Genomic DNA, 72,089 nt, shown 5'->3' with positions numbered 1-72,089 from the left:
ATAATTACTCTTGTAATTATACCGCTAGCAGATAATCTTACTCTATCAAGGGGCCCAGTGATGCTATAGCTCGTATAAAATACGAGGGACAAATAATGTTCTTGGTAAACTATCACTTCCTCAGCTAAGCTATACATATGGAAAAGCTACTGTTCTGACTGCTTTTTACGGACAGCGTTAGATAACAATCACACATACATATTTCTCAGTGGGAATGATAAATACCTCATACTGTAGAACCTCACACTGAATGAAAACATAAATGACACGAACACAATTCTATTTAATGTTTCATTCAGGGTCTGTCAAATACCATGTTCCTAGAACATGTATCTATGTGATTAAAATGACATCTCGTGTCAGGTGGTTTGTAAAACTTAACCATCTTTTAATCCACATACTAACCTTATCGCGGTAATTAGTGTTCCTGCTAATTACCTTGGTCAGCGACCTTTTAAGAGTATATATCATCTATATTATGGAGTTTCACAATTTCAGTCATGAACTCGAAATAATCCATAAATTCAATAATACTCAAGGCAACAAAATGATATATAAATAAACATTCAATTCATGAACAAAACTTTATGATAATTTATCGTATTATTGACTTCTAGATTATTACAAACTAACATTAATTACCACGATTGTGAACTTATTTAGTGATTAAATGTTTCTCATCTTAGGAGTTCTATGATTCAAGACCAAGAGCATCTTCTTGAATACTTCCAAAGATATAACATATAAATCTCAAGGAACAAGAATAAAAACATTCGTAATAAAATCATGAACAACACATAAATTATTATTAAAATATAACTTTCAAAACACACATCCTTCAGTGTTGACCTTAATGATATCTACCGTTTTTATTTATGAGTTTCTCAATTCTAACATTTGTGGCGTTATACCTTTTAGGAAGATAACTAAAGATTCTTCCTATTGTGATGATGATCTCCATTTAATCTCCATTTACGAAATCATAATGTTGTTTCTCTCAAAAGAAAAAAAAACAAAAACATAATGTTGTGAGTTTCAAGGTCCTAAGCACGTATATAATGAATTAAAATACCAAATTCGAATTATAATTTTATATAGGGGTGCAAACGGATCGGATAGTGGTAAAACTATATCTGTATCCGCCTTTATTGTTCAGATACGGATCAGATATTAGAATGATACGGATATGGATCAGAGATTAAATGGATATGGATACATATATATTCTTTTTATAATAGTTAAATAACATAGTTTTTTTATAATATATATTAAGAATAGAACTAGTCTTTGGTAAACTTAAGTCTAACACCCGTTAAACCAGCTTCAAATGACGAATCCGAACGTTGAAACCCGCCTACCTTACGAGTGATGCGTCTACATGTGAAAATTTTAAACATTCAAATTAATTTAGTATAAAGTCAATCGGTCAAAACAAGAAGGTAAATAAATTAATTTTAACGCATTCATTTTTTGAATATTTTTTGACCGCTTGACTTTACACTAAATTAATTTGAATGTTTAAAATTTTCACAAGTAGACGCATCACTCGTAAGGTAGGCGGGTTTCAACAGTTCAGATTCGTCATTTAAAATTGATTTGACGGGTTTTAAACTTGAGTTCACCAAGTCCACCAAGGGACTTGGTGAACTTAAGAACACCCTAGTTCTGCTCTATATATTAAACTATATATCATATATCCACTATTCAGATACGTATAATTAAAATTAGAAATCATGCAAGTACCCACTTCCCTTGCTATTTATAGATTATATTAAAGTGCTGCAAAGACCTTCAATTCGAGTATTGTATTAGGGTTGGAACTACCCTCTTCTCTTGCCATTTGGAGACACTACTAGTGTGCTGCAAAGACCTTTAATTGAAGTGTTGTATTAAGGTTGTAACTGCCCTATTCTCTTGCCATATGGAGACACTACTGGAGTGTTGTAAAGACCTTCAATTGGAGTATTGTATTAGGGTTGCAACTAACAAATACTCTTGTCATCTAGAGACACTACTGATGTGCTGCAAAGGTCTTCAATTTGAGTGTTGTATTAGGGTTGCAAGCACCCTCTTCTCTTGACATCTTGAGTCAGTACTAGAGTGCTGCAAACACCTTTAATTGGAGTGTTGTATTTGGATTGCGGCTACCCTCTTCCCTTGCTATTTGGAGACACTAATAGAATGGTACAAAGACCTTCAATTGAAGTGTTATATTACGGTTGTGACCACCCACTTCTCATTCCATCTGGAGACACTACTACTGTGCTACAACGGCATTTAATTGGAGTGTTGTATGATGGTTGCAACCACTCTCCTCTCTTCCCATTGGGAGACACTACTAGAGTGCTGCGAAGTCCTTCAATTGGAGTGTTGTATTAGGGTTGCAACTACTCACTTCCTTTGCCATATGGAGACACTACTAGAGTGCTACAAAGATCTTCAAATGGAGTGTGGTATTAGGGTTGCAACTACTTTATTCTCTTGCTATCTGGAGACACTATTAATATGCTGCAAAAGCCTTCAATTGAAGTGTTGTATAGGGGTTCTAACTACACTCTTCTCTTTCTGCAAAGACCTTCAACTGGAGTGTTGTATTGGGGGTTGCAACTACCCTCTTCTCTTGTTATCTAGAGACACATCTGGAGTTCTGCAAAAACCTTCAATTGAAGTGTTGTATTAGGGTTGCGACCACCCACTTCTCTTGACATATGGTAACACAATTAGTGTGCTGCAAAGGCTTTCAATTGGAGTGTTGTATTAGGATTGCCAACACCCTCTTATCTTGCTATATGGAGACACTACTAAAGTGCTGCAAAGGCCTTCAATTGGAGTGTTGTATTAGGGTTGTAAGCACCTTCTCTTGTCATCTAGAGACACTACTAGAGTGTTGCAAACACCTTCAATTTGAGTGTTGTATTCAGGTTGCAACTACCCAATTCTCTTTCCATGTGGAGACACTACTAGAGTGCTGCAAACAGTATTGTATTCGGGTAGCAACTACCCTCTTTTTCTTGCCATAGGAAAATTCTAGTAGAGTGCTGCAATAACCTTCAATTTGAGTGTTTTATTAAGGTTGCCACCACCCTATTCTCTTGCCATAAGGGGACAATACTAGTGTGTTGTAAAAGACCTTCAATTGGAGTGTTGTATTAAGGTTACAACTACCCTCTTCACTTTCCAACTGAAGACTCTATTAGAGTGCTGCAAGGACCTTTAATAGGAGTGGTTGACAATGGTCCCACTCCTGAGCTATCCATAATAAAAAGTACGAAAAGAAGACCCGACTCCAAGTTGTTTAGGAGTAGCGGCCTTGAATTTCTCGACCATATTAGTTAGTATTTTAGGGAGGGAAGGGATATAACTCAGTGGTAGAGTGTCACCTTGACGTGGTGGAAGTCATCAGTTCGAACCTGATTATCCCTAACCTAAAGCCAATCTGAGTTGTTCTATTTGGGCTTAGTCCCCCGCCGTGATCGAACGAGAATGAAAAAGAGGCTTGTGGGATATGCATCATAAGGAAGAAATATCTATATTATATTGTTGGAAGCAAACTCCAGGCTCACACGAATCCAAGTGATGCCTTGGAGAGTCCGAATCAGCTTTGTCTACGAAGAAGGAAGCTATAAGTAATGGAACTAGGAATCTCATGGAGAGTTTAGGGTTTAGGGTTTAGGGTTGCAACTACCTTCTTCCTTTGTCATTTGGAGTCAAGAATAGAGTGTTGTAAAGACCTTCAATTGGAGTGTTGTATTAGGTTTGCAACCACTCTCTTCTCTTGCCATTTACAGACACTACTAGTGTTCTGGAAACACCATCAACTGAAGTGTTGTATTGGGGTAGCAACTGCCCATTCTCTTGCTATCTGCAGATATTACATGAGTGTTGCTAAGACCTTTAATTGGAGTGTTGTATAAGGGTTGCAACTACCTTCTTCTCTTGCCATCTGAAGTACTAGAGTGTTATATTTGGGTTGCAACTACTCTCTTCCCTTGTTATTTGGAGATTCTACTATAGTGGTTCAATGACCATCAATTGGAGTGTTGTATTAGGGTTGCAACTACTCTATTCTCTTTCAATCTAGAGACACTACTAGTGTGCTGCAAAGACCTTCAATTGGAGTGTTGTATTGGGGTTGCAACTTCCCTATTCTCTTGTCATATGGAGACACTACTAGATGGCTGCAAAGACCTTCAATTAGAGTGTTGTTTTAGGGTTGTGACCACCCACCTCTATTGCTATATGGAGACACTAATAGTGTGCTGGCAAAAAGCCTTCAATTGAAATGTTCTATAGGGGTTGCAACTGCCCACTTCAATTACCATTTGGAGATACTACTAGTTTTCTACAATGACCTTAAACGAAAGTATTGCATTAGGGTTGTAACCACCTTTTTCTCTTACCATTTGGGGACACTACTGGAGTTTTTCAAATATTTCAATTGAAATGTTGTATTAGGGTTGCAACTACCCTCTTGTTTTGCCATCTGAAGACACTATTGGAGTTCCGCAAAGACCTTCAATTGGAATAATGTGTTAGGGTTGCAACCATCATCTTGTCTTGCCATCTAGGGACACTACTAATGTGATGCAACAACCTTCAATTGGAGTGTTGTATTTGGATTGCTACAACATTCTTCCCTTGCCACTTGAAAACACTACTAAAGTGTTGTAAAGCCCTTCAATTGGAATGTTATATTAGGGTTGTGACTACCCTCTTTCCTTGCTATTTGGAGACACTACTAGTGTGCTGCAAATGCCTTCAATTTGAGTGTTGTATTATGGTTGCAACCACCATCTTCTCAAGTCATCTAGAGACACTTGTAGAGAGCTGCAAACACCTTCATTTGTAGTTTTGTATTAGGTTTGTAACCACCATCTTCTCTTGCCATCTGCAGACACTACTAGTATTATGCAAACACCTTCAACTGGAGTGTTGTATTGGGGTAGCAACTGCCTATTCTCTTGTCATCTACATAAATTACTTGAGTGCTGCTAATGTTGGTCCCAAATGAACCTAGAGGAGAGGGGGGGGGGTGAATAGGTCCTTTTAAAACTTTTAATCTAAATTAAATTATCTAGCGTGTCTATAAGTTATTCTCGGCGAAAACTCGAATAACTTAAATCTAAACTAAAATATAAAATAAATAAAGTAAAGAATAAAGTTTAGAGACACTTGACATGAGAGATGTTTACGGAGTTCGGGACTAATGCCTACGTCTCCGGGGCTTTGCGACCTTCTTGATGGTGCGCCTTTCTTTATTCAATGAGAAATGAATACAAGATTGAACCGGTGAGCCCTTACAAAGCTTGGAAAGTCACATGGCCCGAGCACAGAAATGGCTCAAGAGCACTAAAGGCTATAATACAAGAGAAGCGAGCACTCAAGGCTCTAGGATTTGTATGAATAAAAGATCTCTCACAAATCACTTGAATTCTTACAATAGATTGAGTATAGAGTACATTTTCGGTTGTTGAATGAGTATTGAAATTTCAAGATCAAGCAACCAAGGTAGCTCTCTATTTGAGTTGAGAAGAAGATTTTTGATGGCTGGAGCACACCCAAGAAACCTAGCTTTGGCTTCTATATAAAGAGAGAAAAGCAAATCTAGGTTTATTCTTGTTTCCATATCTGATGTCTGTCTTCCAAGACCTATAGCGATCCATCCGTTCATATTTTGAAAAGGTTAATACATAAAAGTTGTAGATCTCGGTCTCCTAATAATTTCAAGCTTTGATTCACTCAAATCGGAGTTCGTATGACCAAATGGCGGCCAAAATACGAAAGGTGCACAGACTGACATAACACAACGGTCCTGGCAACGGAAGTCTCTGTCTCAACTTTTGGCTAGAGCCGCTTAATATCAATTTAATCCAGCACGTTTTGATATTTTTACCGTTATAACGGTCCCTGGACCGTTATAACGGTCATCAATTGTTCTAGAACTTCTACACTCTTCAAACAGGTGTATCTTGGTGCTCGAGTGTCCAATTTCGGCATATGACCACTTTTCGGAAAGCTTGTGAAGAGTAAATGTTGATTTTAAAGCCTTATCCATTATTTGAGCAGTGATGCAATCAGTTATCTCAAGAATGAAGGAAATAGCCTCAACAGCCTCAACAGTCTTGTTGTATTTCTAAATCTTATGAACCTGCAGACATCCTAACTCAAGAAAATTGTTAAATGCATTTATGTATGTTTTACAAATCTAGTCAAACAGATAAGTCGAGGGCTCTAAAAGCCAATAGCTAAAAACTTATTTAGAGTGTTGTATAATAGTTGCAACTACCCTATTCTTTTGCCATCTAGAGACATTACTAGATTACTGCAAATACTTTCTTGTATTGGGGTTGCAACTACTATCTTCCTTTGCCATCTAGACACACTACAAGTGTGCTGCCAAGACCTTCAATTGGAGTATTGTATTGGGGTTGTAACCTCCATATTCTCTTTCCATATGGAGACACTACTAGATTGTTGCAAAGACCTTCAATTAGAGTTTTGTATTTGGGTTGCAACCCTATTTGAAGACACTACAAGTATGCTGCAGAAAGGCTTTCAATTGGAGTGTTGTACAGGGGTTGAAACTGCCCTCTATAAATGTCATTTGGAGACACTACTAGTTTTATGCAAACACCTTCAACTAGAGTGTTGTATTAGGGTTGCAACTCCCTTTTCTCAAACCATCTAGGACACTACTGGAGTTCTGCAAAGACCTTCAATTGGAGTGTTGTATTGGGGCTGCAACTACCCTCTTGCCATCTAGATACCCTACTGGAGTTATGCAAAGACCTTCAATTGGAGTGATGCATTCGGGTTGCAACCACCATCTTCTCTTCCCATCTAGGGACACTACTAATGTGATGTAACGACCTTCAATTGGTGTGTCGTAATAGGGTTGCTACAACCTTCCTCCCTTGCCATTTGAAAATACTACTAGAGTGCTATAAAAACCTTCAATTAAAGTGTTGTATTAGGGTTACAACTATCATATTCTCTTGCCATAGGGAGACACTACTAGTGTGCTGCAAAACCTTTCAATTGGAGTATTTTATTAGTGTTGCAACCAACCTCATCTCTTGACATCTGGGAAAACTACTAGTGTGCTGCAAACACCTTCAATTGGAGTGTTGTGTTAAGGTTACAACTACCATTTTCTCTTTCCATCTGAAGAGTCTACTTGTGTGTTGCAACGACCTTCAAATTAGAGTGTTGTATTAGGGTTGCAACTACTATCTTCCCTTACCATTTGGAGATTCTACTAGAGTGATTCAAAAACCATCAATTGGAGTGTTGTATTAGGGTTGCAACTACCCTCTTCACATTTGGAGATACTACTAGTTTTCTGCAAAAACCTTAAACTGGAGTGTTGAATTAAGGCTACAACCACCCTCTACTCATCTGGGGACACTACTGGAGTTCTGTATTAGGGTTGCAACTACCCTCTTCTCTTGCCATCTGAAGACATTACTGGATTTCTACAAAGATCTTCAACTGGAGTGATGTGTTAGGGTTGCAACTGCCCTCTTCTTTTGTCATCTAGAGACACAACTAGAGTGCTCCAAACACCTCCAATTGGAGTATTGCATTAGGGTTGTAAATGCCCTATTATATTGCCATACAGAGACACTACTAGATTTCTCCAAACACCTTCAATTGGAATGTTTTATTAGTGTTGTAAATACCCCATTACCTTGCCATCTAGAGATATTATAAGAGTGCACCAAACACGTTCAGTTGCAGTGTTGTATTGGAGTTGTAATTCCCCTATTATCTTGTCATCTGGAGACACTACAAGAGTGCTCCAAATACCTTCAATTGGAGTGTTGTATGAGGGTTGTAAATGCCATATTATTTTGCCATGTGGACACAACTAGAGGACTCAAAATAACTTCAATTGGAGTGTTTTATTAGGGTTGTAAATGACCCATTATCTTGCTATATAGAGTCACTACTAGAGTGCTCTAAACACCTTTAATTGGACGGTTGTATTAGGGTTGTAAATACCCAATTATCTTGCCATTTAGAAACACAACTAGAGTGCTCCAAACAAATTCAATTGGAGTGTTGTAATAGGGTTGTAAATGCTCTGTTATCACGCCATCTGGAGAGACGGCTAGAGTGCTCCAAACAACTTCAATTGGACTGTTGTATTGGGGTTGTACATGTCTAGTAAATGCCATATTATCTTGCCACCTGGAGACACTACTCGAGTGCTCGAAATACCTTCAATTGGAGTGTTGTACTAGAGTTGTAAATGCCCTATTATCTTGCCATCTAGAGACACTACTAGAGTGCTCCAAACACCATCAATTGGAGTGTTGTATTAGGGTTGTAAATGCCATATTATCTTGCCATTTGGAGACACTACTAGAGTGCTCCAAACACTTTCAATTGGAGTGTTGTATTAGGGTTGTAAATGCCATATTATCTTGCTATCGGGAGAAACAACTAGAGTGCTCCAAACACCTTCAATTGGAGTGTTTTACTAGGGTGGTAAATGCTCTATTATCTTGCTATATAGAGTCACTATTAGAGTGCTCCAAACACCTTCAATTGGAGTGTTGTATTAGTGTTGTAAATGCCATATTATCTTGCCATCTAGAGACACCAGTAGAGTGCTCCAAACACTTTCAATTGGAGTGTTGTATTAGGGATGTAAATGTGTTATTATCTTACTATCTGGAGGCACTACTAGAGTGCTCCAAACACCTTCAATTGGAGTGTTGTATTGGGGTTGTAAATGCCCTAGTAAATGCCTTATTATCTTGCCATTTTGAGACACTACTCGAGTCCTCGAAACACCTTCAATTGGAGTGTTGTATTAGGGATGTAAATGCCCTATTAACATGCCATCTGGAGACACTACTAGAGTGCTCCAAACAACATTAATTGGAGTGTGGTATTAGGGTTGTAAATGCCCTATTATCTTGCCATCTAGAGACACTACTAGAGTGCTCAAAACACCTTCAATTGGAATGTTGTATTAGAGTTGTAAATGCCCTATTATCTTGTTATATAGGGTCACTACGAGAGTGCTTCAAAAACCTTCAATTGGAGTGTTGTATTAGGGTTGTAAATGCCCCATTCTTTTTCCATCTGGGGACACTACTAGATTACTCCAAACACCATCAAATGGAATGTTGTATTAGGGTTGTAAATGCCCTCTTCTCTAGCCATCTGGAGACATAACTAGAGTGCTCCAAACACCATCAATTGGAGTGTTGTATTAGGGATGTAAATGCCCTATTATCTTGCCATCTGGGGACACTATTAGAGTGCTCTACACACCATCAATTGGAGTGTTGTATTAGGGTTGTAAATGCCCTATTATCTTGCCAACTGGAGACAGTATTAGAATGCTCCTAAAACCTACAATTAGAGTGTTGTATTTGGTCTGTAAATGCTATATCTGGAGATACTACTATAGTGCTCCAAACACCTTCAATTGAGTGTTTTATTAGGGTTGTAAATGCCCTATTATCTTGCAATATAGAGTCACTACTCGAGTGCTCCAATTGAAGGTGTGTGGAGACATTATTGGAGTGCTCCAAACACATTCAATTGGAGTGTTGCCATACCGTTGCAACTACACTATTATCTTGCCATCTGGAGACACTGCTAGAGTCCTCCAAACACCTTCAATTCGAGTGTTGCAATAGGGTTGTAACTGTCCAATTACCTTGCCATACAAAGACCCTACAATATTTCTCCAAACACCAATAATTATTATAGTTGAATGTTTTATTAGGGTCGTAACCAATGACCTTCAGTTGGAGTGCTATATTAGGGTTGTAAATGCCCTATTATATTGTCATCTTGAGGCACTACAAGTGTACTTCAAACACCATCAATTGGAGTGGTTTGTTAGGGTAGTAAATGTTATATCTGGAGACACTACTAGACTGCTTAACACACCTTCAATTGGTGTGTTTTATTAGGGTTGTAAATGTCCTATTATCTTACAATATAGAGGCACTACAAGAGTGCTTCGAACACCTTCAATTGGAGTTTTGTATTAGCGTTCTAAAAGCCCAATTATCTTACCATCTAGAGAAACAAATAGAGTGCTCCAAACACCTTCAATTTGAGTGTTGTATTAGGGTTGTAAATGGCCTAGTAAATGCCCTATTATCTTGTCATCTGGAGACACTACAAGAGTACCCCAACATCTTCAATTGCAGTGTTGTATGAAGGTTGTAAATGCCCTATTATCTTGCCATATGGAGACACTACTAGAGTGGTCCAAACACCATCTGTTGGAGTGTTGTATTGGGGTTGTAAATGTCGTATTATCTAGCTATTTGGAGACACTACTAGAGTGCTCCAAACATCATCAATTGGAGTGTTGTATTAGCGTTGCAAATGCCCTATTATGTTGCCATATAGAGACACTACTAGAGTGCTCCAAACACCTTGGGGTTCTAAATATCCTAGTAAATGCCCTATTATCTTGTCATTTAGAGATACTACTCGAGTCATCAATACACCTTCAATTGGAGTGTTGTATTAGGGTTGTAAATGCTCTATTATCTTGCCATATAGCGACACTACTAGAATGCTCCAAACAACATTAATTGGAGTGTGGTATTAGGGTTGTAAATGCCCTATTATCTTGCCATCTATAGATACTACTAGAGTGCTCCAAACAACTTCAATTGGAGTGTTGTATTAGGGATGTAAATACCCTATTATCATGCCATCTAGAGAAACTATTAGAGTGCTCCAAACACCTTCAATTGGAGTGTTTTATTAGGGTTGTAAATGCCACATTATCTTGTTATATAGTCACTACGAGAGAGCTTCAAACACCTTCAATTGGAGTGTTTTATTAGGGTGGTAAATGCTCTATTATCTTGCTATATAGAGTCACTATTAGAGTGATCCAAACACCTTCAATTGGAGTGTTGTATTAGTGTTGTAAATGTCCTATTATCTTACTATCTGGAGGCTCTACAAGAGTGCTCCAAACACCTTCAATTGGAGTGTTGTATTGGGGTTGTAAATGCCATATTATCTTGTTATATAGAGTCACTACGAGAGAGCTCCAAACACCTTCAATTGGAGTGTTGTATTAGGGTCTGGAGACACTACTAGAGTTCTCCAAACACTTTCAATTGGAGTGTTGTATTAGGTTTGTAAATGCCCTATTATCTTGCCATCTGGAAACACTATTAGAGCGGTACAAACACCATTAATTGGAGTGTTGTATTTGAGATGTAAATGCCCTGTTATCTTGCTATATAGAAACACTACTAGAGTGCTCCAAACACGTTCAATAGGAGTGTTGTATTACGGTTGTAAATGCCATATTATCTTGCCATCTGGAGACACTACTAGAGTGCTTCAAACACTATCTGTTGGAGTGTTGTATTGGGGCTGTAAATGTCATATTATCTTGTCATTTGGAGACACTACTAGAGTGCTCCAAACACCATCAATTGGGGTGTTGTGTTAGGGTTGTAAATGCCTTATTATCTTCCCATAAAGAGACACTACTAGAGTGCTCCAAACACCTTCAATTGGAGTGTTGTATTGGAGTTGCAAATGCCCTATTATCTTGCCATCTAGAGACATTCCTAGGGTGCTCCAAGAAACTTCAATTGGAGTGTTGTATTTGGGTTGGAAATGCCCTTATGTTGCCATCAGGAGACACTATTAGAGTGGTCGAAACACCTTCAGTTGGAGTGTTGTATTAGGGTTATAAATGCCCTATTACATTGCTGTATAGAGTCGCTAATAGAGTGCTTGAAATACCTTCAATTGGAGTGTTGTATTAGGGTTGTAAATGCCCTATTATCTTGTCATCTTGAGACTCTAATATACTGTTCCAATTGAAGGTGTCCGGAGACATTACTAGAGTGCTACAAACACATTCAATTAGAGTGTTGTATTGGGTTTGCAAATATCATATTATCTTGCCATATGGACACGCTACTTGAGTGCTCCAAACACCTTCAATTGGAGTGTTATATTAGGGTTGTAAATGCCCAATTATCTGTTGCAATCTGGAGACACTACTAGAGTGCTTCAAACACTATCTGTTGGAGTGTTGTAATGGGGTTGTAAATGCCATATTATCTTGCCATCTGGAGACACTACTAGAGTGCTTCAAACACTTTCTGTTGGAGTGTAGTATTGGGGTTGTAAGTGTCATATTATCTTGCCATTTGGAGACACTATTAGAGTGGTCCAAACACCTTCAGCTGGAGTGTTGTATTTGGGTTATAAATGCCCTATTATATTGCCAAATAGAGTCACTAATAGAGTGCTGCAAACAACTTCAATTGGAGTGTTCTATTAAGGATGCAAATGCCCTATTATCTTGTCATATGGAGACACTACTAGATATCTCCAAACACCATCTATTGGAGTTTTGTATTACGGTTGTAAATGCCCACTTCTCTTGCGATCTCGAGACACAACTAGAGTGCTCGAAACACAATCAATTGGACTGTTGTATTAGGGCTGTAAATGCTATATTATCTTGCCATCTCGAGACACTACGAGAATGCTTCAAACACCATCAATTGGAGTGTTGTATTAGAGTTGTAAATTCCCTATTATCTTGCTATATAGAGACACTACTAGACTGCTCCAAACACCTTCAATAGGAGTGTTGTATTAGGGTTGTACATGCCCCATTACCTTGCTATCTGGAGACACTACTAGATTTCTCCATACCCTATAAATTGGAATGTTGTATTGGGATTGTAAATACCCTCTTCTCTTGCCATCTAGAGACACAACTAGAGTGCTCCAAACACCATCAATTGGAGTCTTGTATTAGGGTTGTAATTGCCCTATTATCTTGTCATCTTGAGACACTTCTAGAGTGCTCCAACCACCTTCAATTAGAGTGTTGAATTACAATTGCAAATGCCCTATTATCTTGTCATCTTGAGATAGTACTCGAGTGTTCCAATTGAAGGTGTCCAGAGACATTGCTGGAGTACTCCAAACACATTCAATTGGAGTGTTGTATTTGGGTCGCAACAGCCCTATTATCTTGCCCTCTGGAGACACTACTATAGTGCTCCAAACACCATCAATTGGAGTGTTGTATGAGGGTTGCAAATGCCCAATTATCTTGCCATCAGGAGACACCACTAGAGTGCTTCAAACACTATCTGTTGGAGTGTTGTATTGGGGTTGTAAATGCCATATTATCTTGCCATTTGGATAAATTACTAGAGTGCTCCAAACACCGTCAATTGGGGTGTTGTGTTAAGGTTGTAAATGCCCAATTATCTTGCCATCTAGAGACATTCCCAGAGGTGCTCCAAGCAACTTCAATTGGAGTGTTGTATTTGTCCAATGCCCTAATATCTTGCCATCAGGAGACACTATTAGAGTGGTCGAAACACCTTCAGTTGGAGTGTTGTACTAGGGTTATAAATGCCCTATCATATTGCTATATAGAGTCGCAAATAAAGTGCTCCAAACACCTTCAATTGGAGTGTTGTATTAGGGTTGTAAATGCCCTATTATCTTGTCATCTTGAGACAGTACTCGAGTGTTCCAATTGAAGGTGTCCGGAGACATTACTAGAGTGCTCCAAACACATTCACCTGGAGTGTTGTATTGGGGTTGTAAATGCCCTATTATCTTGCCATCGGGACACATTACTTGAGTGCTCCAAACACCTTCAATTGGAGTGTTGTATTAGGATTGTAAATACCCAATTATCTTGCCATCTGGAGACACTACTAGAGTGCTTCAAACACTAGATGTTGGAGTGTTGTATTAGGGTTGTAAATGCAATATTATCTTGCCATTTGGAGACACTACTAGAATGCTCCAAACACCATCAATTGGGGTGTTGTGTGAGTGCTGTAAAAGCCCTATTATCTTGCCATATAGAGACACTACTAGAGTTCTCCAGACACCTTCAATTGGAGTGTATTGGAGTTGCAAATGCCCTATTATCTTGCCATCTAGGGACATTCCTAGAGTGCTCCAAGCAACTTCAATTGGAGTGTTGTATTTGGGTTGGAAATGCCCTAATATCTTGCCATCAGGAGACACTATTAGAATGGTCCAAATACCTTCAGTTGGAGTGTTTTATTAGAGTTATAAATGCCCTATTATATTTCTATATAGAGTCACTAATAGAGTGCTGCAAACACCTTCAATTGGAGTGTTGTATTAAGTTGCAAATGCACTATTATCTTGTCATATGGAGGTACTTCTAGATTTCTCGAAACACTATAAATTGGAGTGTTGTATTACGGTTGTAAATGCCCTCTTCTCTTGCCATCTAGAGACACAACTAGGGTGCTCCAAACACAATCAATTGGACTGTTGTATTAGGGCTGTAAATACCATATTATCTTGCCATCTAGAGACACTACGAGAGTGCTTCAAACACCATCAATTGTAGTGTTGTATTAGGGTTGTAAATGCCATATTATCTACCATTTGGAGACATTACAAGAGTGCTGTAAACACCTTCAATTGGAGTGTTGTATTAGGGTTGTAAATGACCTATTATATTCTCATCTGGAGACACTACTTGAGTGGTCCAATTGAAGTTGTCTGGAGACACTACTAGAGTGTCCCAAACACCTTCAATTGGAGTGTTGTATTAGGGTTAGGGGTGAGTAAATCGCTCATAACTCGTGAACCGCTCATAACTCGCTCATTAAAAGCTCACCTAAACTCGCTCATTTATCCGCTCATTTAAACTCGCTCATTAACAACTCGCTCATTTACTTAATGAGCGAGCATGAGCATGACCCAACTCGCTCATAACTCGCTCATTAAGAATTTGTCACATCTAATCCCTACCACATTTAATCCTATGTAATTATGTGTAACATCAACCTTGCCTCATTAAGATTGATAGATAGTGAGCATAGTTTCATATTTAATTCTGTATAATATAGTGAGCACAATGTAACATTTAATCCTGTGTAATATACTAATATTCATAGTTTCATATTTTTTTTTTTTGTAAATCGGCAGAACCAAAACCTCCGCCTAAAGCCCCAAAACAAGTAATAGTCATAACAACTCGCTCATTTAAATGAATTATGACAATTTGTTGGATTTTGTTATGATGACTTTTAACAAATTTTGTTATGCGTGGGCACACTATATAATTTTTTTATGAGTCATAAGTCATAACTCGTGAGCCGCTCATAACTCGCTCATTAAAAGCTCGCTCATTTACAACTCGCTCATTTATCCGCTCATTTAAACTCGCTCATTAACAACTCGCTCATTTACTTAATGAGCGAGCATGAGCATACCCTAACTCGCTCATGCTCGCTCATTAATCACCCCTAATTAGGGTTGAAACTGCCCTCTTCTCTTGACATCTAGAGACACAACTAGAGTGCTCCAAACACCTTCAATTGGAGTTTTATATCAGGGTTCTAAATGCCCTATTATCTTGCTATTTATAGACACTACTAGATTTCTTAAAAAACCTTCAATTGGATTGTTGTATTAGGGTTGTAAATGCCCAATTATCTTGCCATCTGAAGACACTACTAGAGTGCTTAAAACACCATCAATTGAAGTGTTGTATTAGGGTTGTAAATGCCCTATTATGTTACCATATGGAAACACTATTATAGTACTCCAAACACCTTCAATTTGAGTGTTGCATTTGGGTTGTAAATACCTTATTATCTTGCCATCTAGAGACACTACTAGAGTGCTCCAAACACCTTCAATTAGAGTGTTGTATTAGGGTTGTAATTGCCCTATTATCTTGCTATCTGGAGGCACTACTAGATTTCTCAAAATAGCGCCAATTGTAGTGTTGTCTTAGGGTTGTAAACGCCCAATTATTATGCCATCTGGAGAAACTACAAGAGTGCCCCAAACACCATCAATTGTAGTGTTGTATTAGTGTTGTAAATGCGCTATTATGTTGCCATATGGAGACACTATTATAGTACTCCAAACACCTTCAATTTGAGTGTTGCATTTGGGTTGTAAATACCTTATTATCTTGCCATCTAGAGACACTACTAGAGTGCTCCAAACACCTTCAATTGGCGTGTTGTATTAGGGTTGTAAATGCCCTATTGTGTTGCCATCTGGGGACAATACTAGAATGCTCCGAACACCTTCGATTGGTTGCTATATAGAGTCACTAATGGAGTGCTCCAAACATCGTCAATTGGAGTGTTGTATTTGGGTTATAAATGCCCTATTATCTTGTCATTTGGGGACACTGCTAGATTTCTCGAAACACCATCAATTGGGGTGTTGTATTTGGATTGTGAATAACTTTCTTTTTTGCCATCTAGAAACACAACTACAGTGCTCCGAACACATTCAATTGGAGTGTTGTAATAGGGTTGCAAATGCCCTGTTATCTCGCTATCTGGATACACTACTAGAGTGCCCCAAACACCAATGGAGTGTTGTATTACGGTTGCAGCTGCCCTCTTATCTTCACATCTAGTGACACAACTAGAGTGCTCCAAACACCTTCAATTGGAGTGTTGTATTAGAGCTGTACTTGCCCTATTATCTTGCTATCTGGAGGCACTACTAGATTTCTCAAAATAGCTTCGATTGGAGTGTTGTCTTAGGGTTGTAAATGCCCAATTATTATGCCATCTGGAGAAACTACATGAGTGCCCCAAACACCATCAATTGTAGTGTTGTATTCGGGTTGTAGGTGCCCTATTATCTTGCCATATAGAGACAATATTAGAATGCTCAAACAACCTTCAATTGGAGTGTTGTATTAGGGTTGTAAATGCCTTATTATCTCTCCAGCTGGAGACACTACTCGAGTGCTTCAAACACTATCTATCGGAGTGTTGTATTAGGGTTGTAAATGTCATATTATCTTGCCATTTGGTTACACACTACTAGATTGCTCCAAACACCATCAATTGGGGTGCTGTGTGAGAGCTGTAAATGCCCTATTATCTTGCCATATAGAGACACTACTAGAGTGCTCCAAACACCTTCAATTGGAGTGTTTTGTTGGAGTTGCAAATGCCCTATTATCTTGCCATCTGGAGACATTCCTACAGTGCTCCAAACACCTTCAATTGGAGTGTTGTATTTGGGTTGTAATTGCCATGTTATCTTGCATCTGGAGACACTACTAGATTTCTCGAAACACCATCAATTGGAGTGTTGTATTAGGATTGTAAATGCCCTCTTCTCTTGCCATCTAGAGACGCAATTAAAGTGCTCCAAACACAATCAATTGGAGTGTTGTATTAGGGTCGTAAATACCCTACTATACTATCATCCTATCTGGAGACACTACTAGAGTGCTCCAAACACCATCAATTGGAGTGTTGTATTAAGGTTGTAAATGCCCTATTAACTTGCCATCTGGAGACATTACAAGAGTGCTCCAAAAACCTTCAATTGGAGTGTTGTATTAACATTGTAAATGCCCTACTATCTTGTCATCTGGAGACACTACTCGAGTGCTCCAATTAAAGGTGTTTGGAGACATTACTAGTGTGTTCCAAACACCTTCAATTGGAGTGTTTTATTAGGGTTGTAAATGCCTTATTATCTTGCCATCTTGAGATATTACTAGAGTGCTCCAAACGCCTACAATTAGAGTGTTGGATTACGGTTGTAAATGCCCTATAATCTTGCTATCTGGAGACACAACTAGAGTGCTACAAACACCTTCAATTGGAGTGTTGCATGAGGGTTGTAAATGCCATATTATCTTGCCATCTGGAGACACTACTAGAGTGCTCTCAACAACTTCAATTGGAGTATTGTATTAGGCTTGAAAATGCCCTAGTAAAAGCCCTATTATCTTGCCATCTAGAGATACTACTCGAGTGCTCGAAACACCTTGAATTGGAGTGTCATAATAGGATTGTAAATGCCCTATTATCTTGCCATCTGGACACACTACTCGAGTGCTTGAAACATCATCAAGTAGAGTGTTGTATTAGGGTTGTAAATGCTGTTCTATATTGCCATCTGGAGACATTACAATAGTGCTCCAAACACCTTCAATTGGAGTGTTGTATTAGAGTTGTCAATGACCTAATATATTGTCATCTGGAGACACTACTCGAGTGCTCCGATTGAAGGTGTTTGGAGACACGACTAGAGTACTCCAAACACATTCAATTGGAGTGTTGTATTAGGGTTACAACTACCTTCTTCTCTTGACATCTAGAGATACAACTAGAGTGCTCCAAACACCTTCAATTGGTGTGTTATATGAGGTTTGTAAATGCCCTGTTATCTTGCAGTTGACAGACACTACTAGAGTGCTCCAAACACCTTCGATTGGAGTGTTTTATTAGGGTTGTAAATGCCCTATTATCTTGTCATATTAATACACTACTAGAGTGCTCCAAACACCTTCAATTGGAGTGTTGTATTAGGGTTATAAATGCCCTTTTATCTTGCCATAGAGAGACCTCTAGAGTGCTCCGAACACCTTTAATTGGAGTGTTATTTCAGGGTTGTAAATGCCCTATTATCTTTCCATTTATAGACACTACTAGATTTCTCAAAACACCTTCAATTGGAGTGTTGTTTTAGGGATGTAAATGCCCAATTATCTTGCCATCAAGAGACCCTACTAGAGTGCTCCAAACAGCATCAATTGGAGTGTTGCCATATAGAGACACTATTAGAGTGCTCCAAACATGTTCAAATGGTGTATTGTATTAGGGTTGTAAATTCCTTATTATCTTGCCATCTGTAGACACTACTAGAATCCTCCAAACACCTTCAATTGGAGTGTTGTATTAGGGTTCTAAATGCCCTATTATCTTACCATATGGAGACACAACCAGAATGCTCCGAACACCTTCAATTGGAGTGTTGTATTAGGGTTGGAAATGCCCTATTATCATGCTATATAGAGTCACTATTGGAGTGCTCCAAACACCTTCAATTAGAATGTTGTATTGGGATTGTAAATGACATCTTCTCTTGCCATCTAGAGACACAACTACAGTGCTCCAAACACCATCAATTGGAGTGTTGTATTAGGGTTGTAATTGCCCTATTATCTTGTCATCTTGAGACACTACTAGAGTGCTCCAAAAAACATCAATTGGGGTGTTGTATTAGGGTTATAAATGCCCTATTATCTGAGTTAGGCTGGGGTGCTATGGATAGCATAGTGGCCTCTATGCTACGGCTCAATATTCGAGTTTTCAAAATCCAAACGGTCGATCCGAACCGTTCATCTTATTCTCCATATTAATATCTGCTTGGAGACCAAATTTTACATTTTTCTGAATTTTTTTACTATTTATTAAGTATTTTACAAAATTGTTGATCCAACGGTGGCTGCACAAAACAGTAAAACCGTTGGATTAGCGATTTTCAAAGTGGCTTAATAAATAGTAAAAAAATTTAGAAAATTATAAAATTTGGTCTCCAAGCAGATATTAATATGGAGAATAAGATGGACGGTTCGGATCGACCGTTTGGATTTTGAAAACTCGAATATTGAGCCGTAGCATAGAGACCACTATGTTATCCATAGCACCCCAGCCTAACTCCTATTATCTTGCTATCTAGAGACATTAAAAGCGTGCTCCAAAAACCTTCAATTGGAATGTTGTATTAGGGTTGTAACTGCCCTATTATCTAGCCATCTAGAGACACAACTAGAGTTCTCCGAAGACCTTCAATTGGAGTGTCGTATTAGGTTTGTAAATGCCTATTATCTTCTCATTTGGAGACAGTACTCGAGTGCTCCAAACACCTTCAATTGGAGTGTTGTATTAGGATTGTAAATGACCTCTTCTCTTGCCATCTAGAGACACAACTAGAGTGCTCCAAATACAACCAATTGGACTGCTGTATTAGGGTTGTAAATGCCCTATTATCTTGCCATCTCGAGATACTATTAGAGTGCTTCAAACACCATCAATTGGAGTGTTGGGTTGTAAATGCCCTATTACCTTCTCCTCTTTAGACACTACTCGAGTGCTCCAAACACATTCAATTGGAGTGTTGTATTACGGTTGTAAATGCCCTATTATATTGTCATCTTTAGACACTACTAGAGTGCTCCAAACACCATTAATTGGAGTGTTGTATTAGGGATGTAAATGCCCTATTATCTTGCCATATAAAGCCACTAATAGAGTGCTCCAAACACCTTTGTTTAAAGTGTTATATTAGGGTTGTAAATACCCTATTATCTTGTTATCTGAAAACACTACTAGAATGCTCCAAACACCTTCAATTGGAGTGTTGCATTAGGGTTGTAAATGACCCATTATGTTGCCATAGAGTGCTCCAAACACTCTAGAGTTGTAAATACCCTATTATCTTGTCATCTGAAAACACTACTAGAGTGCTCCAAACACCTTCAATTGGAGCGTTCTATTAGGGTTGTAAATGCCCTATTTTCTTGCCATAGAGAGACACTACCAGAGTGCTCCAAACATCTTCAATTGGAGTGTTGTATTACGGTTGTTAAATATTATCTTGCCATCTAGAGACAACTAGAGTGCTTCAAACAACTTCAATTAGATGTATTAGGGTTGCAAATGCCCTATTAAATACCCTGTTATCTTGCCATATGGAGACACTACTCGAGTGCTCCAAACACCTTCAATTGGAGTGTTGTATTAGGGTTGTAAATGCCTATTATCTTGTGATCTGGAGACACTACTAGGGTTCTCCAAATACCTTCAGTTAGAGTGTTTTATTAGGGTTGTAAATGCCCTATTATCTTTTCATCTGGAGACACTACTCAAGTACTCCAAACACCTTCAATTGGAGTGTTGTATTAATAGTTCATCCTTGATGTGTAATTAATTTATCTTCTGTTGTCATGAACCTGCACAATATCTCAAGAAGGAAAAGTATAAAATGCAACTTATATATGTTTTCCAAATCTAGTCAAACAGACAAGTATATTACATCACAAACCAACAATAATGTTGAACATTATATAAGGGGTCTATGTATGCTTATGTCATTAATGTTCACATGGTGTATATGTCTTAAGTCTGAGATGATTCGGTAACCTAATATGAGATGTGCACAAATTATACTTGTTTGAGGATCTTCTGCAAAGAGATAGTATATAATATGTTATTCTCTGTGCCTATCTTAATTGGAGGTTCTAGCGAAAAATGAAGAAGACGAATATTCCTCGTCACAATATGATTATCTGGATGAGTGATGATAGCTTATGGACTCCTTGATTGAGTAAGATTGTATATGCGCATTACAATCTTGGAGATTGTAAATATAATCAACCTTATAGATCAAGAAACATATATAAGTAGGCAAGATGACATATCCTAACTTGCACTTATCATTATAGATATCATGTCGTCCTCGACAACGGCGCCAAAAACTTGTTACACCAAAAGGTAGTACAAAATTTCAGTACAGTAAACTGTACCTTTTAAACCTTAACTTTACTTTCGATTCAGATTGCAAGTGTACAATCCTATCGTGCAGTATTGTCAGGTATCGATTCTGAGGACGGTTCAATTCTTTACTGGAATCTACCTAAATTAATTAAAGAATAGAAGTTCTGCAAAAGGTTGGTTTTGGTATTTAATTTCCTAATCAATTCAACAACAGTAATTAAAAACAGAAAGTAAGTTTAATTTGGTTTTAACAATAATAAAAAGATGTTCCTAGGGTTTCTGATTTCATTTGAACTTTGCCTCTCGGTGCCCGGTCCGTGCACTCTCATGCACGGGCCGTGTCCAATGTACACGGGTTGTGTACTCTCATACACCGTCCGCGTGGCCCTCGAGGTAATATAGCAGCTATTTGTTTCTGTGTTGGCAGCTTTGTGTAGGGTTCTATTGACCGTACCTGACGTTCCTAAACCTCAACTCTCATTTATTGGCTTAATCAACTCACTACTGGAATTGCAATTTCTGCCCTCTCAGGGTTCTAAACCTCAATTCTCTTTTGTTGGTTTGAATGACCTAAGTCACTTGTTTGGTTTACTAAAGGTATCCACCATCTCTCGACGCATGAAAAGTTCACCTCTCGGCTCACAAACCTACCTCAAATACTTATTCTGGTTGAGAAAAAGATCAGGGCCAAAGTACAAGAAAGATTCAGCTGTTCATCTAACAGTAAACCAAGAATAATTCAAACAATTTCAACTAAGTAATTAAAATACTACTCAAGCAAGTAAACACAAATATCAACACAGATTCAAATAACTAGCATATAAAGCAAAGTATTCGACTACATCATAACCTTAGGGGGGCGTTTGGTTTGTGCTTTTAAAAGGCAATTCCCAAGCATTGTGATTCCTTGGAACAAGATTACCCCGTTTGGCAAAATTACGAAGGGAATAGATTCGGTAATCCTTCATTCCTGGCTATTTTGATTCCCTTGTTTATAGCTATTGTGATAGCCTAAAAAAAGGCAGATTTCTTCTTTCCCGATCGACGGGAATCACGCAAAGCGACTTTTATTTTTTATTTTTTCATTTCATCTCTTTCTCTCTCTCCACACTCACTACCCATCACCAATCCATTTTCTTCTTCCCATTTCTCTGCCTTACCTCTCCAGTCCTTATCACCTCCCTTTGCACTTGGCTTATGTTAGTTGGCACAAGCGCACGCGATAAGGTGACGCTGAGAGGTGTAGTGTTCGACAGGGGGACAATACATTCACTGTACTGGTTGTATCGGTGATTGATTTTCAGGTGACGTATAGAGAAGTGTTCAGATCGGAGGCTTACGTCATGGCGAAGCAGGCTGGAGGCGAGAGTATCGATTACTTGCAGAAAGGGAGAAGGTAAAATTGTTTTCTTGATTCCAGAAAAAATAAGGTGAAATTGTTTACGTTTGTGCCTATTTAACTTTATTTCAATTTGATCTCATGACAAATCAAAATCTTTCTCTGTACGTAGGACTCTAATTGCACTGATGAAGGCTCCTCTTATTGCAAGAGCAACCAAGGTGTTAGATGTTTTGATTGTTTGTTGTAAACTCCTGCTTCTTGCAAAAATATAGACTACAAAGTATAACAAAAGGTTGGTTTTGGTACAAGACTGGCCAATACAGGGTACTAATTGTACTGTTTTTATAACATGCAGAAAGATTTTGATTCAGCTAGTTGGCATAGAATAGCAGAGAGAAACAATGGATCATGCTTACTGTAAATTCTAGTGTGTTCAAATCTAAATTGTAATTAAAGAAAAATTCACGCTTATTGTAAATTATGTTCAAATCCAAAATAATAATTACGGACTATGACATGCAGGCACTCGTGCATACTGGCACATATTTTGAAATTCTGGTAGAGTACTGTGTTGATGGTACTGGTATTATCACTGGTACACCGAATAGTTTTCCTGTAAAGAGGGGTAGGGGTCGGTCGGATAAGAATTAGCCGAGTTCAGGTTTATCTTTACACCTAGATCAGTTCTAGTAGATGTACCTATAGTTGGGAATGTACCGGCTGTGGTTTTGCCGAGTATGGGTTGGATAAGTAGTGCTACTGAAGGTACTGGTGCTGGTACTGTTGTTGTTTCATCGACTAGTGAACCAGTTAAGAGTGGTCGGGGTTGTCCACGAAAGAATGAGGCCAATTTAGCAAGTTATACTAAAAAAATGGTGGCTAGAAAGAGAATAAATGCAAGCTCGAAGAAGGTGGAGGAAAAATTAGTTCATCAGCTGGGTTGGGGATTAGTTTATTAGCTGTTGAAAAATTAAGAGATGTGGAATTGAGGGTTTGTGTTATGGTAAAACTGTAGCTTAGTTAGTCAAGATGACCCTCTTTTCTTTTTCCTTTATTTTAGTTATTGTTAGTAATAGTTTTTTCAAATCACATCAATTTGCATGCTGTCACAATTGTGTTGTTAATGCTATTCATGATGGGTAATGCTTGCAAGTAAATTTAGATCGTTTCATGCCAAAGGGCGCGCCAAAAGTCTGTGCTGGTAATCACAAGAACTGAGTTACAGTTAATTATACTGGTAATTAAGCAAAAGCAATACCAGTAAACAACAGGCACATAGGGAGCAAGACCAGACCTTATAGATGCTTTTTTTTAGGAAATTTAAACATTTCATTTATACTAGGTTTTATGCTTATTTAAATTTTATTTTATTTCCAATGTCATGCAGTAGTGAGATTTACATTTATTTCAATCTATGTAAGGTGTAATACAGTTCTCATTTTCAATGGAATGTCTAAGGGCTTTAACTAAAAAAAAAGAAGTCTATTATGGTAACAAATTAAGTAGTGAGTTAATCTGATATTCTCATATTTAGTTTCTGATTTTGCATACTTAACATTCATTTCAATGTTTTATGCAAGCATAAAATGAGAATTGTTTTATATCTTTATTTTTTAATTAACGATCTATGATACAAATTTTTTATGTTTGTATGAAACTTTACCTAAACAATTAAAACATATAAAAAAATTGGAAGAAAAACATTGATTCTATGTCTTGTACCAGTTCACGGAGATATTAATTGATTTATAATTTTATTGGTTTGGTTTATAATTATGTTAATTAAATAAGTTTTTATGAACAAAATTTAGTTAATAATTTAAAAGAAGTAAAGAAATTTCTCGATAGCTATTAAAATGGTTATGTGCGAACCAAACATGGTAATGTTATATTCTCAGGAATGGTATTCCTTGGCATTACATTCCTTGGAATCCTTATATTCCCTAGAATGGTATATAGTGCGAACCAAACGCCCCCTAGAAACTAAAAAGTCTACTTTAGCATGATTCTAAAACAGATAAAACAAGTGGAAAGAAGAAAGTTCATAGTTGAAATGATAAAACCCAAAGAAAACAAACTTCCTGCCGAGTCTCATCTTTCCAAGCCCTCGAAACTGAGTGGAGAATAATAGTGGTTGTGCAAAGATTGCTTCCAAAGGGGAGAGACCCCTTCCTCTTGCTGCCTCCCCCTCATTTATAGCTATTTTGTGACTTGGGGAGCAAGCAACCAAGGATAGAAGGTGAATCAATCAAGATCTCATAAGATATAATAAATATCAGTTGATGGCTCTCTAAAAAGGTTTCTGCAATTTTCACATTAAAATTTTTTATTTATAACCTTCCTAGAATTGTAGATCTCATTGTCCTCTTTCCAGCAAGCTTTTATTTGCCTAAAACGGAGTTCGTATGACCAAGATATGGCCAAAATACGAAAAAAATGTCGCAATCTGGAATTTCCATATATGCGCGACCGCTGTCTGGGTTGGTGCACGGTCCATGTGCCTTCTGTGCGGTCTGTGTACTGCTTCTGTTTCGACTGTGAACCAAACTTCAAATGGACATAACTCATTATTCGTAACTTCGTTTTCAGTGTTCTACCATTTTTGGAAAGCTTGTGAGAAGACCTATAATTTGCTCCATTTCCTGTAATTTAAATAGATTTCGGCAGTAACTTGATTCTTGGTATAATTCTAAACTAAATTAAACTAAATGCATAGAAATTGGTCAAGTTATTAATATTAATCCCTAAGCAAAGGTATCATAATTTATGCTCATCATGGATCAAAGCTTTTAGGTTACATTTCTTGGTAACTTGGAGAAGAAGGCACAAGGGCGACTATGACGCTAGCTTTTGGTCGTTGCTCACTCCATTCATTTGGAGAGGTATGGTTATGATCTCTATGCTCGTTCACATGTGTGATGTGAACCATAAACTGCGTGGATGATTGCTTTCCTGATCATAAGATCGTACATGATGGGCTAGAAAACTTAAAATTCCACCATCAAGCAGCATGTATTTCACAACAGTAACCACCATCTTCTCTTGCCATCTTAAGACACTACTAGTGTGCTGCAAAGACCTTCAATTGGGGTATTGTGTTAAGGTTACAACTACCTTCTTCTCTTTTCATCTGAAGACTCTAGTGTATTGTATTAGAGTTGCAAGTACCTTTTCCCTTGCCATTTGGAAACACTAATAGAGTGCTGCAAAGATCTTCAATTACATTGTTGTATTAAGGCTGCAACTATCCACTTCTCTTGTTATTTGGAAACACTACTAGTGTGCTACAAAGACCTTCAACTTAAGTGTTGTATTTGGGTTACAACCACCCTCTTCTCTTGCAATCTGGAGACACTACTGGAGTGCTGCAAATACCTTCAATTGGAGTGTTGTATTAGGGTTGCAATTACTCTCTTCTCTTGCCAATGGAGACACTACTAAAGTGCTACAAAGTCTTTCAACTGGAGCGTGGTATTAGGGTTGCAACTACTCTATTCTCTTGCCATATGGAGATACTACTAATGTGCTGCAATGACATTCAATTGGAGTGTTGTATTAGGGTTACAACCAATGTTATCAGAACCGGACCGGACATCGAACCGCTAAAGCTTCGGTTCAATGGTTTACTGGTCGGACCGGTGGTTTAACCAGTTTAATTACTGGTTTTTTAAAATATACGTAACTTATTATCTGAGAGCCAAACTGATTATACGCTTTTACATCTTCTATCAAGAAATAATGAGAACATATATGGTTAAATAAAACATGCAATTCTAACAAGCTCTAACAAAAAAAATATCAGGAGAAAGAAAATAGAAGCCCAACAACATAATAGAAGTTAAATATTTTGATTATCTGATATAGCTGACAATTGACATATAATATGTCGCTAGCCTCACAAGTTTGAAGTAGCCTCATAACACAAAATAAAAGTTCAATATTTTCAAGAAAATTAACCAACAACAAATTTAAAATGCTAAAATCTAGATCTGCATTGTAAATAACTAAGTAAAATGCCACTCAATAATTGAAGCACCCTGATACATATCATTGTTAGGATCTGCATGTCCTAGGTCCTCTCCTATGGTTTCTCTAGTCTCGACACTTTGAGTTCCTTGCTCTTGGACTCTTTTTATGTTGTTTATGCACGGATCTTCAATCTCATCATCAGAATCAAATTCATCTAGATTCAAAATTTCATCTACAAAATGAGAAGTGCAAGTAATAATGTAGTAAGATTTGAAAAATAACTTACATTGAAGTTCATAATTCAAACTGGGTCATGAAAATTTTACCATTGTTTTCATTAGTTTGTATCCTGAGTCCTACCATTTGTTTGCGAAATTCCTCAATTTCATCAGCCGTCAACAATGGCGGATCATCCTCCAAAATCCACTTGCCATTATCAGCAAAATCTTCAAAGCTAATAGGATCATAATTTTTCCCACGAAATGATATCCTACAGTTCAATAACTTCTATTTAATTTCTTGTTTAAAAATTTAATTTAATTTCACTTGTAATATCTTTCATACCTTTGATGCAATCTCAAGTTGTATCGAACATATACAAGATCATTCAATCTTTGGTGCTCCATTCTGTTCTTTTTTTTTTTTTGAATGAATGAACTCAAACACACTCCAATTTCTCTCGCATTCGGATGAACTACAAGTTTGACCCAAGATGCGCACTGCTAACTTTTGTAAATTAGGTGTGCTGCTACCATATGTTATCCACCATTCATCTACAAAAATAATGACACATGTGCAGTTTGTGAATAAAACATGTATCGAATCACAAATGCAAACCTAGTCAAATAACTATAATATTAAACACCTTATACAGTCACAAGATACAATAAATATATAGAGCACAAATGCATCAGTGCATAATTTAAGGGGCAAATGAAATACTACATGAAATATTTGTACATACACAAAAAATTTAAGGGGCAACAGCAAAATTGAAACTTCACTGGAACAACATATACACAAGCTAGTGAAATATTCATGAGGCAACTAATCTCTAACAAATAACTTAATGTATTAATCCAAATACTAATAAATTACCTAGAGGCATCAATGAACGATTGCGAATGGCAGTACTCCTTCCAAAATCACCATCCGCATTTCAAAACAACCACAACTCACTTGTCAGATTGGTCTGCAATCCTAATTTTGCATAAGCGAACCTTTCTATCACATCATGCACGTCAGAGATGGTTGCTCGATGTTTTGAAATTTTAGTAATGTCATACTGATAAGATGGATTAAACCAATATCCTGCTGCATGAAGGTTCTTGCTGAGTTGATTATCCCAACGTTTATCAATTATTTCTAGAAATGGTTGCGCCATCGTTTTCTTCCTTTGGAACCTCCGGACAATTTCTTCCTTGGCAGCATGAATAGCACCATACAGGTAACCCATTGCAGGCCTCTCATCACCATCGACAATTCGAAGGACATGGACTAGTGGTTCTGTTATTTGGAAAATTGTTGCACAATTTTTCCAAAACCCTTGATCTAGAACATTTTCTTTGAATTTCTTACCCTTTTTATCTTTTGTATATGCTGATGTTGTCCACTCGTTAGATGTCACCATGGCACACAATGCATCCTTTTGCGCAAAGATGCTTTGTAGAGCAATGAAATTAGTTGCAAAACAGGTTGGTGCTGGTCAGAGTATTTCTCTTCCTTTAGTGAACTGTCTCATCAAATGCAAAGGATAGCAGTGATTGTAAATATACTTCGTTATACTCGATGCTTTATCAACTACTACTCCAACTTCAACCAATTTTCCCATATCCGAGAGCATTAAATTTATGCAATGGGCAGCACAAGGTGACCAATAAAGGGTAGGAAATTCTCGTTCGAGGAGTTTACCTACAAATAATGCAAAAAAATATATATATATTTCAGTCAAAGAGTGAGATGGGTCTGTTTGATCTTATAAGAAGGTATGTGAGAAGGATTTAAAGGTGATAAAAAAAAAACTAGTGCATATGCACCTTATATTAAGCTTATTTTTGTTAAAACTCAACTTAGACTGTAACCGGGGTACACAACTTTTGTACCAGTAGCTGTGAGGTCAATTTACTATCTAGGTAATTTTACAAGTTTTTTTATCTAGAGTTGAGAGAAAACCGACCAACAATATATGGTCAGAATTAAAACCATTAACCAGAATTTATAAAATAAATAAAAGAATATACAAGCAATTTACCTGCAGCGACATAATTGCTTACATTATCAGTCACTATGTGCACTACATTTTCAGGACCAACAAATTGCACAATGCCTTTTAATAGCTTGAACAACATTTCTGCAGTTTTGGATACTTCTGTTGCGTCAATGGACTTCAAGAACACTATTCCCTTCGGGCATTGCACTAAAAAGTTTATCAATGTTCTTCTCCTTTGATCAGTCCAATCGTCAGCCATTATTGTGCAACTAGTCTCCCTCCACACACTACGGAAACCCTCAACCAATTTTTGCACTTTTTCAATGTTTTTTTCAAGCAAATAACCACGAAGATCATGAAAATTCGGACCTCGATAGCCAGGCCCAAAACTAGCAATTTCATCCAACATGGGTTGATAATACTTGGAGTTAGAAGCATTGAAAGGAACCCCGGCATCAACCATCCACTTAGAAACTCTTAAGTCAACCTTCTCTTTGACTTCTTTTGTTTGCAAAACGCTCTTAAGAGATGGTTGAGCACCCGATGTGGTACGAGGCATGAAGTACTCACCAACACCAAGTTTTGCTTTTCTTGTCACAACTTCTGACCTCTTTTGGCTAGCATTTAGTTGCCCTACGTTGAAAGCAATATGTTTGCCCTTGGGTCTAGAACTAGAAGGGGCTGACGAATTGCCAATTTCTTCTTCGTCGTTAGTTAGATCTATATGAGGTTGTTCTTCATCAGAATTCATTTCTTCATCTACCTCATTGAATCGCCTTCTTTTGTTGGCAAACTCTTCGATATTCTGTTGCATTTGAAAACGAACCTCTCCTGGTAACTTTTTGCATGGTTGAACATCTCCTTTTACACCACCTAGGTGCTTCTTGAATCGAGTAATACCACCACCTTGAAATGTTTTCTGACAATAAAGACAAGCAATGGCTTTCACATTTTTATCTTTCACAACAACAATGCGTTCAACACAATGTCCCCAAGCTGGATCAGTTTTGCCTCTTGTAGTAGTTTTCGGAGAAGAAGGTGCGACAGTTCCATTTACTTCAAGTTTCGACATAGTCTCTGCAAAAAAAAATATGCACCCTAATCTAAATCAGCAACTGCTCCTTTTGCATAATTAATAAAACTTTTAACTTAAAATTGAAGAATACTAAATAAAAATTGCTTACTGTAGTTTAATTGTAGTTGACCATTAAAAGGACACAGACTCAAGATTTAATCAACATGGATAATTTTAAGCAAGTAAAAAGTAATTAATCTAACCTTTGAATATGGAGATCAAACTTCATAACTAATATTGCCTCCCACAAGTGTCCCAAATTCTTAGTACGCCAAAATAACTTTTTTCAAATTAAACAAAAGAAACCAGTTCAAATAAGTACAAAAATATGATCAGCATTATATGAAGAAGAAAAGTCTTGTGATCTTCTACGTGCCTTACTTCACCTTTAGCAACACTTGCATTGATATATGGCCTTTGAGAATCCTTTGGACCTTGGCTGTGGTTATTCTGGTAAATGTGCACTTAGCAATGGATACTCAAAGATGGGTGTTTATTACTCATGTTGCCATTTGGGGCTCTATCGTAATTACTTCATAAGCATGGTTTTCATAAATATATAGAGCACAAATGCATCAGTGCATAATTTGTATGGTAGGTGCCATCTGGTCAATATTAGTTTGGTTTTACCTAAGATTTTAGTTTAATGAATGTACTAAAATTTTGGTCAGTACACAGGTAAAGAGGCCGAATATCCACTAAATAACATGCATGAAGGACATGATAACAGATACAAGGTTTTTTTTTCTAATTATTAATGCAAATTTTCTTTTCATATTTTCTAATTAGGAGATGAAGCGGCAATGTGATGATAAAAGGTACATATTATTCAGACCACTTCTACATTTTTTGTCATCTAAGTTGTATGGGTAATTGGGCAAACTACTGTTACGTTACGAAATTTTTACAATTAAATTGAAATGATTTAAAAGGAAGAACCGATAAATTGTGTTAATAAAATGGAAGTTTAAACCTTAATTAAGGTTTCCCTAAATAAGTAAGTTAATTGTGAATTGAAACCGCGTCGAAATTTCGAGATTTCGGAACCTTATGGGCTCAGTGCGGATTAGATTGACCGCAGTGCGGATCAACCTCATCCGCAGTGGCTCAGGATTTTTCTGGAATTTTGACAAAAATATGACTAAGTAGTGAGTGCGGGTGAGGGATCCGCAGTGCGGATTAGTTTAGCCGCACTCATGAATTTCTGTATTGCACTGAATTTTCCTGAAATCGGCTAAGTAGTGAGTGCGGATGAGGTTGAACCGCAGTGCGGATCAGGTTCATCCGCAGTAGGCTCGGACTTTTCCTGGATTCGGCTGACAACCGACTAAGTCTCGAGTGCGGATTAGGTAACCCGCAGTGCGGATTGGCTAATCCGCATTCAGGGTAATTTTAACCCTAAAACCCAAATTAAACCTTCTCTCTCTCTCACTTCACCATTATCCCCATTTCTAAGTTATTTTCGGTTAAGAGAGAAGGAAAAGATCCCGTGAGTTTCCGGTTCTTCCAGACTCCCGATTGTTGCGAGAAATCGAGTTTGAAACCGAGAAAGCAGCCGAGGATCTCTCAGAACCCTTCTATTTGGTATTTCTTTCTCTCCTTTTTACTTTCGAAACCTCGAATTTTCTCGATTTCTCGGATTCTCGTTTTAAACCCGAGATTTGTGCTCGAATTGCTCGAGGACTAGTTCCTCTACACTTCTTACTAGTTTGTTTGTCATTCTTTTTCCCGATTTCTTCCGATTTATGAAATCTGATTTCTAGGGTTTCGTGCCAAAATTGAAAGTTGGCCTAATCGTGATTTGATTTGCTTAACCCGACCAATTAGACTTGTAATCGGTAGGGTTGCCTCCTGATCGTGAATTTCTAGAACATTTAACGACTGATTTGAGATTTTGACCAAATTAGGGTTAACCAAACGGTAAATTGAAATGAACCGAGAACCAAAGTAGTAAAGCGGTGATTGATGGTTACCAAAGTGACATAGTATAAGGCTAGAGGGCCTAGAAGGAATTGTGTACCGTTTGGTGAGGTTTTGGTAAGAAAGAAGGAACCGAAAAGAATCGATACCAAACCATGAGAACTGATTTAGGACTGTACAAGCCCTAAGTAAACGTATAGACCACTGAACCCGAATTAAACCAAGTATACGTATGATATAGGTGTAGGCTCGGTCGAGCAAGAACTTGCGAGACCATACGAGACGTCCGATCCTTAGCTTAAGCGATACGCTCGTCAAACAGGTGCGGGATTCTTGGACTTGTTTGATACTTTATTTTCAGGAATTAAACTGTTTATTCGTTTGTCATGTTGAATGATTAATTGTTGCATACTTTGGAATTCATACTGCATATTGATTCTTGCATAAATGAGAATGATTGAATTGTTTTAGTTAAGGTTGATTTGCATGTTGGTACGGTTATTAATTGTTTAGTTCTATGAATTGTGCTTGTTGTGAATGAATCTGCCAGGCCGACCTGTTTAGGTGGCTGGATAAGGTAACGGTGACCTATCCGTTGACCTGTGTTTATGAATTTGCCAGGCCGACCTGTTTAGGTGGCTGGATAAGGTGACGCTGCTGACTTATGCGTTGACCTGTGAGAATTTGCCAGACCGACCTGTTTAGGTGGCTGGATAAGGTGACGCTGCTGACTTATGCGTTGACCTGTTAGAATTTGCCAGACCGACCTGTTTAGGTGGCTGGATAAGGTGACGCTGCTGACTTATGCGTTGACCTGTTATGATTTTGCGAGACTGACCTATATGTGTGGCTTTGATAAATATATTTGTTGAGATTAAGCAAAGTTGACCTGTATAGGTAACTTTGATTCCGTGTGTTGCATTGTGTCAAGTTGACCTGTATTGGTGACTTGTAACCGGACCTTAGGAAATGGTTAAGCCAAACAGCAATTGCAGATGGGTGTCTGATAAAGGGTCCAACGGTTGGCCATCTGTAGGCGTCTGTAACCCTACAGATGTGGGTTTGATAACGGTTCAGCTCGAGATAACATTTGTAATTGCTACAAGCCCAATTGAACTGAGTTAGGAATCGAGTTAAGCCAAAGTATATGTTGTGTTTGAAATCCATATTGTAAATTCCGTAAACTGTGTTTCAGGTTGATTAACTGTTGTCGAGTAGTGGCATTCTGTTATTTATGTTTCTTATATAACTGTTGCATTGTTATTGTTTGGGTTTCATCTTTGAATATAGAGTTTGATTGCAAGTCCAATAATTCAAATGTGGCAAATTTTCGCACTGAGAATTTATTCTCACCCCCACCTTCCCCGTTATGTTACAGGTGCTGGTGCGACGGATTCCGGAGAGGCACGAGAGTAGTAGGCCTTAGTAGCTTACCAGTATACGACCCTAGATGTGTTTTTGTTGTATAGATTTAGGGTAGGCCTCGTGGTTGGTATCCGGAGGAGATACTTATATTGTACTATTTACTGTCCAGACTGTGTACTCTGATTTTATATTAGAAACTCGTTTTGAATTGCGTGTTGTTTGGTTTAAATTGTGATTAGCCTTGTAAGCATACACGGCGTTGTATGCTTACGGCGGGGGACTGTTACTACCCGTGGCCGCGGGGTGTGACAGCTCTCTTCGGTGGTATCAGAGCTCAAGGTTTAAACCCTAACCGGACTGATAGGATACGTGAGTGGGGTACGTTATACTTGGGGTCGCACGGCTAACGACTCGTTCGTTCTATGAGATAAGTATATGCAAATCTAATGACTATTTTCTTCTTATTTAAGAACTATGGAAGGACGCCGAGGTAGGGGACGACCTAGAACTAGGAACCCACTGAACGAACCGATCGTTCATGCGAGCGAGGCCGGATCTGCAGGGCCTGAGGTCCAGAGAGTTGATCTTGGACCTGTAGGTGCGCAGAACCGGGATCGAGATTTAGACGAGAGGTTGATCGCGGCTTACGAGAGAGGTCGCCAAGCAGAAATACGTGAGGTGGCACCGGAGGCTCCCCGAGGAGGTCCGGAAGATTTTAGGAGGTTGTACGACTCCTTCATGCGCCTTAATCCACCTCGGTTTAATGGCACTGGTGAGTATGCTGCTGCTGAAGAATGGCTCGCGAGCGTGAGTGCGAAGCTAGTTCTATGTAGAGCACCAGAACAAGATATGGTGGAGCTGGCAGAGCAACAGTTGGAAGAGGGTGTTAGGTTCTGGTGGGATGGAGCCCGACGTAGCTATGTCGGGGAGGAGGCCAAGATTCCGTGGGAGTGGTTTGAATTGCAGTTCACTCGACGGTTTCTGAGTAACATCCAGCGAGAGGCGCTGCGGAGGAAGTTCCTAGACTTAAAGCAGAGTGGGCGAGCAGTGGCGGAGTATAACAACGAGTTCCTTGCCTTGTCCAGGTACGCGATTGATATACAGACTGATGTGGTGAGATACCATAGGCAGTACCTGGATGGACTGGATGGGGGGATATCGATGATTGTAGATACCCCTATGGCTACTGAGTTGCAGGCCATGATGGATCACGCTGAGCAAGTGGAGTTGCACAGCAAGAGAAGGAGGTCGGAGATGACAGAGAGGAATGTCAAGCAGAGGGAGGGCCAAAACCGACAATTTAGGTCAAGGGGAGGACCGTCGACAGTTAGACCACCCCTGAGACAGTTCATGGCACCTAGACCCCCTCCGAGGCAGATAGCAGCACCGGTACTCCGGCCGGGTTTTGTTTCTGTGTGGTGCCGTTCATGCAACCAGGCACACTCTGAGAGCGATTGCAGACGCCACAACCAAGCGTGTTACACCTGCGGCAGCATGGAGCATTGGGCAAGAGAGTGCCCGAATGCGGCACTAGGGTTCCAGAGGAGCGGCGGTGGCAGAGGGCCCATGGGACGTGGATCTGGTAGACCACCATTCCGTGGTCGAGGTGCTTCCCAAACCAGCGGGGGCAGGATTGGAGGTCGAGTGGCTGCCCACGCACTCGGTATAGCAGAGGTTGCATATGACGCAACGAGGACGCTGGAGGAAGGTGAAGGCTCGCAACCGTCTGACTCTCGAGCTGATGTGATGACAGGTATACTTTCTATCTCGGATGAGAGTGCCTATTGTTTGATAGATACCGGGTGTAGCCATTCCATTGTATCGAAGGCTTGGGTAGAAAAGTATAAATGGTCAACTGAAACCAATAACCAAGTCCTGAGTGTCCAAACCCCTTTCGGTTCGACTGACCGAAAAATAACCATATGCCGAAACCGAAAAGTCAGAGTTGATGGAAGGGATCTCGAGATAGACCTGTTGGTTATGGAGATCACGGGTTACGACGCCCTATTGGGGATGGATTGGTTAACAAGACATGCCGCGACGATCGACTGCCCGCACCGCAGGATTTGTTTTGTGACCGCAAAAGGTGGTATGTCGTGCATGCTAAACTGTAGAAAGGTTGGAGGGTTGATACCGTGCATCTCGGCTGTGGAAGTTAGGCACCTGATCGATTCAGGGTGCACTGCATATCTGGCGGCAATAGTGTACACTGATACGGAAGTTCCTGAGATGAATACGATTCCAGTGGTGTCGGAGTTCGTGGATGTGTTTCCGGAAGAAATAGTCGGATTACCACCGGAACGAGAAGTGGAGTTTGGCATAGAAGTGGTACCGGGTACGACACCAATTTCAAAGAGTCCGTATCGTATGGCTCCTGCTGAATTGAAAGAACTCAAGGCCCAATTAGAAAAGATGCTGGAAAGCGGGTTTATTAGACCGAGCACCTCTCCATGGGGTGCTCCGGTGCTGTTTGTGAAGAAGAAGGATGGTACCTTGCGGTTATGTATCGACTACCGTGAATTGAACAAGGTGACCGTCAAGAATAGATACCCGTTACCCCGAATCGATGACTTGTTTGATCAGCTGCAAGGATCTTCGATCTACTCCAAGATAGACTTGAGAACGGGGTACCACCAGCTGAGAATACGTCCGACTGACGTGGAAAAGACAGCCTTCCGAACGCGCTATGGGTATTACGAATATATGGTGATGCCGTTCGGGCTAACGAACGCTCCGGCTGCATTTATGGACATGATGCAGCGAGTGTTTCACGACCTATTGGATTTAATGGTGGTGGTGTTCATCGATGACATCCTGATATATTCAAGGTCACGTGAGGAGCATGAGGTACATCTGCGGATAGTGCTGCAGAGATTGAGAGATCATCAACTATTCGCGAAGTTTTCGAAGTGTGAGTTCTGGCTTGAGAGGGTGGCCTTCCTGGGGCACGTGATATCAGGTGAAGGGTTGGCCGTGGATTCAGAAAAGATTCGGGCGGTGACCGATTGGAAGAGGCCGGAAACAGTTACGAAGATTCGCAGTTTTCTGGGGCTAGCCGGATATTATAGAAGGTTCGTACTGGGATTCTCACAGTTAGCTGCTCCCCTTACGAAGCTTTTGCATAAAGGTGTGAAGTTCGAGTGGGGTGCCACTCAAGATCAAAGCTTTGAGGAGTTGAAGAATCGGTTGGTAACTGCACCGGTTCTTGCCATGCCCATCACCGACGAGGAGTATACCGTTTACACCGACGCATCCGGATCTGGTTTGGGAGGTGTACTGATGCAGAAGGACCATGTTATAGCATATGCTTCTCGGCAGTTACGGTCGCACGAACAAAATTATCCGACCCATGATCTGGAGCTAGCTGCAGTGATCTTCGCTTTAAAAATTTGGCGGCATTACCTGTATGGAGTGAAGTGCCGTATCTTCACGGATCACCAAAGTTTGAAGTATATCTTCACTCAAAGGGAGTTAAATTTGAGGCAGAGGAGATGGTTGGAACTGATGAAGGACTACGATCTGGATATCCAGTATCATGCCGGAAAGGCAAACGTGGTAGCAGATGCGCTAAGCCGGAAGAGTCAGATCAATCTGGCATCGATTATCACCAGCGAGACACACATTCTCGAAGAAATGAGAAGAATGAATCTGCACGTGGGTGCATCCCGTGAGTTTGCATTGGAAACCTCATCTCGATTGATTGGAGCGAGCAATAGTGCAGGTACAGCTACAGTTGCCTCGATTATCTTGGCCGCGGTCGAGGTTCGACCAGAGTTACACGAACAGATTCGAGCAGCACAACAAGGGGACCCAAAGTGCCAGAAGTTCCGACAACATTTCGAGTCAAATGCAGACTCGCCATTTCAACTCCACGAAGATGGTATTCTGCGGTTCCATAACCGCATATGCGTTCCGAATGACTCAGAACTGAAGAATCTGATTCTGTCAGAAGCACATGACTCGGGGTATACCATTCACCCTGGTGAAGTCAAGATGCATCAAGATCTAAAGCGATATTTCTGGTGGCCAAAGATGAAAAGGAACGTACAAGGCTATGTTGAGAAATGTCAGATCTGTCAGCAAGTCAAAGCGGATAGACGAAAGAGGGCGGGACTGCTAAGACCTTTGGAGATACCCATGCGGAAATTCGAGTCTATCACTATGGACTTCGTGACTGGATTTCCGAGAACCGTTGGACGATATGATGCCATATGGGTGATAGTGGATCGGCTGACGAAGATTGCACACTTCATTCCACTCCGGATCGAGACATCCGGAAGAGAGTTGGCTGACCTGTTCTTGCAATACCAATTTAAATACCATGGATGTTCACGGCACATTGTCTCTGACCGAGACACTCGATTTACGTCTCACTTTTGGGGAAGCTTTCAAGAAGCCATGGGCACGAAACTGAGATTCAGTACAGCCCATCATCCGCAAACCGACGGTCAATCCGAACGAACAATCCAAACATTGGAGGACATGCTTCGATCCTGTGCTTTAAGTTTCCGAGAATCTTGGATCAACCACTTGTACTTGGTAGAGTTTGCGTACAACAATAGCTACCATTCGAGTATCGGAATGTCACCACAAGAGGCACTTACAGGACAGCAGTGTCGCACACCGCTGTGGTGGGGACCCGCAGGTACGTATTCACCTACCGGGCCTCAGATGTTAGAAGAGATTGCTGAAACGACGAAAGTCGTTTTGAGTCGGCTTAAGTCGGCCCAAGAGCGAAAAAAGAAATATGCGGATGTGCATAGAAGACCGTTGGAGTTTCAAGAAGGGGATCACGTGTGGCTTCGAGTTTCACCCGTCAGGGGTGTACACCGATTTGGCGTATCAGGCAAGTTAAGTCCTAGATATATTGGACCGTTTCAGATTTTGAGGCGAATGGGACCGGTGGCATATGAGCTTGCATTGCCACCAGCATTGGACCGGGTTCATCCGGTGTTTCATGTGTCACAATTGCGCCGATACGTACGAGATCCGTCTCATTGCATTGATCACTCGGACCTGCATGTCCAAGGTGACTTGTCCTATCAAGAAGAGCCAATGCAGATATTGGACCGAAAAGAACAGCAACTTCGGAGCAAAACGATTAAACTTGTCCTGGTTAAATGGGGACGCCATTCGACTAAAGAAGCAACATGGGAACATGAGGAAACCATTCGTGAGAAGTACCCGGAACTATTCAACGAATCAGGTACGCAATTTAGTTCAGAGGACTGAACTTTATTCTAAGGGGGGGAGAAATGTTACGTTACGAAATTTTTACAATTAAATTGAAATGATTTAAAAGGAAGAACCGATAAATTGTGTTAATAAAATGGAAGTTTAAACCTTAATTAAGGTTTCCCTAAATAAGTAAGTTAATTGTGAATTGAAACCGCGTCGAAATTTCGAGATTTCGGAACCTTATGGGCTCAGTGCGGATTAGATTGACCGCAGTGCGGATCAACCTCATCCGCAGTGGCTCAGGATTTTTCTGGAATTTTGACAAAAATATGACTAAGTAGTGAGTGCGGGTGAGGGATCCGCAGTGCGGATTAGTTTAGCCGCACTCATGAATTTCTGTATTGCACTGAATTTTCCTGAAATCGGCTAAGTAGTGAGTGCGGATGAGGTTGAACCGCAGTGCGGATCAGGTTCATCCGCAGTAGGCTCGGACTTTTCCTGGATTCGGCTGACAACCGACTAAGTCTCGAGTGCGGATTAGGTAACCCGCAGTGCGGATTGGCTAATCCGCATTCAGGGTAATTTTAACCCTAAAACCCAAATTAAACCTTCTCTCTCTCTCACTTCACCATTATCCCCATTTCTAAGTTATTTTCGGTTAAGAGAGAAGGAAAAGATCCCGTGAGTTTCCGGTTCTTCCAGACTCCCGATTGTTGCGAGAAATCGAGTTTGAAACCGAGAAAGCAGCCGAGGATCTCTCAGAACCCTTCTATTTGGTATTTCTTTCTCTCCTTTTTACTTTCGAAACCTCGAATTTTCTCGATTTCTCGGATTCTCGTTTTAAACCCGAGATTTGTGCTCGAATTGCTCGAGGACTAGTTCCTCTACACTTCTTACTAGTTTGTTTGTCATTCTTTTTCCCGATTTCTTCCGATTTATGAAATCTGATTTCTAGGGTTTCGTGCCAAAATTGAAAGTTGGCCTAATCGTGATTTGATTTGCTTAACCCGACCAATTAGACTTGTAATCGGTAGGGTTGCCTCCTGATCGTGAATTTCTAGAACATTTAACGACTGATTTGAGATTTTGACCAAATTAGGGTTAACCAAACGGTAAATTGAAATGAACCGAGAACCAAAGTAGTAAAGCGGTGATTGATGGTTACCAAAGTGACATAGTATAAGGCTAGAGGGCCTAGAAGGAATTGTGTACCGTTTGGTGAGGTTTTGGTAAGAAAGAAGGAACCGAAAAGAATCGATACCAAACCATGAGAACTGATTTAGGACTGTACAAGCCCTAAGTAAACGTATAGACCACTGAACCCGAATTAAACCAAGTATACGTATGATATAGGTGTAGGCTCGGTCGAGCAAGAACTTGCGAGACCATACGAGACGTCCGATCCTTAGCTTAAGCGGTACGCTCGTCAAACAGGTGCGGGATTCTTGGACTTGTTTGATACTTTATTTTCAGGAATTAAACTGTTTATTCGTTTGTCATGTTGAATGATTAATTGTTGCATACTTTGGAATTCATACTGCATATTGATTCTTGCATAAATGAGAATGATTGAATTGTTTTAGTTAAGGTTGATTTGCATGTTGGTACGGTTATTAATTGTTTAGTTCTATGAATTGTGCTTGTTGTGAATGAATCTGCCAGGCCGACCTGTTTAGGTGGCTGGATAAGGTAACGGTGACCTATCCGTTGACCTGTGTTTATGAATTTGCCAGGCCGACCTGTTTAGGTGGCTGGATAAGGTGACGCTGCTGACTTATGCGTTGACCTGTGAGAATTTGCCAGACCGACCTGTTTAGGTGGCTGGATAAGGTGACGCTGCTGACTTATGCGTTGACCTGTTAGAATTTGCCAGACCGACCTGTTTAGGTGGCTGGATAAGGTGACGCTGCTGACTTATGCGTTGACCTGTTATGATTTTGCGAGACTGACCTATATGTGTGGCTTTGATAAATATATTTGTTGAGATTAAGCAAAGTTGACCTGTATAGGTAACTTTGATTCCGTGTGTTGCATTGTGTCAAGTTGACCTGTATTGGTGACTTGTAACCGGACCTTAGGAAATGGTTAAGCCAAACAGCAATTGCAGATGGGTGTCTGATAAAGGGTCCAGCGGTTGGCCATCTGTAGGCGTCTGTAACCCTACAGATGTGGGTTTGATAACGGTTCAGCTCGAGATAACATTTGTAATTGCTACAAGCCCAATTGAACTGAGTTAGGAATCGAGTTAAGCCAAAGTATATGTTGTGTTTGAAATCCATATTGTAAATTCCGTAAACTGTGTTTCAGGTTGATTAACTGTTGTCGAGTAGTGGCATTCTGTTATTTATGTTTCTTATATAACTGTTGCATTGTTATTGTTTGGGTTTCATCTTTGAATATAGAGTTTGATTGCAAGTCCAATAATTCAAATGTGGCAAATTTTCGCACTGAGAATTTATTCTCACCCCCACCTTCCCCGTTATGTTACAGGTACTGGTGCGACGGATTCCGGAGAGGCACGAGAGTAGTAGGCCTTAGTAGCTTACCAGTATACGACCCTAGATGTGTTTTTGTTGTATAGATTTAGGGTAGGCCTCGTGGTTGGTATCCGGAGGAGATACTTATATTGTACTATTTACTGTCCAGACTGTGTACTCTGATTTTATATTAGAAACTCGTTTTGAATTGCGTGTTGTTTGGTTTAAATTGTGATTAGCCTTGTAAGCATACACGGCGTTGTATGCTTACGGCGGGGGACTGTTACTACCCGTGGCCGCGGGGTGTGACAACTACATGAACTATTTTTCGTCACTTCTAGTGCTTCTGTTCATGTATCAAGGACCATCCGCGTTGGTTTGAGCATTACAACAAACACCTTTAATGCATTATTCTATTTAATAAAATGATCTCAAAAATTCAATCTTTTCAAGTGCATGGACTACAAATTCAAATTAAGTGATTAAAAGAGATTACTTACGGTATTTTGTGCAGGTTTGATTTCGTTTCAAGTTTAGTCTTCAGAATGCCCTTGAGCCACTGTGCAATACACCACACTAAAAATAAGAAGATTGAAGGAGAAAGCCAAATAGAAAGAGGAATGAGAACCAATTTCTTATTTCTTTCCATCTTAACCAGTGGAGAAAAGGGGCAGGAAATGAAAAACTTGGCGAATTCGAAAGATGCACAAAATCAGATTTCAACAAGAAGAAGATACGGATATTTTATCAAATTGGATTTGAACCGGTACTTTTAAGCAGTTTTATTCAACGACTTAATACATGAACCGGCCGGTAAAATTGGTTTTCACCGATACAATAGCGATAGAATTGCTGAAGCGATAAATTATCTGAACCGAACCGGACAGGTGACCGGTTCCGGTTTTTTCCGGCCGAACCGTCCGGTCCGGTCCGGTTCTGATAACACTAGTTACAACTACCCTATTCTCTTGCTATATGGAGGCACTACTAGAGTGCTGCAAACAGCTTCAATTGGAGTGTTATTTTAGGATTGCAACCACCATCTTCTCTTGCCATCTAGGGATACTACTATTGTGCTGCAAAGACCTTTAATTAGAGTATTGTATTAGGATTACAACTGACATCTTTTGTTGCCATCTGGAAACATTACTAGAGTGTTGCAGAGACCTTTAATTGGAGTATTGTATTTGGGTTGCAACTATCATCTTCTCTTGCCATATGGAGACACTATTAGAGTGCTACAAAGACCTTCAATTTAAGTGTTGTATTAGGGTTGCAACTACCCTCTTTTCTTGCTATATGGAGACACTATTAGTGTGCTGCAAAAATCTTTATTTGGAGTGTTGTATTAGGTCTATACCTACCCTCTTCTCTTGTAATAGGAAAACACTACTAGAGTGCTGCAAACACTTTTAACTAGAGAGTGGTATTAGTGTTGCAACTACTTTATTCTCTTGCTATATAGAGACACTAATGTGTTGCAATGACCTTCAATTGGAGTGTTGTATTCAGGTTATAATTACCATTTCTCTTGTCATATGGAGACACTACTAGAGTGCTGCAAACAGCTTCAATTGGAGTGTTGTATTAGGATTGCAACCACCCTCTTCTCTTACCATATGGGGACACTACTAGTGTGTTGCAAAATATTTTCAATTGGAGTGTTGTATTAAGGTTACAACTACTCTCTTCTTTTTCCATCTAAAGACTACTAGAGTGTTGCAACTAAGTTTAGTTGGAGTGTTGTATTATAATTTTACTATATAGATATAAATACTTGTGTTCTTTGAACTATATACTTCAAGATTTGACTATTAATATTAAAAAAAAAGTTATAGATCTAGAACGATTGCGGTCCCCACAAGCAATTATGGCAGTTTAGGTGCGGGTACAATGTCAGAAATTTCAAAAATAGGTGCGGGTACGATTATTTAAAAATAATTAATTTATCATTTACATTGTTTACTATATAGATATAAATATTTGTGTTCTTTGAACTATATACTTCAAGATTTGACTATTAATATTTTAAAATAAACTTACAGATCTAGAACAGTTGCGGTCCCCACAAGCAATTATGGCAGTTTAGGTGCGGGTACGACATTAGAAATTTCAAAAAAAAAGTGCAGATATGATTATTTAAAAATAATTAATTTATCATTTACATTGTTTACTATATAAATATAAATATTTGTGTTCTTTGGACTATATACTTCAAAATTTGACTATTAATATTAAAAAAAAGTTACAGATCTGAAGTGTAGTTATGACAGTTTGGTCCCTACAAACAATTATATATGACAGTTTAGGTGTAAATACTGTAACGCGGGTATCATATGAGCTTCCTTAATTAATATAATCACAAAACTTCTCGAATTGGATACTTTCAGATTTCAAGTGTCAGCATGTCACCAACTTTGTTCATTTTTTATGGTCCTGTTTGACTCCGTCTGACGAATTTAAGTGTCAGACACTGTTAATTTAGCAGATATCAATGACCATTCAGTGCTGGATTTTAAAATGAACAAAGTTCCCACTTACTATTTTTCTTCACTTGTTCATCTGCCAATATTTAATATAATTTGTTCTCGAATTAAATTCAACAGATACATATAGCATAATTACTGTGGATATAGCAGATACCAATGATTAAGTTTGTCTTTGTCTGCTTTTGTATAAAGTGAAGGCATTAGGCAACCAGTGCGCTTGAGTCCAAATAATTTTCAAAATTATACCAGTCCTGGCATTAAATTCAGCCACACGTTAAATATAATTTGTGTGATTTTTTTTTTTTGAGAAAATTACAGCGTATGATGAAATCTAGAGCTGGGACATAGCTTCAAAATGATTTTAACTGTAGTTATTTTTTGAACTTCGTTTCAAAGAGAATTATATATTAAGAGAAACGTTGTTTCGAAAATAAAATAATTATTATTTTGATTTAGAAAATTTTGTGCAGGGATAAATTCATTTTCAAATCATTAAAGATATATATAAAGATAAAGAACACCGTAGAGTAATGCAACAAAGAATTACAAAAAAGTCTTATTTTAAGAATTATATTACATCATATTTGCAATTAATGCATATTATTAAATGAGGAGAGAAGATAATAATACCAAAGCATTCGTTTAAAATAAGAAAAGATAAATTAAATCAGACAGATAAAAATATAGATGATATATCACTAACAAAAAAAAATATAGATTAATTTCTGCAGAATCATTTTTTCCGCCATACCTTAAATTTACGGAAGCCTTTAAAATTAATATCAAATTAAAATAAAAGGTCCGTGTCACTTCCGATCACATCATGTATCCGAACGGATCTAGAATTTTCATGAGAGATTAAAAAATAACGAATCGGATTTAAATCTATTAACTAATTGGATACTCAATAAAAACCAATGCTTTACCTTATACTTTTTACTACTCAGACTTATAAATTATGATGCTCTAATTTATAATCTAATTATCAATTATAATTTATTGTTTTATTTTAACCCTAAATTTAATTCAAATTACAAATTAAAAATCCAGAGAGGAGCAAAAAATAAATTTAAAAAGAGTAAAATCAATCAGAACATATAAATCTTCTTAAAACTCAAAATCCGGAGAAAAGAGGGAACTGCCCTCTGATTTCATATGGAGGTCCGCGGCTGCATGCCTGCATGTACCTGAATTCCAACTGGTTGAGATAGAACGCTCTCTTGCATCTAAAAAGCATACTAATAACAAACAGTAGATGGAGTTGCAACCATCTCATATTAATTCTCATTAATACAGGATTCTGATATGTCCCACATATTTTATCTCTTCATATATAACATCAAGCAACAGTAATTTTGTCTCCATAAAAATAACTAAGGCCCTGTTCGGCAACCTTATTGAAAATAGGAATCCAAAATTTTGAACTGAAAATTACTGTTTACGTAGGAAAAAAAAATTCAGTCAAAGTGAATTGTTTTTTTTCCATATGAACAGTAACTTTCTTTTTACTGCCGAACAGGGCCTAAACTTACAAAAAGTTTGAACACGTTAAATGTTGATTCAGATTGAGAATTTTAAGTGCAGGCTTTTTTGCTGATAAATATAAAAAATCTGAAAACCTATGTCTATATGTAGACAGTATTCTGATTTCTGAATTGTATCCGAATTTTAGGTATATGTTTTTTAATTTCTTTAAAGAAATAAGATATTATAGTTATTCTTTGTGAAAAGTGAGTGAGTGAGACAGGAAAAGTCCTTCTAAACAAGCAAATCAAATTTGTACAATTTTGATTTTACTTGTTCCAAAAACAGCAGCAGATAAAGACCCAACTTGAAAAAAAAAAAAAAAAAACCACCTAAAAAGTTTTGTGTTATGCAAAACTTGTAAAATATCTGTAAAACTGGCCCGAGGCCTGGTTTGTCTTTGGAGCTCTATATAATTTGTGTGACATTAAATGGGCCATAAGCCAGAAAAGGCTACAATTTGCTGGGCTTGTAAGTAACAACCTTCAGGCTAGAATAAACCTGGACCAATTTTTGAATTCAATTTTTCTGAAGCCTGTTTTTATGTGCTCCGAACACCTTAAAAAGTAACGCAAAGTTTAAATTTTGATCCGGACCATCCGATCATAGTTCGGGCCAAGCCGGCGTGAGGTGGTATCGACGGAGACCCTTTAATATTCGTGCCATAGCAAATCTAACGGTCAGGATCTAAAATTAAAATTTGGTGATTCTAATTCGGATTTTAAGTACATTCTTATGCTTTGTACATTACAAGCGCGGGAACAGAGAGAGAGAGAGAGAGGAGGGGAAATGAGTGCATCGACAGGAGGAGGAGATGACGACGACTCGCCGGACTTGGTGTGCCAGCTGGACTGCGTCCAGGGCATGGTAGATGCTCTCTCCTCCGTCCGATGGAAGCGACACCAGGTCAGATTCTACTCTCTACCTCCAGTTTCTTGGGGTTGTACTGAGATTATCTTTCCAAATAACAAGCTTTTTCTTTTTTTTTTAATCCGAAACGAAATGATATTTACAGGATGCTGTAATTGAACTATCTGAGCACGGTATTGTGCTTATTGTAGAGGAATCAGGTTGTCTCCAAGCTAAGGTCTACCTAAAGCGTGAGGTATTATAGGCAAGATCAGATCAGTGTTTCTATACAAACAATTCATGTAATAGTGTGTGATAGAGTAATAGAGTTTGCATTTTTGTTCAGCTGTTTATTTCGTATGATTATGGTGCTGAAGGAAGGCCTCGGTTTGGACTGAGCCTGGGGTTGCTTGTAGATTGCCTTAACATATTCTCAGCCCCTGGAAATGCATCAGTGATTGAGATCCAGTATCCTGGTCCAGACATGCAGCTTCTTTTGAAGTCAGTTTTGTTTCCGTTAACTTTATCATGCAGTTTCGTTTTGTTGAATGATTGAGATCAAATTGGGCTCGGTTGAGGTTTAGTTGTTCAATTCGGGGATCATTGAGGCAAAATATGAATTATTCAGACCAAATTGACCTGAGTTATGCTAAAGTTTATGGTAATCATTGGTTTTTTTATCTTCTTGGTACCAGTGGGAACACTTTGTGGCAGATGATGTAGAATTGTTTCTTATTTGCCCAGTATTTCCTTTTTTCTTGTATATTTGTTATGCTGCTCAAGCAAGAGGGTACGTTGATGTACTACTATGAAGAATTTCACAATCAAGTGTACATTATTGTTAAATTGTGGAAAATATTTAGGCATGATTTACACAACATGGGATTAATGATGGCCAAATAATGAGTATTTAAACTTTGTTTTCGTTGGAAATTTCGTTTTTCCATACCTTTAATGACATCACGAGGTCTGTATAAGCTTGTACATGCTGAAATGAAATTTTAACTTTTCTTATTTGTTTGTATACCTGGTATCAACTGTTGACAACACGAATACCAAACGACAAGAACATCTTCACATCAGACATTTGTTTTTGTTTTCTAAACTAATTTGATTAATTCCTTGTCAGGTCGGTGGGATCGCCTGATTCTTGCTTGTATGCTGAAATAAGAACAAGAATTCCTGATACAATTTCTTGGGACTACCATTTTGAACAAGCTGCAAATACCCCTCTTACTTTCACTGTCAAGGTTTTCTCTAATTATCAAAATGCTCTTATATGAGATCAACACTACTGAACAAAAGACTTACTCCCCATTTTTCCATCTCTCGGTTCCTTCTTTTATTTTTAATGATTTATAGTCAGCTATTCTGAAGGAAGCAATTGATGATCTAGATTGGCCAGGCTCAAGTATCCAAATTATGATGCAACCTGAACCACCTGTGGTAACATTTCGAGGGGAAGGTCATGGCGATTTACAGGTTTGAATTTATTTTCAATAATTTACATCATTTTCTCATTTGTTTTTCATTTCTAAGATTTTTTGTTTAAAATTTGCAGATTGAGTTCCCTTATTATGCAAATACTGACCTTCTGATCGCATTTCAGTGTGATCGCCATATTTGTTGCAGGTGAGAAATGTTATACTTCTATAACTGTTGTTGTTGTACAAATACATGTTTATTCAAGGTTAAATGTGCAGGTACAAATATAAATTTCTTCGAGCTACTACATCTAACTTCCCGAGTAGTGTATTAAAAGAGAATAGAGGTAGCAAAGTGACAATAGGTAGAGGTGGCATGCTCAAAATTCAGCATCTCGTTTCGGTTGCAAAAGCAGTTGCATTAAATCAATATACTGATACACAGCCTAGCCGCATTGCTTATATTGAGTTCTTTGTTAAGCCTGAAGAGGATGAAATCCACTCTTAACCTTATGGTGATTTTTACTTTGGAACGATTTTTTTAGAAATGCAATTTTCTTTTATAATAGGTGTCTTGAGTTTTTTTTTTTTATTGAAAACCCGTAGGTCATTTGCATTTCATAAAGTCCTTCAAGTTTACATGCTATCTCAGCTTTGCAGTACATCCCAATTTCTCTTCTATTCTTACTTCTACCCCTATCCATTATTAGATTACCTAAATTACCCTACTAGTGCTAAAGAAAATATTACAAGATTAAAATTTGAGTAAGCTAGGAAAAGTAAATTACAACAACTAACTAAAGGTCTGAATAATTATGTTAACTGTTCCAGTAGAAGGTTGGTGGTTATTTAACCTTATTTTCATGCTGCTTTTAATTCAAGATAAAAGAAGAATAACAAAAGTACAAAACCAGTGAAAAGTTATGCCTCTTTTCTGTGCTGTACAGTTTTCTTCAATTATTGCTACTGGTTCAACTGGGAAGAACTATAACGAGGCTTTCCTTACACTATTGGTTCAACTGGGAAGAACTATAACAAGGCTTTGCTTGCACGAATACTGAGCAATTAAGGAAACAAAATCATAATTACAGTATTTTTCTTAGCATTAAGTTCATCTATTTAAAATACCATTTAATCTTATCTTTTATCTGACATGTCTTTTCTGTAAACTGGGCTCTTCGTTTTTGCTGTAGTTGGGTCTGCATGTGTCAAATCTTAATTTTATGAGGTCTCAAATGCCCCAAATTTTTTATTAATAGAAAATAATTAAATAAAAATATCGATAATGAAAAATAAATTTGAGTTTTTTTGAGATAGAGAGAAAATGTGATAGTCTATAACGTCCTCTTTACTGCACTTATTAATTAACTAAAAAAAAGTTACTCTTTACTGCACTTATTAATTAACTAAAAAAAAGTTACTAGACGTGATAGAGTATCATGTCCAGGCAAAATTCTAATTGGAGGATGTGAATAGCAAGGGGCAGTATTATTTTAAGCATTTGTTGGAGGATGTGAATAGCAAGGGGCAGTATTAAAATAATGGAGAGGATGTGAATTCATTCGGAATAGCAAGGGGCAGCATTATTTGTGCATTGAGATTCGTGCCAAGTTAAAAGAAGAATTCTGAATCGTCCATTTTTTCAGTTGTACTTGGTCAGATATATTTATTTAATGCTTTCAAAGATAATATTCAAAATAAAAATTTAAAAATTATATGAATTGTTCATCATGACATGTATCAAATTATAATTACTTAAAAAGTTATTTTATTGTCTTTCATTGAATTATTTTAAAAATTAATAAATACTTTTTTTAATATTTCTTGATGCGTGACTAAGTACAATTGATCAGAAAATTAAGTTGAATTCACATTTGAATTTTTCCTGGACGTGATAGAGTATCACATTCAGTATTTTTTTTTTAGTTAATTAATAAGTGCGGTAATTAGTTTATCGCTAATTATGTTGTGATAGTCTATAACGTCCAAAGAACATTATAAACTATCATGTTTTTTCTATATCTAGAAAAAATTCAGATTCATTCTCTATTATCGATATTTATTTAATTAATTTCCTATTAATAGAAATTTCGGCTCAAATGATTGATTTAGTGTCTCAATCATGCCCACATTCTTATTTTCGTTTGCAAAGTCTAAATAGGCAATCTAAATTGTTCAATATGATCTCCGTATTAAAATATATTTAGAGACCAAAATTTTATATTTCTTGTAAGTTTTTTACTATGTTTTTAGATAGGTACAAAATCACTGTTTTTCAGACTGAACCATCCAAAACCAGTGATTCTGTACCTAACTAAAAAAATAGTAAAAGATTTTACAAAAAAATATAAAATTTGGTCTTCAAGCACATTTTAATACGAAAATTATGTTGAACGGTTCGGATTGCTTGTTTCAACTTTGAAAAATGAGATATGATGTGTTGCACGAAAACAATGGAGGCATTTGAGCCCTCTAATTTTTACACAGTAGTAGCTTCAATTCTTAGCTATCTCATATAATAAGACAGATTTGAACAATGTTTATTCGCAAATCTGTACAAATTCTTTCCTCAATTCATTTGGAGATAGTACCACTAACAATTTTCTTAAATATCTCAAACCTTCTAGACCTTAAAACTGGTAGAATAATGGCTCACCAGTAGATGCAATTGCGCTATTTTGGAGAAAAAAAAATGTGGTGATAAGCAATTTAAAATTGCTAATTTATTACCTCGAGGTATTGATCAGCCAAATTTCAAGAATCTGCTAATAACTTGTTAGTTAGGAAAAAACAGAAAATTTCACTTAACCATTTTGGTGATTTTCACAATTAATCTACATTTTAAACTGGTACACCTATTGCTTCCTGTTAGATGCAAATGCTTTTAAGAAAGCCTTTTGTTATGTAAAAGTATCTACTGATGCTGCATATGATGTGTTACTTGTCAAGGTGATGCACATGGCTTGACTCAATAGATTTATTCATTTACTTCCAGTTTGATAACATATTTAAAATCTGGAGAAGTTATGAGACGGTATACTTTTATAAAAGCAAATATCTTGTAGATGTTTTGTTTGTGGCGTGCATTATTTCCTGAGATAAAGGTACACCTTTTGTCTATGCACCAACTGGTATGTTCTCTCAACCGAAATAAATATATTAAAAGAAAAGAAAACAAGAGATTCAAAGAAAGAAAAAACCTGATATCATTTGTACCATATTTTTAAAAAATTAAATCATCTAAATCGTGTACCTTATTTCAGCAGCTCTCTTATATTATGTTTCACGATGGGTCTCTATCATAAACATTAAATAAGGCAACAAAACTGGTCTTGGCAACAACTTAGCAACCTCTTATTATATCATGTATGACTCTTTCAAGAGCAAATCTTATAATATTTTAATGAAGTGAGAAGGACGTACTTTTCTGAAAATTTAGAAAAAAAAATTCCTTCATAATGGGAGTTGCATAATTATAAGATTTATAATTGGAATTCTTGGATTATGGGCAGCTTACGACAAACGCTGAAAAACCACATTAGTGTATTTCTTTTAATTTTAACGTGGGTAACTTATTTTTTAAACAAAAAAATAAAGGAACCAAAATCACCAAGCTACAAGCAAGTATACAATTATTTACAAATTTCATTGTTCGGAGAATGCCTCTTCTTCATGAAGTTGGGTTCGGATTCGATGCTTGATTGTAACCGTCCGATATGAATCAAGATTTATATGCACTTGATTTACATAAAATTTGAAGTTATCAGTACAAATTTTAATGTATTGAACAATTTAACATCAGACCGAATTTGATCCGATGTCTATCGGACCGCCCGATATCTAGTGTGGAAAAAATGTACCGTGCCATGCCGTGATCAAGTGAACAGTGATCCGTGCCGTGACCAAAATGTCAAGGGGTGGTCATGGTACGCGAGTCACGCCGTAACTCGTGTGCCGCGTCCAAACGTAACCGGTTACGTTTCTCACGTTTAACTATTTTTTATAATTTAAGTTAGTTTATTCATCTTTCACCATTTGATTAAGACCTAACGGTCCTAATTATACGTGACTCGCATGATTACGTGCCGTGACCGGATCTTTCGCGTGCCATGCCGTGCCGTGACCAAAATGTCAAGGAGTGGTCACAGCACGCGACACGCGAGTCACGACACGGAACAGTAACACGTACCGTGCCGTTCCGTGACGGAGCCGGCTCCGTCGTGCCATTTTTCCCACACTACAGATAACTCAAAGCACGTCTTTTATTTATGTTTAAGCAGTATATTAAATCTTTGAAAGTACACTAATCACTTTTTGTTGTACAATTGTTAATGAGGGTTCAAATGCCTCTATTTTTTGTGCCTCCATTTTTAAAAAATTTAATATCTCAAAAATTAAATCTTAAAATTCAAAATAAAACCGTTGGATATGAACTACATCATTTTATCTATGCATTTGTAAAAAAAATTATGATATTTTAACTTTGTTTTGGTTGTCATCTTGAGCTTGTAAAAATATATACTAATGTGGATAATTTCTAGATGCTGATATTTTAACTTATTGATTCACATAAAAACAAAATCAAAATGGGATAATTTTTTATGGGAACATAGAAAAAATAACATAGATCACATCTAATGGTTTTATTTTGACGTTTAAGTTTTAAACTTTGAGTTATTTAAGCTTTCAAAAATGAAGACATGATGAAGACACAAAAGATGGAGGCATTTGAACCCTCCTCGTTGTTAATACCAACCAAAGATGGATCAATTAATAAGAGATTTTGTTTTGTGCCGGTTAGGGTTTGCAATGCAATGCAACTTTGAAATAGACCTCGTTATGGGCCGGCTAGGAATTTCCTCAATATGTCACACTGTGATTTGACAAGATAGATAAGCTTAAATTATTTCAATTTTTTTATTTTATGTCCCCAAACTCAACCTATTTGGTTGCTATCAATAAATGACCTCAAAAACGCGCCTTCACCGACACAAGTCCTTCCAAATACCGTATTATAAGGGTTCCTGTTCACGGACTTTCATTGGAGGAATCTCAACCGTCCATCCGGATTGCGTTACCCCTTGCACGTTCACTCCGGCGGCAAGGATTCATTTATGGCCGTCATAGCAGATGGATGTATTATGTATAATTGTAGACTAATGCTTCTGTTTAATGATTTGAACCTTGTAGATTTAAATTTGTACTGAGATTATATATGTTTATTTGCCTTCTTTTCATTAATATTAAAAATTCAAAATATATGAAAAATTATTGTACACGGTTAATATAAGCAATAATTTGGAGGGGGATTATATTGATAGGCCACACAGCAGAGCGCCATAGACAATCTCGATTTATTGACTTGATCAGCAGCTATGGACGGCTTCTTTGGTTTCTTAATTGCTTGTTCTTAGGAATGTATGATAGTGTGGTGTAAGTTGTTAGATGGCACATCAAACATTAAATGGTGGTGCATTCTGAATTCTTGAAATCTCTGTTCAACAACTATTTTTGGCATCCCACCTCCAGCTTGGTTAGAACGAGTGATCACTAGTCATACTTTTGATTTGTCTTCTTGTCGTAAATAGTTGTTTTCTTTGCCTCTTTTCTTCTTCCCCCTTTCCATACTGTTTGTTGTTTACATTAATTGTGGTTTATGGCATCACGAGATAGTGCTTAATTCTTGTTCTAACATTGTGTCATCTTCATATCATAATATCATATCGACGTTGGATATGACACTATTCTTATGTCATGCCTAAATATATAATTATAAATAGCATGTTGTATAATTATGTCTTATTGTGTGTGGGCTTCCGATAGTGTGCGAACGGATCGGATACGGATTAGATAATGGTAAAACTATGTCTATATTTAAATTTATTTTATGAATACATATACATATCATATATTAAACACATACAAATATGACTGGATAATAAATATATATATAGAGAGAGAGAGAGAGAGAGATGGGCTATGGTGCATTGCAATGCATGGAGGGGTTTGTGCATTGGACCATAAATCTAAAATTTAAAATTCAAATGGCCGATCCAAACCGTTCATCTTGTTCTCCATATTAATATGTGCTTGGAGACCAAATTTTACATTTTTCTGAATAATTTTACTATTTATTAAGTATTTTACAAAATTGTTGATCCAACGGTGGCTGCTGATTTTACTGTTTTGTTAAGCCACCGTTGGATCAACAATTTTGTAAAATGCTTAATAAATAGTAAAAATATTCAGAAAAATGTAAAATTTGGTCTCCAAACACATATTAATATGGAGAATAAGATGAACGGTTTGGATCGGTCATTTGGATTTTGAATTTTAGATTTATGGTCCAATGCACAAACCCCTCCATGCATTGCAATGCACCATAGCCCATCTCTCTCTCTCTCTATATATATATATATTGAATACGGATCAAATATTAAACGGATACAAATACATATACGGATATTATGTATTCGGATATGTAATTTAAATACAATGATGAAATAAATTAACATGTCATTCAATAATTATTTTTTCATTGAAACATAAAAATAACATAAAATACATATATTCTGGACATTCAATCATGATGATGAACAAAATAATATTTTTCTCGTATTAAACTCATTATATTATTACAAAATATATACTTTGTTCCTAAACTTAATCACCAACATAACCATATTTTTAATCAATAAATACTAATAAAAAATATTTTTCTTGACTATATATAATTATAAAACAAACAGGTAAAAAATTAGTCCGAATCCACAAACAGATATTCATAAAAATATAAAAAATACATATACAAATCTGGACAAATAATATCCGAATCCTACAAAAGTTCAAATACAAATCAGAACGGATAATATCCGATTTGTTAGCACCCCTGGCTTCCGAGCTGTGACCACTTCAGGTGTGATCCACGCTTCACTTCGAATCGTGTTGTGTTTCATTCGATCAGCTATGTTTTGCTCCATACAGACAATCATGTTGAAGTTCTCGACACAATATGTTTCCATCCGCAACACCAATAGTTATAACTTCTCTTCGCCATTTTTTTGCGTGGATGTTACTGCTTTTATGAATAGCCCCTGAAATTTACTTGAATTACAAAAACGGGGGATATCAACGTATTTATCTTCTTACATGTATATATTTTACATTCGAGACATCGGTTTGAGACAATTTATTTTTAAATGCTCATCTCAATTTGCAAGTATAACGAATAAAATGTATGATATACTTCTTGGCCGCTATATTGATCATATATTTAATTTTTGAACAAGTTAAAATAGTATAGAACATTTGTATTTGTTTATATTCATTACAGAAATTTTGGCCGATATATTCGTCATATGTCTAATTCCCCCAATAGGCACAAATAATAGATAGCAACTCTATTGGTTTATATTTATTAAAAATAAGAAAAAATGGCATTTTTATTCTGTAACATTACATACATAATATTTATAAATTCATATATATTATAGAATTTGATTGTGTTTCAGAGTTAATCAGTGCCTTTTATTCCGAGATAAATTCTTCCAATGTACGTACGCTATTTTATATGAATTTTCAATTTCGAAATGCAAAAATTACATTTTACTCTTTACAATTGATTAATTATACAAAGGTGATCTACACATATTGTGCTCCCTGATCTTATAATTTAGTTCATATATTTTCTATTTAAACAAATTATCCTTAAAGCATATTATTCTTTTAAAATGGAATATTGCAATTCTGCATAGTCTGTCTTAAATCAGAAAAATAAGAGTTGTGATAGGCCTAACAAGCTAGTGGTAAAAAAAAAAAAAAAAAAAACATTTTTATGGAAATAAAAATGATCACAACAGAAAATATGTCTGGGACTCCGGTTCGGTAATTATTTCCATGAAAACATGTTTATAATGCCAGACTCGATCACATAAAGAAATGTACGGAAGCAATGCTTCGCACATAATGATTGAAAAAAATTAAAGGCGAATTATAATGCCAGACTTGATCACATCTAATTTATTTAAAATTAGACCAATAATTTAGTATATTCTATCACTTTCGAATAAAATTTTGATCAAATCAACGATCGTTGTACATAAGGATTCTATTGGGTCCGGATCCCCTAAAGTAACTCAATTTTTGTGTTTTAGATTGAGACCGTATGATTCGAATCTGTCACTCAGAATGTGTGCGCTTCACTTTAGATTAGATTATTGCGAATTCGAATTAGACGATCTCAATCTAAAACTCAAAAATTGAATTACTTCACTGGATTTGAATTCGATTCTATCTAGCTCTTCTATGATGCGGAGTATATTTCAGTACAAAATACATTTGTATGTATTATACACATATTCAAATGTATGTAAATGTAATATATTTGAGTAATATCCATACATCCGTAATTTTCTAAGTACTGTGCAGTTAAAAGCTCCACATTGCATTTTAAAAAGTTGTATATAAGAAAAGACAAACAATATTGAAATATCAGATTAAAAAGTTCGAAAAGTGAATTATAATGAGTGAAACCAGAAAGCAATAGCTCTGATCGGAAAATGAGAACGAAGCAACAAAAACAAAAATGAAATAGAAATCGGAACAGAGAAGTGTTCAAATGATTTTATTTTTATTTTTTTAATCAAAATAATTCTAAAATTTATATGTTAAAAGAGAAGGGATCAAGTTACAACAAGTTACAACAACCATTTTTTACATTTTCAAAGTTCAAATCGTCAATCCAAATCATTAGATGTGATCTCTACAATAAAATGTGCTTGGAGACCAAATTTTACATTTTTTGGAATTTTTTTACTATTTATTAAGATGGGTACAAAAACTAGTCAAATTTAGACCATTGAATTTTGTACCCATCTTAATAAATAGTAAAAAAATTTCAAAAAAATGTAAAATTTGGTCTCCAAGCACATTTTATTGTAGAGATCACATCTAACGGTTTGGATCGACGATTTGGACTTTGAAAATGTAGAAAATAGTTGTTGTAACTTGTTGTAACTCAAAAATTATTGTAACTTGATCCCTCCTCATGTTAAAATAAAGCCGTTAGATGTGTTATTTTTATATGGACATAAAAAATTATCACTTATTGATATTATTTTTATGCGAATCAATATATTAAAAAATCAACGTTAAGAAATTAGAATAATTATTTTAGTACCCGCACTACAGTACTCATGCTACAGTACCCGCACCTAAAGGAATAATGTATTATGGTCCCCACTAATTATTATTCTAAAATTCCAGGAGCATCATTTTCCTATGGTCCCCACTAATTATATAGTTTTCCTTTTATAATCTCCGCTAGTGTTTGGATCACGGGCAGGGCACAGGCGGGCTGGGCATACCCGGGGACGGGTACGAGTAGGCACGGACACGGGCACGACGGGTATACGAGTACCACGGGCCGGGCATCACGGGTTTTTTTTTCAAAAACCCTGCCCTACCCGTCTTATACCCGTGCCCGTTGTACCCGCAGGGGGCAAGGCGGTCCGGTCCAGTTTTTTTTACGGTGTTGTACAAATATTATTACGTGTTTATAATTTGACTTTTAAAATCTGAATAGTTCAATATCAAATAGTGTATATAAATAAATAAAATTTGTAACTTATATATAAAAATTATTCGTGCGAAAAATTTATATATTTATTCGGCTAAGTACAAATCTATTGATTCTAAACAACCAAACACCACTTTTGATTCTAAATAAAAGAGAAGACAATTTTACACAAGGTGGAACAAGAAAATTTAGATAGAAATAACTGAAACATAAAATATAAAGATAAGACAATTTAAATATGTGCAGACACTTATTTTCAAGACAATTCCAAATAGATGGGGAGCTAGAAAATTAATATAAAAATGGTTGAAAATATAATGTGGTAGATGAGATTTTTCTTAAATTTCTGACAAATGCAATGCGGAATTTTAAACAACTAAATTACTAGTGTACAACTGATATTTATAAGAAGAAATGAACAATATAGAAATTTAAAAAAAATCCATTAATTTTTTATGAATACTTGAATAGAGTACAATATCTCCATTTTGTGTGTTTCAATCATGCCTCTATTTTTAAAACATTAATAATTTAAAATATACAGCTAAAATATTAAAATAAAACCGTTATATTTGATTTTTATTATTTTCTCTATACACATACAAAAAATTATGATATTTCAACTTTGTTTTAATTGGTCTCAAGAGCTGACAAAAATACATTGATATAGATAAAAATTTGAATGTTAATTTTTTAATTTATTTAACTTTATAGAAACAAAATAATAAATTATATCTCCATTGTGTTTACACTTGTTCAGCAAGTTGTAGCATATTATAATTTTTTTCTCTAAAAGTTTTATTGCAGCATTCTCTTCATATAACAAACTATGTAATTAGCAAGATGTACCTTTTGGAATATATATGAATATAAATATGACTTCTTATTATTTCTTTAAAGAAATAATAGAAATTCGTACAATTTTTTTGTCTTTAAAAAGTCCCAGCAAAAATATGAAAAAAACATGGGATAATTTTCAATAATTGTAAAAGGGGTTATAATCGGCAACAAAAAATGAACAATTTAATCCACAGAAGACAAAGTTGCAGCAAAATGATCGGATACGAATTAGACAATGATAAAATTATATATGTATTTTTATTATTTATCGGATATGTATCAGTATATTAAACTGATACAAACATAGTTACATATATATTTTAAATACCTAATTTTAATTTGTAAAACTAACATACTATCCAATAAATTATTATTTTATTAGAAAGTAAAAATAACATAAAATACGGATATAGTTTAGATATTTGATCATTTTGGTGAACAAAATATTGTTGTAATGTTAAACTTGTCATGTCATTACAAAATATATATATTGTTAAAAAAATTAATCAATAATATAATCATATTTTATAATCAAAAGATATGGATACAAATACTATCCGTGTGTATATATGCACAAATATATATCTGAAAAATAAAAAATATACGAATATGGATACATATAATTATTGAGGAGGGTTCAAATGCCTCCATGTTTTTGTGCCTCCATCATGCCTCTATCTCTCTCCATTATTTTCAAAGTTCAAACAGTCGATCCGAACCGCTCAACCTAACCTCCATACTAAAATATGTTTGGAGACCAAATTTTATATTTTTAAGAATTTTTTTATTATTTTCTTAGATAGGTACAAAATCAGTAAATCTGAACCATCTAAAAACAGTATTTTTTTTACCTATCTAAAAAAATAGTAAAAAAATTCCTAAAAATATAAAATTCGGTCTCCAAATATATTTTAGTATGGAGGTTAGGTTGAGCGGTTCGGATCGACTGTTTGAACTTTGAAAATGATAGAGGGAGATGGAGGCACAAAAACATGGAGGCATTTGAACCCTCCTCATAATTATTTGTATTCATATTTGTATCCATATGGACAAATATTTTATTTTTTTAATACATACAAATAATTATATGTATGGATATTTGCTTTCAAAACTAAAACCGTATTTGTATACGCAAATTATCTATTATATATCTAAATATCTGAATATGCAAACATTTGAATATGGATCTTCATTAGGGGGGGGGGGGGGGGGGATTTTATTTGAATTTTGAATTATTAAAAAAAAAGGTACACGAGTAGATGGGCACAGGCACGGGTACACGGGCACGAGCAGGAAGGGCACGGGTACAATTCAGTCGGGGTATCAACGGGTTTTTTTCCCGAAAAAACAGATTCGGCCCTTCTTATACCCGTACCTGTGATACCTGTGCATACCCGGGCACGGGCACGGGCGGACCGGTCTGGGTATACCCCTGGCGGGTATTGTCCAAACTCTAATCTCCGTACTCGTTCCCATGTCAATATTTCTCTAACAAAAATAGTTAACTTCATAGGAATAAATACTTCAATGCATAAATATAAATACCTTCAGTACTTAGATATTAATACTTTCAGTGTCATATGTAAAAAATACTTAGATATGTATACATTTGTAGTTATAAATACTTAGAAGATAAGATTTTAACACTTAAAAAAATATTAATACTTTGATGTGTGACTTGTTATGATTATTCCTTTTCGAGTTCCCCAATCATCCCCGCATCAGTCTTTCTCTAACAAAAATAGTTGACCTCATACATATAAATACTTCAGTGTGTAAGTATAATTACTTTTAATACTTAGATATTAATACTTTCAGTGTCATAAGTAAAAAATACTTACAAGTATAGGTATAAATACTTGCGCGACAACGAGTCTGAAAGTACATCATCATAGATCTCATTTGAAAGAAAAAATTACATAGGTATTAATAATATAGAAAAATAAATAAATTGTGGAGATTTTGCAGTCCCTCCAAGAAGTTATCTTTCTGCATTTAATTTTCGGTGGTCCCCCCGCAGGTACAGTGCTGCGAGTATTATTATTTTCGTGCTACAGTGCCCGCACAATAAATAATTGTTCACCTCATAATTATAAATACTTTCGTACATAGGTATAAATACTTACATACATAGATATTAATACTTTAGGAAAAAAATTCGAATTATGGAGTTTTTGCGATCTCCACAAAAAAAAAATTCACATTTTTTCAGCAGTCCTTCCTGCGGATACAGTGCAGGTACTGTTATTGGCTTCCAAGAAATTATCTACACTAGTGTAGTTTTTCAAATTCTCAATAATAATCAAAATAAAGTTAAAATATCATCAAACAGTTTTATTTTGATTGTTAATTTTAAATATTGAGTTATTATTAAAGTTTTAAAAGCAGATGAATGATGGAGGTGAAAAGTATGTATGCATTTGAATCTTTCTCAAATAAATTAGAATTCGGAATAAATCTACCGAATTGGTCCCCTCCCAGCTGTAAATCGATTAATTTAAAAATAAAGTTTCTTTAAAATCAGCACAAGTTTCCTTTCAGATCTATTAACCCTTTCCTCGTACACGGACGACGAAAAGCAAACCAAACAATCTTAATTGTTATGTAGAGGAACCAAAAGCAAATTATCTAAAAGTTGAGATCAAAGTTGTTTTGATATTATAGCTTCTATGCTGCATGAAGCCAGAACTGCTCTGTAAATCTTTACCCGCAACTTGGCCCACCCATGTCTGAATCACTGAACTATAAATCTATAATCATCATCTAGGGATCCAATGGAAGTATTTTCATATTTGCATCCATTACAAATTGTCCTTATTCATATTCTACTCTTACTCGCTATAAATTATCTTATATGTACCATGTCCTTACTCCTTACTCATTATGGTTCTCGAATAATAAAACGGTAGCGGATAAATAGCAGATAATGCCAATATAATAATAATTATTTTTATTTAATTAAATAAAACATTAAAACATATTAAATATACATTAAAACATATCAAGTATAGTACTTTGTTGAAAAAGAAAATTATTGATAATGCTAAGCGCAAGTAAACCAATTAAAACAATCTTTTCAATGCTCATTAATACATATATATATATTTATAATTATCCGATTGGATAATGAGTATAAAATAGGCTTTACATGTACCCTTATCCGTTTAGATAACGAAAAAAATTATTGACCCGTATCTGTACCCAATAAATTTATGAAAAAAAATCTTACCCATACCCATTTTATCAAATACAATACGGATCGGATTAACGGATAAAAGAATGCTATTGACGCCCCTATCATCATCATTTACATCATTATCTCTTTATTTTCAATTGCAATTCTAAATTCTTCGAAAAGGAAACTTTTTTCCGAACTCGAAATCATAACATACATAAATTCTTAGGTTTGCACTATTTAGCCATTTATATTGACCCATGTTCTATGGATTGTCGAATTAATTAGGTGTGAGAAACTGATCAAATCATGTGATTCTAGACTGGTTGTATAGCGTACACTCTAATATTTATTCTGTAACATTACATACATAATATTTATAAATTCATATATATAATAGAATTTGATTGTGTTTCAGAGCTAATCAGCGCCATTTATGTCGAGATAAATTCTTCCAATGTACGTACGCTATTTCTATGAATTTTCAATTTCGAAATGCAAAAGTTACATTTTACTCTTTACAATTGATTAATCATACAAAGGTGATCTATACATATCTTGTGCTCCTTGATCTTTATAATTTATAGATGTTTTCGGGATGGGCTATGCTACTCCATGGAGTAAAACACGTCTGTACTCCACGTCGTATTTTCATTTTGAAAATTCAAACGACCGATCCGAACCGTTAGATGTGATCTCCATATTGAAATGTGCTTGGAGACCAAATTTTACATTTTAAAAAAAAATTTTACTATTTATTAAGCATTTTTCAAAATTTCTGTTTTGCTGTGAACAGTAAAAACAGTAAAAAATTTTGGATCATCGGATCAGCAATTTTGAAAAATACTTAATAAATAGTAAAAAAATTCCAAAAAATGTAAAATTTGGTCTCCAAGCACATTTCAATATGGAGATCACATCTAATGTTCGGATAGGTCGTTTGGATTTTCAAAATAAAAATATGGCGGCGTGGAGCACCAACTCATTTTACTCCATGGAGTAGCGTAGCACATCCCGATATTTTCTTTCATATTATTCAAATAATAAAAAATGGTTGAGCTCCATGTGTTTTTTTTTATATATATTTTAAAATCAAACAAGTAATGCTGAAATTATTTTATAGTAACACAATGAAGAAATGTCATATACACTGTGTAATTACTTAAACATTGCAATTCTCATCCAAAAATAATATATGTCCTCAAAAATTTAGTATGACTTCAAAATATAAAGTATGTAAATGAAATATGCTTCTCTATAGTTCATATGTTTTCTATTTAAACAAATTATCCTTTAAGCATATTATTCTTTAAATGGAATATTGCAATTTTGCACAGTCTGTTACATGCGGCCATTTTTATTAATACCCCAAAAGAAAATGTTAATTTTAAAAATAATCCCGCATTTTTTTTTAAAATGATCTAACCGCCTGGTTCACGGGCGGTCTCCTAGGAGACCAAACCCCCCCCCCCCCCCCCCCCCCCCATGGGTGGTCTCCCAGGGGACCAAACCGCCCCTCCCACGGGCGGTCTTCTTTTTTTTTTTTTAAGAGAGATCTGAGTATTGAGTAAAGCTAGTGTGTGACATGCTCACCAAGAAAGTTTGGTGAGCATAACTCCAAAAGTATATCGGATCGAAGTCAAATGCCAAATCCAAACCGTTGAAATCCATGTACTTCATGAGTGATTCATATACATGCAAAATTTTGAAAGTTTCGAGTTTATTTATTACACGGTCAAGTGGTCAAAGAAATAATAAAAATTGAATATATAAAATAACTTATAATAAAATGTTCATTTCTTTGACCACTTGACCGTGTAGCAAATAAACTCGAAACTTTCAAAATTTTGCATATATATGCATCACTCATGAAGTACATGGATTTCAACGGTTTGGATTTGACATTTGACGTTGATCCGATATACTTTTGGAGTTATGCTCACCAAACTTTCTTGGTGAGCATGTCACACGCTAGCTTTACTCCTGAGTATTTTGATTTAAATAATTTTGTGAAGAAAAACTTTTCTTGTTTAGAGTGTATGCCAAAAGAATAAGACATTTGATAAATTTATGAAGTGATGTCGTAACTCTTTATAACTTTGATTTTATTTGTCAGTTAGATATCACAAGTCTAAATATAACACTAATGAAGGACTTGGCCTTTATTCAAAAATTTCTAAACTCTGACAGCTTGTTGATCTTTTTCTCTTTTTCCGATTTTTATAATATATGTATAATATATACATACATACATACATACATACATATATACATATACATATACACATACACATACACATATACACATATACATATACATATATACATATACATATATACATATACACATATACATATACACATATCCAACGGTTTTACTGTTTTATTAAGCCACCGTTGGATCAGCAATTTTTCAAGTGGCTTAATAAATAATAAAAAAATTCAGAAAAATATAAAATTTGGTCTCCAAGCACATATTAATATGGAGAACGAGATGAATGGTTCAGATCGACTTTTTGAATTTTGAAATTTCAAATTTGGACCATGTGTATTTCGACCCATATGCTACCGAAAGCACATTAGCCTATCTCTATTATATATATAATATACATATATATACATGTATTATATTATATATACTAATATATACATATATATATATACACATGTAGAGTAAGGCTACTCTACTTCGCGAATTAAACAGGGTGTTTTAATTCACGCTCATCTCTATTTTCGAAGTCCAAATAGCCGATCCAAACCATTAGATGTTTAATCTATATTAAAATGTGCTTGGAGACCAAATTTTACATTTTTTTTGAATTTTTTTACTATTTATTAAGATGGTTTGAAAATCACTGTTTTTTAATGCCTACCGTCGTACGAAAACTTAAACTGAGTTTTTGAAGCACTAAACGATGTTTTTTTGAAATTCTGATGCTTCCAATACAACAATGCCTGAGATTTTCCCAGGAAAAATCGGATTCGTCTCGTCCTCCCCTTTTCGAAAAGTGCTCGTACGCCCAAATTCGACTTTCCTAGCCAAAGTTATGGATGTTTAAAGTTTTTTCGAAAGTTGAACTTTGGAAATTCATAACTAACTGTAGAAAAATTCAAATAAATTAAAATTTGTGTCAATTCTGTGTATTTTTTAATGCTCTATCTGCTGGTGCACTCATTTTTTTTTTAGTTTGGTCCTTGTATCAATCCAGACTTGCTGATTTACCAGTAGTGGTCAGTCTAGGGTGCTTTGTTCATGGACAGAGATCTAATTTGAGTTTGAACATATTTTAGTAGCTCTAAACTACTGTTTTAGTACCATAAAGAGTTACAACATCACTTCATAAATTTATCAAATGTCTTATTTTTTTTATATATGTATATGTATATATGTATATGTGTATATGTATATGTGTATATGTGTATATGTATATGTATATGTATATATGTATGTATGTATGTATGTATATATGTATGTATGTATGTATGTATATGTGTATATGTGTATATGTATATATATATGTGTATATGTATATGTATATGTATATATGTATATATGTATATATTATACATATTAGGGGTGTACAAAAATACTATCAACCCACCCGACCCGTCTGACCCGTTCGACCCGACCCGTATTTTACTGGGTTGAGATGTTACTGGGTCGGGTACGGGTTGGATTTTGACAAACCCGTTACTCTGGGTCGGGTCATGGATTTGATCTTAATAACCCGTTTATACCCGGACCCGATCTCAAATCTACGGCCCGTACCTGATAATTAAAAGCCCCTTTATTTCTACCCAGAAACATTTAAAGCACCCTTTATCTAGTTTTTCTAATAGAATTATCTGTACTTTTTTTTTTACTTCTACTTTAAATATGAAATTGTTTTGTGTTATTTCTCTACATGTGTTAATTTCTGTTAACACTAATTCTATCTTTGTCTTAGCACCATTATATAGATCATATATATATAGTTCATGTGCTTTTTTACTTTATCAAATATATTTTTACAAAATTCAGCATGTTGCCATGCATCTGTTTTTTTTTTCTCCATGTTTTAAGAATATAAGATATAGGTGTCAGAACAGTAAAAAAATATTCTTTGGTACTTTTTCAATCATACAGAACTTTTATAAGCTTAATTCAATTACACTTTTCAGATCTGGTTATATATATTTCATGGAGAGAGAATTCTTTTATGAATTCTACTTTGGAAACATCAATGGTGAAGCAATCAGAGAAGGCAAGAAGCTCCAACCAAATAACCCATATATAAAAAAATTATAACTCGTTAACCCGTCTAACCCGCATAATCCGTAATAACCCGTATATAAAAAAAATAGATGGGTTGGGTTGGGTTATGGGTGGGTTAAGTAAAATTTTTTTTTAACCCGGTGTAATCGGATTGAATTCAAATTTTAATAAAATATCATCGACCCGCCCGTTGTACACCCCTAATACATATATTATAAAAATCAGAAAAAAAAGAAAAAGATCAACAAGCTGTCAGAGCTTAGAAATTTTTGAATAAAGGTCAAGTCCTTCATTAGTGTTATATTTAGACTTGTGATATCTAATTGACAAATAAAATCAAAGTTATAAAGAGTTACGACATCACTTCATAAATTTATCAAATGTCTTATTCTTTTGGCATACACTCTAAACAAGAAAAGTTTTTCTTCACAAAATTACTTAAATCAAAATACTCAGATCTCTCTAAAAAAAAAAAAAAAAAAAAGAAGACCGCTTGTGGGAGGGGCGGTTTGGTCCCCTAGGAGACCGCCCGTGGGCCAGGCGGTTAGGTCATTTTTGAAAAAAAAATGCGGGGTTATTTTTAAAATTAACTTTTTCTTTTGGGGTATTAGTAAAAATGGCCGTTGTTCCAAATATGAAAAAGGAGAGTTGTGATAGGCAGGGGCGGAGCTACAGTGTTGCAGGGGTAGGCAACTACCTATCTGTGGAATATATATATATATATAGAGATTGACTAATATGCTTTCGGTAGCATATGGGCCAAAGTGCTACCAGTTCAAATTTGAAATTTCAAAATTCAAAAAGTCGATCTAAACCGTTCATTTTGTTCTCCATATTAATATGTGCTTGGAGACCAAATTTTACATTTTTATGAATTTTTTTACTATTTATTAAGCCACTTTGAAAATCGCTGATCCAACGGTAGCACTGTTTTGTTAAGCCACCGTTGGATCAGGGATTTTCAAAGTGACTTAATATATAGTAAAAAAATTTAGAAAAATATAAAATTTGGTCTCCAAGCACATATTAATATGGAGAACAAGATAAACAGTTCAGATCGACTTTTTGGATTTTGAAATTTCAAATTTGAACCGGTAGCACTTCGGCCGAAGTGCTACCGAAAGCATATTAGTCAATCTCTATATATATTGGACTAGGTTTTTCAATGGGTCTTGTCTATTCCTGGATTTGATTTTGCCTACCTCTGGATTCAATTCAGAGTAGCGATTGCATGTTCTGACTTTAGAGATGGATGTGTGAGTCATTTAATCTAATTAGGAAAGAAAGATATTTTTAAATCTTTGTTCAATTCAGAGTATGTAGCGATTCCCCTTCGTCCAATTAATACCAATTGTTTTAGAAATTACAAGTAATTATTTTAGTAATTTTGGTACCAATTAGTAATTTAGTACAACCTATTCGATAGGTAGAGATGCAATTTGGTAGACGGGCAGAACCAGGAAGAGAATTATGGAGGCGATTTGAACTCGAATCCGTTCAGGAAAAAAAATCCAAATCCGATTTTTGCCTATCCCTAGCTCAAATCCTAGCTACGCCACTGGCGATAGGTGTGACGAGCCAGTGGTAAAAAAAAAATTATGGAAATAAAAACCAGAGGTAATGATCAATACATAAAATATGGTTGGGACTCCGGTTGGGTAATTATTTCCATGAAAACATGTTTATATGTATGATCAATAAAGAAATGTACGGAAGCAATGCTTTTCGCATAATGATTGAAAAAAATTAAAGGCGAATTAATTCTAATGCTATTGCTTCCACATAATGATTGAAAAATAATTAAAGGCGAATTAATTATAATGCTATTGCTTCCACAAAATGATTGAAAAAAATTAAAGGCGAATTAATTATAATGCCAGGCGAATTATTTAAAATTAGACCAATAATTTAGTATATTCTATCACTTTCGAATAAAATTTTGGTGAAAGCAACGCTCGTTGTACATAAGGATTCTATCTTAGCTCTTTTATGTTCCGGAGTATCTCTCCGTACAAAATACATTTGTACGTATTATACACATATTCAAATGTATGTAAATGTAATATATTTGAGTAATATCCATGCATCCATATTTTTACTGTGCAGTTAAAAGCCACACATTGCTTTTTAAAAAGTTGTATATAGAATAATAGAAAAGTAAAAAAACAATATTGAAATATCAAATTAAAAAAGTTGGAAAAAGTGAGTTATAACGAGTTAAACCAGCAAGCAACAGCTCTGATCGAAAAATGAGAACGAAGGGTCAAACACAAAAATGAAATAGAATTCGGAACAGAGAAGTGTTAAAATGCTTTAATTTTTTAATAAACAAATTGTAAAAATGTATATGCTAAAATAAAACTGTTAGATGTGATATGTGTTATTTTTATATGGACATAAAAAATTATCACTTATTGATATTATTTTTATGCGAATCAATAAGTTGAAAAATCAACGTTAAAAAATTATCTACACTAGTGTAGTTTTTCAAGTTTTATAATAATTAAAACAAAATTAAAAATGTCATAATTTTTTACATAGTGCATAGAGAAAATGATGTAAATTATATCAAACAGTTTTATTTTGATTGTTAAATTTTAAATATTGAGTTATTATTGAAGTTTTAAAAGTAGATGAATGGAGGTAAAAAGTATGTATGCATTTGAATCTTTCTGAAATAAATTAGAATTCGGAATAAATCTACCGAATTGGTCCCCTCCCATCTGTACATCGATTAATTTAAAAATTAAGTTTCTTTAAAATCAGCACAAGTTTTCTTTCAGATCTATTAACCCTTTCCTCGTACATTCTAAAAGCAAACCAAACATTCTAAATTGTTGTAAAGGAACCAAAATAAAATTATCTAAAAGTTGAGATCAAAGGAGAAAGGCATATACACTTTACAATTTCAGGGACCATTTTATGTATTTTACATCACTAAAACTTTGGGAAAAGATTTTAGCAGATTAGTTTTGGCTTCGTGCAGCATAGAAGCTATAATATCAAAACAACACTTCAAATGGTTCATGTGCTGCATGAAGACAAAACTATTTTGTAAATCTTTACCCACAACTTGGCCCACCCATGTCTAAATCAAACATAGCCTATAAATCTATAACCATCATCTAGGGATGTTAACGGGTACGGTAAAGATCGAATGGAAGTATTTTCATATTTGTATATATCCGTTACAAATTGTTCTTATTCATATTCTACTCTTATATGCTACAAATTATCTTATTCATATACTACCCTTACTCATTATGATTATCGGATAATAAAATGGGAACGGATAAATAATGTATAATACTAATATAATAATTATTTTTATTATTTAATTAAATAAAACATTAAAACATATTACATATGCATTCATTTCATACATGTATAGTACTTTGTTGAAAAAAAGGATAAGGCTACGGTGCTATGGATTGCATAGAGGACTACGGTGCTACGGTTCAATATTCGAGTTTTCAAAATCCTAACGGTCGATCTGAACCGTTCATCTTGTTCTCCATATTAATATGTGTTTGGAGACCAAATTTTACATTTTTTGGAAATATTTTACTATTTTTTTAGATAGGTAGAAAATCATTTGATCTAAAAAATTCTGCACCATTCAGATATTTGATTTTCTACCTATCTAAAAAAATAATAAATTTTTTTCAAAAATATAAAATTTGGTCTCCAAACATATATTAATATGGAGAACAGGATCAACGGTTCGGATCGACCGTTAGGATTTTGAAAACTCGAATATTGAGCCGTAGCACCGTAGTCCTCTATGCAACCCATAGCACCGTAGCCTTACCCTATATGTATGTGTGTGTGTGTGTGTGTGTGTGTGTAGAGAGAGAGAGAGAGTGACTAATATGCTTTCGGTAGCATATGGGCCGAAGTGCTACCGGGTCAAATTTGAAATTGCAAAATCCAAAAAGTCGATATGAACCGTTCATCTTGTTCTCCGTATTAATATGTGCTTGGAGACCAAAATTTACATTTTTCTGAATTTTATTACTATTTATTAAGCCACTTTGAAAATTGATGATCAAATGGTGGCTTAACAAAACAGTAAAATCAGAAGCCACTGTTGGATCATCGATTTTTAAAGTGGCTTAATAAATAGTAAAACAATTCAGAAAAATGTAAAATTTGGTCTCCAAGCACATATTAATATGGTAAACAAGATGAACGATTTAGATCGACTTTTTGGATTTTGAAATTTCAAATTTGGACCAGTAGCACTTCGGCCCATATGATACCGAAAGCATATTAGTCACTCTCTCTCTCTCTCTCTCTCTCTCTGTATATATATATATATATAGAGAGAGACAGAGAGAGAGATGAGCTACGCTACTCCATGGAGTAAAACGCGTTTGTACTCCTCACCGTATTTTTATTTTGAAAGTCCAAACGACCGATCTGAACCATTAGATGTGATCTACATATTAAAATATGCTTGGAGACCAAATTTTACATTTTTTGGAATTTTTTTACTAATTATCAAACAATTTTGAAAATTGCTGTTTTGTTGTGAACAGTAAAAATTTCTGGACCATCGGATCAGCGATTTTCAAAATTGCTTAATAAATAGTAAAAATATTCTAAAAAAATATAAAATTTGGTCTCCAAGCACATTTCAATATGGAGATCATGTTGAGCTGTTCGAATCGGTCGTTTGGATTTTCAAAATAAAAATATAGTGCCATGGAGCACCAACTCGTTTTACTCCATAGAGTAGCATAGCTCATCTCTCTCTCTCTCTATATATATAGAGATGGGCTATGGTGTATTGCAATGCATGGAGGGATTTGTGCATTGGACCATAAATCTAAAATTCAAAATCCAAATGACCGATCCAAACCGTTCATCTTGTTCTCCATATTAATATGTGCTTGGAGACCAAATTTTACATTTTTCTGATTTTTTTTACTATTTATTAAGTATTTTACAAAATTGTTGATCCAACGGTGGCTTAACAAAACAGTAAAATCAACAGCCACCGTTGGATCAACAATTTTGTAAAATACTTAATAAATAGTAAAAAAATTCAGAAAAATGTAAAATTTGGTCTCCAAGCACATATTAATATGGAGAACAAGATGAACGATTTGGATCGGCAATTTGGATTTTGAATTTTAGATTTATGATCCAATGCACAAACCTCTCCATGCATTGCAATGCACCATAGCCCATCTCTCTCTCTCTTTCTCTCTCTATATATATATATATATATATATATAGGAATATGCTAGCATGCTATGTATAGCATAGAGCCCCTTCATGCAACGCCTTGGATTTCAACTTTTCAAAATCCTAACGGTCGATCCGAACCGTTCATCTTGTTCTCCATATTAATATGTGTTTGGGGACCAAATTTTACATTTTTTGGAATTTTTTTACTATTTCTTTAGATTTATTGAAAATCATTGTTTTCAGCAAATCTGGACCATAAAAAAACAGCGATTTTCAATAAATCTAAAGAAATATTAAAAAATTCCAAAAAATGTAAAATTTGGTCTCCAAACACATATTAATATGGAGAACAAGATGAACGGTTCGGATCGACCGTTAGGATTTTGAAAAGTCGAAATCCAAAGCGTTGCATGGAGGGGCTCTATGCTATGCACAACATGCTAGCATATTCCTATATATATATATATATATGAGGAGGAATCCAATTACACTATTTTATGGTCACACATCTTGACACCATATTTTTATAAGTCATTTTTGTGATTTTAATATCCAAACAGACGACCCGAATCTATCAACATGATCTTCATATTAAAATGTGCTTGGAGACCAAATTTTACATTTTTTGGAAATTTTTTAATATTTATTAAGATGTGTACAAAATTGTTATTTTTAGGTAATTTTGGACCATTCAAAATCAGCAATTTAAAAAAATCTAAATAAATAGTAATAAATTTCCAAAAAATGTAAAATTTGGTCTCCAAGTACATTTTAATATGGACATCACGTTGAACAGTTCGGATTGACTATTTGGATTTTTAAATTGCAAAAATAACTTATAAAAATATAGTGTTGAGATGTGTCACCATAAAATGGTGTAATTAGATCCCTCCTCGAGATGGGCTACGGTGAGTTGCGAAGTAAAACACGTTATTACTTCACGCAATATCTTCATTTTCAAAGTTCAAAACATCGATCCGAACCGTTAGATGTGATCTCCATATTGAAATGTGCTTGGAAACTAAATTTTATATTTTTTGGAATTTTTTTACTATTTATGAAGCCACTTTGAAAATCTGAAAATCGGGTTGAATAGTAAAAACAGTAAAAATTTCTGGACCACCGGATCGGTGATTTTCAAAGTGGCTTAATAAATAGTAAAAAAATCCAAAAAATATAAAATTTGGTCTCCAAGCACATTTCAATATGGAGATCATGTTGAGCGGTTCGGATCGACGTTTTGAACTTTACAATCGCAAAATATGAGCGTGAAGTAAAATAGTCGCTTTACTTCGCAACTCACCGTAGCCCATCTCCCTCTATATATATATATATATAGAGGTTGACTTGGGTGAGCCATGGAGTAAAACGCGTTTGTACTCCACGCCATATTTTTATTTTGAAAATCCAAACAACCGATCTGAACCACTCAACATGATCTCCATATTGAAATGTGATTGGAAACTAAATTTTACATTTTTTGGAATTTTTTTTACTATTTATTAAGAAACTTTGAAAATGGCTATTTTACTATGAACAGTAAAAATCAATAAAAATTTCTGGACCGCCGAATCAGTAATTTTCAAAGTGGCTTAATAAATAGTAAAAAAATTCCAAAAAATGTAAAATTTGGTCTCCAAGCACATTTCAATGTGGAGATCGTGTTGAGCGATTTAGATCAGTTGTTTGGATTTTTGAAATGGAAATATAGTGCCATCGAGTAACAACTTGTTTTACTCCATGGCTCATTTTAGCCCAACTATATATATATATATATATATATATATATATATATATATAGATAGAGAGAGAGAGAGAGAGAGATAGGCTAATGTGCTTTCGGTAGCATACGGGCCGAAATACACACGGTCCAAATTTAAAATTTCAAAATCCAAAAAGTCGATCTGAACCGTT

General features: G+C 36.0%; 1 protein-coding gene, 1 non-coding gene and 1 pseudogene across 3 annotated transcripts; 2 read left to right on the top strand and 1 right to left on the bottom strand.

Moving 5' to 3' along the window:
• The first annotated feature begins 3,351 nt into the window (after window positions 1-3,351).
• TRNAV-GAC (transfer RNA valine (anticodon GAC)) lies at window positions 3,352-3,423 on the top strand. Its single transcript has one exon. It is a non-coding gene; the product is annotated as a tRNA-Val (tRNA).
• Window positions 3,424-26,657: 23,234 nt separating this feature from the next.
• Window positions 26,658-29,903, bottom strand: LOC144557118 (uncharacterized; annotated as a pseudogene). Its single transcript, XR_013512551.1, has 5 exons — window positions 28,874-29,903; window positions 27,721-28,533; window positions 27,187-27,395; window positions 26,949-27,112; window positions 26,658-26,854 (listed from the first exon to the last, which is right to left on the bottom strand). The product of XR_013512551.1 is annotated as an uncharacterized LOC144557118 (transcript).
• Window positions 29,904-45,615: 15,712 nt separating this feature from the next.
• Window positions 45,616-47,707, top strand: LOC144556805 (PCNA domain-containing protein). Its single transcript, XM_078305257.1, has 7 exons — window positions 45,616-45,765; window positions 45,875-45,964; window positions 46,055-46,209; window positions 46,838-46,958; window positions 47,071-47,190; window positions 47,270-47,340; window positions 47,412-47,707. The coding sequence occupies exons 1-7, from the start codon at window positions 45,649-45,651 to the stop codon at window positions 47,638-47,640; spliced, it is 903 nt and encodes a 300-aa protein (XP_078161383.1). The 5' UTR covers window positions 45,616-45,648; the 3' UTR covers window positions 47,641-47,707.
• The last annotated feature ends 24,382 nt before the right edge of the window (window positions 47,708-72,089 follow it).

Source organism: Carex rostrata, chromosome 7 (genome assembly GCF_964058835.1).
Source record: "Carex rostrata chromosome 7, lpCarRost1.2, whole genome shotgun sequence".
Classification (NCBI taxonomy): domain Eukaryota; kingdom Viridiplantae; phylum Streptophyta; class Magnoliopsida; order Poales; family Cyperaceae; genus Carex; species Carex rostrata.
This window is presented reverse-complemented; position numbering and strand designations above follow the sequence as displayed.

What these genes read in the sequence shown, in the direction of transcription:
- LOC144556805 (XM_078305257.1), top strand. Translation starts at nt 45,649, where the DNA reads ATGAGTGCATCGACAGGAGGAGGAGATGACGACGACTCGCCGGACTTG. An exon ending in AGGTCTACCTAAAGCGTGAG is followed by an intron (nt 45,965 to 46,054) that starts GTATTATAGGCA and finishes ATTTTTGTTCAG; the next exon opens with CTGTTTATTTCGTATGATTA. An exon ending in AAGGTCATGGCGATTTACAG is followed by an intron (nt 47,191 to 47,269) that starts GTTTGAATTTAT and finishes TAAAATTTGCAG; the next exon opens with ATTGAGTTCCCTTATTATGC.